General features: G+C 42.6%; 1 protein-coding gene and 21 non-coding genes across 25 annotated transcripts; 21 read left to right on the top strand and 1 right to left on the bottom strand.

Moving 5' to 3' along the window:
- Positions 1-10,651: 10,651 nt before the first annotated feature.
- LOC129860376 (potassium voltage-gated channel subfamily C member 1-like) lies at positions 10,652-47,394 on the bottom strand. 4 transcript variants are annotated; one of them, XM_055930732.1, is made up of 5 exons: positions 46,742-47,394; positions 25,244-26,219; positions 22,792-22,977; positions 20,655-20,727; positions 10,652-18,470 (listed from the first exon to the last, which is right to left on the bottom strand). In XM_055930732.1, exons 1-5 carry the CDS (start codon positions 47,360-47,362, stop codon positions 18,425-18,427), a joined length of 1,902 nt encoding a protein of 633 aa, XP_055786707.1. In that variant the 5' UTR covers positions 47,363-47,394; the 3' UTR covers positions 10,652-18,424. The 4 variants fall into 4 exon arrangements, with proteins under 4 accessions (XP_055786707.1, XP_055786708.1, XP_055786710.1 ...); XM_055930733.1 differs by lacking the exon at positions 20,655-20,727; XM_055930735.1 differs by lacking the exons at positions 10,652-18,470; positions 20,655-20,727 and adding an exon at positions 21,092-21,850.
- A 5,308-nt stretch (positions 47,395-52,702) lies between these two features.
- Positions 52,703-52,867, top strand: LOC129861539 (U1 spliceosomal RNA). The gene has a single exon (XR_008760617.1). It is a non-coding gene; the product is annotated as a U1 spliceosomal RNA (small nuclear RNA).
- A 667-nt stretch (positions 52,868-53,534) lies between these two features.
- On the top strand, positions 53,535-53,653 carry LOC129861575 (5S ribosomal RNA). The gene has a single exon (XR_008760646.1). It is a non-coding gene; the product is annotated as a 5S ribosomal RNA (ribosomal RNA).
- Positions 53,654-54,391: 738 nt separating this feature from the next.
- Positions 54,392-54,556, top strand: LOC129861526 (U1 spliceosomal RNA). Its single transcript, XR_008760605.1, has one exon. It is a non-coding gene; the product is annotated as a U1 spliceosomal RNA (small nuclear RNA).
- Positions 54,557-55,223: 667 nt separating this feature from the next.
- Positions 55,224-55,342, top strand: LOC129861567 (5S ribosomal RNA). The gene has a single exon (XR_008760639.1). It is a non-coding gene; the product is annotated as a 5S ribosomal RNA (ribosomal RNA).
- A 724-nt stretch (positions 55,343-56,066) lies between these two features.
- On the top strand, positions 56,067-56,231 carry LOC129861528 (U1 spliceosomal RNA). The gene has a single exon (XR_008760607.1). It is a non-coding gene; the product is annotated as a U1 spliceosomal RNA (small nuclear RNA).
- Positions 56,232-56,886: 655 nt separating this feature from the next.
- On the top strand, positions 56,887-57,005 carry LOC129861558 (5S ribosomal RNA). Its single transcript, XR_008760630.1, has one exon. It is a non-coding gene; the product is annotated as a 5S ribosomal RNA (ribosomal RNA).
- A 716-nt stretch (positions 57,006-57,721) lies between these two features.
- Positions 57,722-57,886, top strand: LOC129861592 (U1 spliceosomal RNA). Its single transcript, XR_008760659.1, has one exon. It is a non-coding gene; the product is annotated as a U1 spliceosomal RNA (small nuclear RNA).
- Positions 57,887-58,541: 655 nt separating this feature from the next.
- Positions 58,542-58,660, top strand: LOC129861569 (5S ribosomal RNA). Its single transcript, XR_008760641.1, has one exon. It is a non-coding gene; the product is annotated as a 5S ribosomal RNA (ribosomal RNA).
- Positions 58,661-59,376: 716 nt separating this feature from the next.
- On the top strand, positions 59,377-59,541 carry LOC129861594 (U1 spliceosomal RNA). The gene has a single exon (XR_008760661.1). It is a non-coding gene; the product is annotated as a U1 spliceosomal RNA (small nuclear RNA).
- A 655-nt stretch (positions 59,542-60,196) lies between these two features.
- LOC129861562 (5S ribosomal RNA) lies at positions 60,197-60,315 on the top strand. The gene has a single exon (XR_008760634.1). It is a non-coding gene; the product is annotated as a 5S ribosomal RNA (ribosomal RNA).
- A 726-nt stretch (positions 60,316-61,041) lies between these two features.
- On the top strand, positions 61,042-61,206 carry LOC129861584 (U1 spliceosomal RNA). The gene has a single exon (XR_008760652.1). It is a non-coding gene; the product is annotated as a U1 spliceosomal RNA (small nuclear RNA).
- A 655-nt stretch (positions 61,207-61,861) lies between these two features.
- On the top strand, positions 61,862-61,980 carry LOC129861557 (5S ribosomal RNA). Its single transcript, XR_008760629.1, has one exon. It is a non-coding gene; the product is annotated as a 5S ribosomal RNA (ribosomal RNA).
- A 740-nt stretch (positions 61,981-62,720) lies between these two features.
- Positions 62,721-62,885, top strand: LOC129861525 (U1 spliceosomal RNA). The gene has a single exon (XR_008760604.1). It is a non-coding gene; the product is annotated as a U1 spliceosomal RNA (small nuclear RNA).
- A 687-nt stretch (positions 62,886-63,572) lies between these two features.
- On the top strand, positions 63,573-63,691 carry LOC129861576 (5S ribosomal RNA). Its single transcript, XR_008760647.1, has one exon. It is a non-coding gene; the product is annotated as a 5S ribosomal RNA (ribosomal RNA).
- A 740-nt stretch (positions 63,692-64,431) lies between these two features.
- LOC129861524 (U1 spliceosomal RNA) lies at positions 64,432-64,596 on the top strand. The gene has a single exon (XR_008760603.1). It is a non-coding gene; the product is annotated as a U1 spliceosomal RNA (small nuclear RNA).
- Positions 64,597-65,263: 667 nt separating this feature from the next.
- Positions 65,264-65,382, top strand: LOC129861556 (5S ribosomal RNA). Its single transcript, XR_008760628.1, has one exon. It is a non-coding gene; the product is annotated as a 5S ribosomal RNA (ribosomal RNA).
- A 734-nt stretch (positions 65,383-66,116) lies between these two features.
- Positions 66,117-66,281, top strand: LOC129861522 (U1 spliceosomal RNA). Its single transcript, XR_008760601.1, has one exon. It is a non-coding gene; the product is annotated as a U1 spliceosomal RNA (small nuclear RNA).
- Positions 66,282-66,948: 667 nt separating this feature from the next.
- Positions 66,949-67,067, top strand: LOC129861547 (5S ribosomal RNA). Its single transcript, XR_008760619.1, has one exon. It is a non-coding gene; the product is annotated as a 5S ribosomal RNA (ribosomal RNA).
- Positions 67,068-67,807: 740 nt separating this feature from the next.
- LOC129861521 (U1 spliceosomal RNA) lies at positions 67,808-67,972 on the top strand. The gene has a single exon (XR_008760600.1). It is a non-coding gene; the product is annotated as a U1 spliceosomal RNA (small nuclear RNA).
- A 667-nt stretch (positions 67,973-68,639) lies between these two features.
- LOC129861560 (5S ribosomal RNA) lies at positions 68,640-68,758 on the top strand. The gene has a single exon (XR_008760632.1). It is a non-coding gene; the product is annotated as a 5S ribosomal RNA (ribosomal RNA).
- A 743-nt stretch (positions 68,759-69,501) lies between these two features.
- On the top strand, positions 69,502-69,666 carry LOC129861520 (U1 spliceosomal RNA). The gene has a single exon (XR_008760599.1). It is a non-coding gene; the product is annotated as a U1 spliceosomal RNA (small nuclear RNA).
- The last annotated feature ends 581 nt before the right edge of the window (positions 69,667-70,247 follow it).

Below are 70,247 nucleotides of genomic sequence, written 5' to 3'. Positions count from 1 at the left end.
ATTGAAGTCATTTTAAAGGGCAGGTTTAAAACGTATTAAGGCTAGGAGGCAGTATTTTGACATCCGGATGAAAAGCGTGCCCAAAGTAAACTGCCTGCTCAGGCCCAGAAGCTAGCATATGCATATTATTAGTGGATTTGGATAGAAAACACTCTGAAGTTTCTAAAACTGTTTGAATAATGTCTGTGAGTATAACAGAACTGATTTGGCAGGCGAAACCCCGAGCACAATCCATCCAGAGATTTTTTGTTGTTGTTGAGGTTAATCTGTTTTCCATTACGTTTCTATGGGAAGCCCTTTTTAATAGGAATATGGTTGCAGTTCCTATGGCTTCCACTAGATGTCAACAGCCTTTAGAAATTGGTTGATGTTTTTCTTTTGAGAAATGACGAAGTAGTCCTGTTCTTTCCATGTGTCACTCGGAGTGACTCAAGTCTTCTGGTGCGCACGACCTGGAACGCGTTTCACTTTGTTTTCGTCCTGTATTGAACACAGTATATCCCATCTTAAAATGTATCGATTATTTACGTTTTAGGGTACCTAAGTTTGAATTAGGAAAGTTGTTTGGACCAAGTTTACAGGTAACTTATTAGATACTTTGTAGGCATGTTGGGCGAGTTGAAACCGGTGTATTTCTGAATCAAACGTGCCAAATAAATTGACATTTTGTGGATATAAAGAAGAAATTTATTGAACAAAAGGACCATTTGTGATGTTCCTGGGACATTTTGGAGTGCCAACGGAAGAAGATCCTCTAAGGTATGAATTATATCGTTATTTCTGACTTTTGTGTCACACCTGGCTGGTTGACATATGACTTTCATGTGTTTGTATGCAGGGTGCTGTCCTCAGATAATCGCATGGTCTGCTTTTGCCGTAAAGCCTTTTTGAAATCTGACACTGCGGCTGGATTAACTTCTTATGGCTGGGGGGCTGTATTGAGTAGCTTGGATGAATAAGGTTTCCAGAGTAAACTGCCTCCTACTCAGGCCCAGAAGCTAAGATATGTATATTATTAGTAGATTTGGATAGAAATCTAAAACTGTTTGAATGATGTCTGTGAGCATAACAGAACTCATATGGCAGGCAAAAACCTGAGAAAAAAAATCCAACCAGGAAGTGGAAAATCTATGGTTTGTAGTTTTTCAACTCTTTGCCTATCCAAGATACAGTGGAAATTTGGTCCGATTGCAATTCCTAAGGCTTCCACTAGATGTCAACAGTCTTTAGAACCTTGTTTCAGGCTTTTACTGTAAAGGAGGAGAGAATAAGAGCTCATTGAGTAAGGGGTCTATCATGAAGGTAATGAGCTCATTCAGGCGCGCTCCCGTGAGAGGTAGCTGCGTTCCTTTTAATTTCTAAAGACAAAGGAATTCTCCGGTTGAAACATTATTGAAGATTTATGTTAATGGCCTTGGTCTTTCATCAAAAAGGGCTATCTTCTGTATACCACCCCTACCTTGTCACAACACAACTGATTGTCTCAAACTCATTAAGAAGGAAAGAAATTCCACAAATACACTTATAACAAGGCACACCCGTTAATTGAAATGCATTTCAGGTAACTACCTCATGAAGCTGGTTGAGAGAATGCCAGGAATGTGCAAAGCTGTCATCAAAGCTACTTTGAAGAATCTCAAATATTTTGATTTGTTAATAAAGACTTTTTTGGTTACTTCATAGTTTTGCCGTCTTCACTATTATTCTACAATGTAGAAAATAGTAAAAATAATTTAATTACAAATGAATTACTTAAAAATCATACAATGTGATTTTCTGGATGTTTGTTTTAGATTCCGTCTCTCACAGTTGAAGTGTACCTATGATAAAAATTACAAACCTCTATATATGCTTTGTAAGTAGGAAAACCTGCAAAATCGGCAGTGTATCAAATACTTGTTCTCCCCACTGTAGGTGTTAGGTGGTGCAGTTACCGAACCAGGCGGTGATACAGCCTGACAGTTTGCTCACAATGGTACATCTGTAAAAGTTTGTGAGGGTCTTAGGGGCCAAGCCAAACATTTTTCATCCCCCTGCGGTTGAGGAGGCGCTGTTTTGCTTTCTTCACCACACTGTCTTTATGGCTCGACCCTTTCAGATTGTCAGTGATGTGCACGCCAAGGAACTTGAAGCTTTCACCTTTTCCACTGTGGCCACGTCGATGTGAATGTGGGTGTGCTCCCTCTGCTTTCTCCTGAAGTCCATGATTAGATCCTTCGTTCTGTTGACGTTGAGGGAGAGGTTATTTTCCTGGCACCACTCTGCCAGGGCTCTCACCTTCTCCCTCATCATTGTTGGTAATCAGGCCTATTGTTGTGTCGTTTGCAAACTTGATGATTGAAATGCGTGGCCACGTAGTCATGGGTTAACAGGGAGTACAGGAGGGTGCTGAGCATGCACCCTTGTGGGGCACCTGTGTGTAGAATCAGTGTAGTGGAGGTATTGTTTCCTACCTGGGGGCAGCGCATCAGGAATTCCAGTGGCCAGTTGCACAGGGCTGGGTTCAGACCCAGGACCCCAGAGCTTAATGATGAGCTTGGAGGGTACTATGGTGTTGAAGACTGAGCTGTAGTCAATGAACAGCATTCTTAAATAGGTATTCCTCTTGGGATAGGGCAGTGTGCAATGTGATGGCGATTGCATCGTCTGTTGATCTATTGTGAAGGTATGCAAATTGAAGTGGGTCTAGGGTGTCAGGTAAGGTGGAGGTGATATGATCCTTAACTTCTACTTGGTCACCATCCCGGATCCGGGAACATCCTCATCAGTAAAAAAGCTGACTAGCATAGCCTAGCATAGCGCCACAAGTAAATACTAGCATATAAATATCATGAAATCACAAGTCAAAGACACCAAATGAAAGATACACATCTTGTGAATCCAGCCATCATTTCCGATTTTTAAAATGTCTTACAGCGAAAACACTATGTATTTCTATTAGCTAACCACAATAGCAAAAGACTCAACCGCATATTTTCACAATTTTTTTACCGCATAGGTAGCTATCACAAAACCGACCAAATAGAGATATAATTAGTCACTAACCAAAAAACAACTTCATCAGATGACAGTCTTATAACATGTTATACAATAAATCTATGTTTTGTTCGAAAATGTGCATATTTGAGGTATAAATCATAGTTTTACATTGCAGCTACCATAAAAAAATATCACCAAAGCAGCCGGAATAATTACAGAGAGCAACGTGAAATACCTAAATACTCATCATAAAACATTTATGAAAAATACATGGTGTACAGCAAATTAAAGATGAACATTTTGTGAATCCAGCCAATAAAGGGTTTTACAGCGAAAACACAATATAGCATTATATTAGCTTACCACAAAAGCCAACCACACAACCGCATTCATTCACCGCAAAGGTAGCGATCGCAAAAAAACAGCAAAAGATATTAAATGATTCACTAACCTTGACAAACTTCATCAGATGACAGTCCTATAACATCATGTTACACAATACATATGTTTTGTTCGAAAATGTGCATATTTAGCGGTACAAATCGTGGTTTTACAATGTGAATACGTAGTCAAAATGCACAAAATTGTCCGGAGATATCTTTGACAGTCACCTAATCTAATCAAATAACTCATCATAAACTTTACTAAAAAATACATGTTGTACAGCAAATGAAAGATACACTAGTTCTTAATGCAACCGCTGTTAGATTTTTAAAAATAACTTTAGTACGACATACAGCTTACGTTATAGCGAGACAGCGCCCAAAATAAGGGCGGAAAATATGACTAAACATTTTCCACAGAAATACGAAATTACATCATAAATGGTTCCTACTTTTGCTGAGCTTCCATCAGAATCTTGTACCAGGAGTCCTTTGTCCAGAATAATCGTTGTTTGGTTTTAGAATGTCCTCTTCTCCTGTCGAATTAGCAACCATAGCTAGCCATGTGGCGCAAACATGGCCAACTTCACATGACGCAAAGAAAATAAAATTCCAAAACTCGCAATAAACGTTCAATAAACTGATATAACTCGGTTTAAAAAAACTACTTTATGATGTTTTTAACACATATATCAAATAAAATCAGAGCCGGAGATATCTAACGTGTATACCGAAAGCTTTTCAAAAAGCAATCTGGGATTCCTTCTCGCGCCTTCCAAGACAATTACATTTCCAGACACGTCATTCCAAAAGCTCTTGTTCGGCCTCAGATCAAGCTAGACACCCCATTCTACCTCTCACTGCCTGTTGACATCTAGTGGAAGGCGTATGCAGTGCATTATATCCATAGATTTCAGGCAAATTAATAGGAAGGCCCTGGAACAGAGCCTCGATTTCAGATTTTTCACTTCCTGTCAGGAAGTTTACTGCAAAATGAGTTCTGTTTTACTCACAGATATAATTCAAACGGTTTTAGAAACTAGAGTGTATTCTATCCAATAGTAATAATAATATGCATATTGTACGAGCAAGAATAGAGTACGAGGCAGTTTAATTTGGGCACGATTTTTTACAAAGTGAAAACAGCGCCCCCCTATTGAGAAAAGGTTTTAACTGGCCTCTCAAAGCACTTCATGATGACAGAAGTGAGTGCTACGGGGCGATATTCATTTAGTTTAGTTACCTTTTCTGTATTGGGTACAGGAACAATAGTGGACGTCTTGAAGCAAGTGTGCATCAGACTGGGATAAGGAGAGATTGAATATGTCCGTAAACTCTCCAGCCAGCTGGTCTGCGCATGCTCTGAGGATGCGGCTAGGGATGTTGTCTGGCCCGGCAGACTTGCGAGGGTTAACACGCTTAAATGCCTTACTCACGTGGGCCACGGAGAATGAGAGCCCACTGTCCTCGGGAGAGGCCCGCGTCGGTGTCACTGTGCTATCCTCAAAGTGTGCGAAGAAGGTGTTTAGCTTGTCCTGGAGCAAAACGTCGGTGTCCGAGACGTGGCTGGTTTTCTCTTTGTAATCAGTAATTGTCTGGAGTCCCTGCCACGTTTGTCTCGTGTCTGAGCTGTTGAATTGTGACTCCACTTTGTCTCTGTACTGACGTTTTGCCTGTTTAATTGCCTTAGAGGGCATAACTGCACTGTTTGTTTTCAACCATATTCTGAGTCACCTTGCCATGGTTAAATGCAGTGGTTCACACTTTCAGTTTTGCAGGAATGCTGCCATCTATCCATGTCTTTTGGGTTTGGGTAAGTTTTAATAGTCATGGTGGGAGCAACATCCCCTATACACTTCCTGATGAACTCAGTCACCGTGTCAGTGTATACGTCAATGTTATTCTCAGAGGCAACCCGGAACATATCCCAGACAGAGTGTTTAAAACAATCTTGACGCATAGATTCCGATTGGTCAGACCAGCATTGAATGGACCTTAGCACAGGTACTTTCTGTTTGAGTTTCTGCCAATAGGAAGGGAGGAGCAGAATGAAGATGTGATCTGATTTTCCAAAGGGAGGGACTTGGAATGGAAGTGCGAGTAACAATTGATGAGAGTTTTTAAAGTGCAAGTACTACAGGCAAAGTGTTGAGAAAATGTTGGTAGCGTTTCTTACATTTGTATTGTTAAAACCTCTACAGAGTACCTAACCCGGATCCGGGAGCACCCCCCACCTCCCCCACACTGATTAGCATCGCTAGCATAGCGTCACAATTAAATAGTAGCATCTAAATATCATTAAATCACAAGTCCAAGACACCCAATGAAAGACACAGATCTTGTGAATAAAACCACCATTTCAGATTTTTTAAATGTTTTACAGGGAAGACACAATATGTAAATCTATTAGCTAAACACGTTAGCAAAAGACACCATTTTCTTACTCCAACAGTTTCTTACTCCATCAGGTGCTATCACCAATTCGGCTAAACTAAGATATTGATAGCCACTAACCAACAAACAAATTCATAAGATGACAGTCTGATAACATATTTATGGTATAGCATAGTTTTTTTTTTTTAAATGTGCATTTTTCAGGTATAAATCACAGTTCTACATTGCAGCTGCAATCTGATATAGTGCTGATGCAGCTAGAACAATTACAGAGACCAACGTTATATAACTAATTACTTGTCTTAAAACATTTCAGAAAAAATACACAGCGTACAGACATTGAAAGCCCAACATCTGGTGAATCCAAACAATATTTCAGATTTTTTAAATGTTTTATAGCGAAAACAAAATGTAGCGCTAAATTAGCATAACCAGGCCAGCCAGAACCAGCTGGACGCGCCCGACCAGTTCACATGCACGACAGATATATGAAATAACATCGTAAATTGGTTCTTACTATTGCTGATCTTTCATCAGAATGTTGATCAAGGTGTCCTTAGTCCTGATGAGTCGTTCAATCCATTCACAATGGCAACTTCCCCTCTTCATTTAGCCTGGGTACTGGTCGACTGGCACGGTCCCTGTCCAAAGTTAAAAAACTCAAAGAACGGAACACGGCAAAACTCCCGAAAAAATTCTAATAATCTGATTAAACTATATTGAAAAAACATACATTACGGTGATATGGTCACATGTATCAAACAAACTTCGAGACGGAGATAGTTTTCATCCGTAACGTCAGCATAACAAAAGACAATGGCAGCTCTAAGACGCGCGTCTGAGAAAACCGGAAGTTGTCGGTCACGCTAAAGAAATAGGTCTTATTTCACGTCAGTACAAGATAAACAAAAAATTTCTCCTCTGACGTTTTCCTGACACCCAGAGGAAGACGAATGAAGTGTGTTTCGGGTCATAGGTGGCATGACCATATATAGGCAGAGCGTTGAAGCGAGCATACACATCTTGCAATCTTCTTCTGGCTCAGGGAAAGTGCTGTGAAATGACCTGTGTTTCACTCAGAGACGAAATTGGAACGGTTTTAGAAACCATAGCTTGTTTTCTATCCAATGGTATATGGTTATATGCATATAGTAACAGCAATAATTGAATAAGAGGCAGTTTAATCTGTAGAGGCAATTATGCTAATGCAAAACAGCACCCCCTGTATTCTCAAGAAGTTAAAGTCTCCAGCTACAATGAATGTGGCCTCGGGATATGTGGTTTCTAGTTTGCACAAAGTCCAGTGTAGTTCCTTGAGGGCCGTCATGGTATTGGCTTGAGGGGGAATATACACGGCTGTGACTATAACCGAAGAGAATTCTCTTGGTAAGTAATACAGTCGCCATTTGATTGTGACATATTCTAGGTCGGGTGAACGAAAGGACTTGAGTTCCTGTACATTATCACAATCGCACCATGTGTAGTTAATCATGAAACATACGCCACCGCCTTTCTTCTTCCCGGAGAGTTCTTTATTCCTGTCTTCGCAATGTACTGAGAACCCAGCTGGCTGTATGGACGGGGACAGTATATCCAGAGAGAGCCATGATTCCATAAAACAGAGTATGCCACAGTCCCTGATGTATCTCTGGAAGGAGATCCTCAACCTGAGCTTGTCTACTTTTTTGTCCAGGGACTGAACATTAGCAAGTAATGTACTCAGAAGTGGTGGATGGTGTGCACACCTCCTGAGTTCGACTAGAAGTCCACTCCGAATACCTCTTCACCGCCAACGGCGTCTTGGGGCAGCATCTGGGGTCAGTTCAATTGCCTTGGGGGGTACGAACAAAGAATCCGATTTGGGAAAGTCATATTCCTGGTCGCAATGCTGGTGAGTTACCGCCGCTCTGATATCCAAAAGTTCTTTCCGGCTGTATGTAATAACACAGAAAACTTTCTGGGCTAATAATGTAAGAAATAACAAAAATGAATATATATACTGCAAAGATGTTTGGGAGCTAGAGGCAGAGCAATCATGTCTGTCGGTGCCATCTTACTACATTGCAGCAGGTGTTTTCAGTGTGAACATGACATTTTATGTTGGTAGTGAAATTCATCCTGCACTGTGGCAGTCTTTTTTGTTGAATAATGTGTGCTATATGGACAGCTGGGCTATAGAATTGCAGTAACTAGCATCGACCTAGCTAATAGTACTGCCGCTAGCTAGCTAATATAGGAAAGCAAAGCAAATCTAGCTCCGTCTGTTTGATAACCTGATTTGGATCGAATGTGAGCATAAAGACATCATGATTCAACATCACTTATTTAGGTATACTCTTTCTTACATCTAGCTACAGTTGGGCTGTGGACCTTACCTCTCTTTCCACTAGCTTGCTACCGCGTTTCACGCTCACTCCCCGTGTCGAACATAGTTGCTTGTTGCTGTGTTGACTGCCGGTCTGTGTTTCCAATACTGTACCCTGAGAAGTTGAATATGGAGGGTACTGCATCTGGCCTAGGGTTTCCCTAGGCCTCCACACACATTAGAGTTAACTGCACCTCAGATTGCAGCCCAAATAAATGCTTCACATAGTTCAAGTAACAGACACATCTCAACATCAACTATTCAGAAGAGACTGCATGAATCAGGCCTACATGGTCGAATTGCTGCAAAGAAACCACTACTAAAAGACACCAATAAGAAGAATATACTTGATTGGGCCAAGAAACACGAGCAATGAACATTAGACCGGTGGAAATCTGTCCTTTGGTCTGGTGAGTCCAAATTTGAGATTTTTGGTTCTAACCGCCATGTCTTTGTGAGACGCAGAGTAGGTGAACGGATGATCTCTGCATGTGGTTCCCACCATGAAGCATGGAGGAGGTGGTGTGATGGTGTGGGGGTGCTTTGCTGGTGATACTGTCTGCAATTTATTTAGAATTCAAGGCACACGTAACTAGCATGGCTACCACTGCAATCTGCAGTGACACGCCATCCCATCTGGTTTGCACTTAGTGGGAGTATCATTTCTTTTTTCAACAGGACAATAACCCAAAACACACCTCCAGGCTGTGTAAGGGCTATTTGACTAAGAAGAAGAGTTATGGAGTTCTGCATCAGATGACCTGGCCTCCACAATCACCTGACCTCAACCCAATTGAGATGGTTTGGGATGAGTTGGACAGCATAGTGAAGGAAAAGCAGCCAACAAGTGCTCAGCATATGTGGGAACTCCTTCAAGACTGTTGGAAAGGCATTCCAGGTGAAGCTGTCATCAAGTCAAAGGGTGGCTACTTTGAAGAATCTAAAATATATTTAGATTTGTTTAACACTTGTTTGGTTACATGATTCCATGTGTTATTTAATAGTTTTGATGTCTTCAACATACTACTGAGCGATTAACCGAAATGTCTATTATTTGGTTTTTAAACGAATTGACTGACATGTTTTTTTTTTTCTGGGTCACTGCCCAGTTTCTCTAGAAATTAATCAGATCAAGCCCTAATTGTGCGATGTAGTAGGGAGTTGTAGTTTCCAACAGGCCAATATTCCACATTGTTTAGTGCAGAAAACCTGGTAATTAACTAAAATGACCATAATCCATTGCGCGCCTACTTGTCCTGTCTGTTTGTTTCTTTTACGCATGCTACATTAGGTTAGTTTAGGGCAGACACGGAGAGGGAGAGAAGAGAATACGTGATCGAGATGGATAGGGAGCAGTTGCTTCGCGAGGTATCTCTACCTGAAAATACATGATCTAAGCGATTGATAGCTGGTATTCAGCAGTCATAAAATGATGCCTTATTTACTTTAAAGAACTACTAAAATAGTGATTGTCAGACAGCAAGGGCAGCAGCTCTATAGAGATGCGATGACTTGGAATGAAATAAAGCAATCAAATAAAACAAAATGTAATATACACAACTGAAATATTTTATTAAAGTAAAGTCATGTGAATAAATTGTTTAACTAAGCCATTATTAAGCACGAGATAACACGAAGTGCCTGGATACAGCCCTTAGCCGTTGTCACGACTTCCACCGAAGTCGTTTCCTCTCCTTGTTCGGGCTGTGTTCGGCGGTCGGCGTCACCGGTCTTCTAGCCATCGTCGATCCACTTTTCATTTTCCATTTGTTTTGTCTTGTTTTCTTACACACCTGGTTTCCATTTCCCTCATTAATTGTTGTGTATTTAACCCTCTGTTCCCCCCATGTCCTTGTGTGGAATTGTTTGTTTGTAAGTGCTTGTACTCTATGTTACTGGTGTGCGTCGGGTTTTGTACCCATGTAGGTACTTTTTGTATTGCCGTGGGTTTTGTAATTAAACTGCTCTAGCTATGACCTATTTCTGCACTCCTGCGTCTGACTTCACTGCCCCCAGTTCCGCAACCCTTACAGCCGTGGTATATTGGCCATATACAACGAACCCGAGGTGCCTTTTATTAAAATAAACTGGTTACCAACATGATTAGAGCATTAAAAAATTATGTTTTGTTATACCCGTGGTATACGGTCTGATATGCCATGGCTGTCAGCCAAATCAGCATCCAGTTTATAATTAGTGATATGCAGCAATGGGCAGTCACGACAATCATGGGACTTAAAAGTTTTATTCTGTGTTACAGAATTCAACCAACATAATTCAAAGTGCATTTGTTTTTGTTTTTTATGATCGAAACCGAAAAACATTGTTTTTCTTTAATAATTAACCCGAACCCGAATTGACCTCAAAAAAGCACTAATCACTCAGCACTACTTCAGCAACAACATGAAACGCCTTTGTTTTGAAACCTCTCCGTTTCTTCTGAAAAGGGAAACACAAGTTTAAATGAAACCGACACTGATCATAGTTATGATGCTCGATTCAATATTAAAATAATGCTGACACGAAACAATCAAGGTTTTGTACTTTATTGATTTGAAATATTTTTCATTTATTTGAAGTTCATTTCAAATGATTTCAAATGATTTACATTATTAAAGTCATGATTTCATGACTTTAATAATGTATTCTTTCAAGCAGTTTTCGAGATTTCTAATCACATTAGAGCGCATTGACATTCATACATTTTAAGTCTCAATAGTCAAAATTATGACACTTTTGATATGTTTATTTTTTTCTTCAAAATATACAAAGATGGATCACCATTCCATTGAAATAAATATACTTTATACAGTTTATTAAATAATTATTCTTTGAGTTTCCAACATTAAAAATTGTTGAGACTACCTCTTTGTCTCCTTTTGATTCTCCTACTATGGTAGCAAACAATAATTTTGTTTTACAAATTGTTGTGAAAAAGTGAGATGAGTATGTATATGCTGACGACTAGGTTTACATACACTACCGTTCAAAAGTGTGGGGTCATTTAGAAATGTCCTTGTTTTTGAAAGAAAAGCACATTTTTGTCCATTTAAATAACATCATATTGATCAGAAATACAGTGTAGACATTGTTAATGTTGTAAATTACTATTGTAGCTGGAAACGGCAGATTTTTTATGGAATATCTACATAGGTGTACAGAGGCCCATTATCAGCAACCATCACTCCTGTGTTCCAATGGCACGTTGTGTTAGCTAATCCAAGTTTATCATTTTTAAAAAGCTAACCTTTCTCCTTACCCATAGTATAGATCCCCACAGTGGAGGTCTAATAATACCCATAAAACCTAGAGCCCAAACAGGGAAATGGTTCCAATCGTTTTTCCACCATTCATTTTTCCCCATAGGGGGTTTTGGAAACACTTAAAATAAGGGCTGTGTTTCGTCTAGCCTAACCCTGGCGTGACGTTTTGATAACTATGTAAATCTCTCTTGGACAAAGTAACTTAATATATTCGACTCTATTTACTCTCAGATAAGGAAAATGCTAATTAGCATCAATGTAGCCCTCTTCCAAAACTACAAATTCCTGCACGTCATCTTTAGCTGACACCTTCGCTAACAGGTATTGTGACAATTTAAAACTTGCACAAGACAGTTCACAAAATGTTCAATTTAAAGAAAATGTTGCCAATTTATTCATTACATTTAACATTATAGTTAATCCAGAAATTCTTACCTTTGCCTCGATTCGGCAGTCTGGTCCAGATCATCATGGTATTTGTAGTTCATTATGATAGCCACATTAGCAGCTAATTAGCATTTCATTTTTGGGGGGAAAATAGAGGCGAATATATTGATCAAAGTCACGTTGTCCTAGAGAGATTTACATGTTTATCAAAATGTCCTACCAGGGTAAGCCTACAAGAAACAGCCCTTTTTAAAAGTGTTACTAAAATCTCCTACGGCAAAAAATGAATGGTGGAAAAACTATTGGAACCATTTCCTTGTTTGACCACTAGGTTTTATGGGTATTATGACTTATGCTATGGTACCCTATACCCATAAAGTAGTCAAACCACATAGTTGCCTCTGGTCTCTATCATTAAGCTATCCCAGTCACTTAACTCAATACAGGTGTGGGTGACACTATAGGTTATCTACAGTAGCTGTTGTTGAGCATTGGTTAAGAAGGTGTTATATAGTCCATATTTAGTGTATCCCTTGGTTATAAATGTATGTTGTAAATGGAACATAAAACAATAAGACTTACCACTCTTAACATTGTAACCCATTCCGTTCAACATGGCTATATCAAATGGCAGTAGTGTGCAATAAAAAAGGAAAGACATCTTGTTTTTAGCCTGACGTGGGCAGTCACATGTCAAAGACAACATATGATAATCCTAAAAAGGAATGGCAGACTCCTCAGTTAGTAACAGAGAAAATATTAACAATACCAGGCTATATTACAACATCAAATCTTGGGTGAATTCTTGGGTGAAGCACAGAGCTTTTGCAAGTGCGTTAATGAATCACGGTCGCTGGAAGTTAAATATTTCTGAGGTTATCAACATTTCACAACCCCCAAAGCATTAGTGGCTTAATGTCTTCTAAAAGAAATGACTGAAATCATAGTTAAGGAAAAAGTAAAAAATACAATAGACCCATTTTTGCGGAAAGTGGACAATGCTGTAAACCCTCTACAAACCAACATAGACCCAACTAAATAAGTGAGTAGCCTCTGTAGTTCATTCCATTGAGTCTAGTCTAGTGGTTATAGTCCAATTAGAATACATGACTAGGCCTGGCCAGAGATCATTTTTACAGCTGCCTGGGCTGATCCTGGACCTGCCAGGGCCTACACCCTCAGAGTAAGCCACTGCTATTAAAGATATTGTCTGGAAAACCAACATTCATCCAACCTGTTCAACAGCTGGGAACTGTGGGTGAAATACACATTTCTACATCTACCCAACCTGCACAGTAGTGGCAACTGGTTCTTTCACCCCTCCATTTGAAAGTAATTCAATGAGATCAATTTGGAAGCTCTGGGTCTTTTCATGAAGCGTGTTGTAACATGACGTGTGCTACCATGAGCTGTCGCCGCGACGACTATAAGCCGGGTGGTTCTCGATGGACGATGAACGAATGGATGACCTGACCACCTAACAACAAGGACAAGCTACCTCTCGATGCTGCCGCTCTACAACACGGCACAGTGTTCACAACAATCAGGACTGGTTTCACGACAAATAAAGGAGCTTAAGACATGTCGAGACCGCGTTCCCTCAGATCGGCAATCAAGGCATAACGCATGCATTTCCCGTCACTGTGAGGTATCACATTATTGTATCTATATACTAGAATTCATTATGTACAAAAAAGAGCAAAACCACCTACATCCACATCCCCCTTCACCCCAATACACCTCAGTCTCTTTTTTAACAGACACGATTTTGGAATGGCAGTTTGTTCCATGCAAACCTGAAAACTCTTGACTAACGACATCTCTTTTTGACCAACCTAACTCTCTTATGAAAATATATAGCACTTTACTGGTTAACTAGCCAAGGTCCTGGATTAAATCAACACAAATGAACGACCTGCACACAGCGATTTACTTTTAAAGGCATAGATCACGTTCACTGTAAATGCCGCAGATGTCGTCTCGAGCAGTTTAAATCACCTTTAAAAATGTAAATCCCAGTCCACAGGACATATATCTGTGTTCAATCCATTCGGATTCAATCCGATCACACTTTGTCAGCTATACACCTTTTATAGTCATTGTTCCCGCATTCACGGTAAACTCTGCATATGTCGGCTCAATCATAATTTACTTTTAAATCAAGCGGGCTATAACGTTGATCTACAGCTGATCGGATTGAATTCCGGCCTAACTCCTGTTTCACCTTCTCCCCCCTGAGTAATGGAAGAAGACTGCCTTCCTCAGAACATACCAACCCAGCCACTTCCAATAACAACCTGTTACAAACGTCTCCAAACAAATAGGCATAGAAGGTAGTATCAATTTGATGGAATCAATTTGCCCTGCTACAGTCATGACAAATTGTGTATTATTGTCAAACAAAACCAAAATCGTTGCATAGTTGCAATGTATACACCCTTCAAACATATAGTATGGAAAGCTATCATTTCAAAATTGCTGCTACAGTTGTGGTAAAAATGATTCAAGGCAGGGAAACGTGGTTTTTGAATCAATGAAGAGGGGTACGATCAGTTGACAAATATGACGATTCAAATGAACCCTGAAATGCTCCATTTCGATAGAATGATAAAAAATAAACAATAACCAACAAATGCTTAAGTACAGCTTAATTAAAGCAGACAGTAGTGCAGAGATCAATAAAGTGGAATGAAGGAGTGCGGAATGTGGGGCAGTAGTAGCAGAGATTTAAATCTAACAAAACAGTTCCGTGTGTATTTTGCAAACATACATGTTTTAATATTCACATTTTTTATTCTTTCAAAACAAAATAGAGCTCTTTCATTATATATATTTTTTTTATATGAATTGCATATCACATTTTTTTCGAATTTATTTTAAATATATTTTTTTTGTAACTCTAGCACCCTTGTCTTTGACTAAAGGCTTGCAGGAAAGAAAGTCATGCAGAGTAATCATGCTGGTAAACAAAGTTAAAAAAATGCATTTTCATTTTTTTCCCTTCATTTGTTTAAATCGCAGTGTCCACCCACTCTGGCCATCCCCACATCTTTTCTCACTCATGAGTCCCTCTTTCTTGTTGGAACACAGATGCTAATGTCCACCCACCACATCACCTTTCCAAAAAAGTACATTTCGTACATTATTCCTTTACTTTTCCCTCTTTACTTCTTGCAAAAACAGTTCCGATATTGATCTTTATAATATTAACATTTGCAACTGATTTTTCCAAATAGCATTTTTTTTGGGAAAAAAAAAGGATGTTCCTTCTCCATCTGAAGCCATGGATAGTTTATCAAAATATAGATTTGTTCTCTTTGTACGCATACCCACCTTTGTACTTTCCTTGGTCCATTTGTCCTCGGCTTTCCTTTATTAAATGGTCTCATTTGGAAGGCGTTCCCTATCTTGTTAGAAGCTTGACCCCTGATGCTGTCAGTGGTCATTGATTGGCAGCAAGGGAAACGAGAGAGATGGGGGCAGTATAAGCATTAGGGGTCATATTTTCCTCATTGGCAGTATATATGCATCTGGAATAATAGTAATAAGTGCATGTGTAACCGATGTGAAATGGCTAGCTAGTTAGCGGTGGTGCGCGCTAATAGCGTTTCAATCGGTGACGTCACTCGCTCTGAGACCTTGAAGTGGTTGTTCGCCTTCCTCTGCAAGGGCCGCGGCTTTTGTGGAGCGATGGGTAATGATGCTTCGAGGGTGACTGTTGGCGATGTGTGCAGAGGGTCCCTGGTTCGAGCCCAGGTAGGGGCGTGGAAAGGGACGGAAGCAAGACAGTTACACATGTTTGGTGTCTTGCAAAAACCACAGTAGATAACTTATTCCACCACCGGACACATTTTGATGGGACTTCAAAGTGTCCTTATTGTGGAGGCATCCTCTGTGCTGAAGTTGGAACCGTATTCCTGCTGTTGGCAGGTCTCTGCATTGGACTTGAACTCAGTCAGTCGGTGCTCTACTTGTGATTGACTTGAGCTGTAGTTAGTCCATTTCTAGTGACCAAGTAGCAGTGTCTGTCATACATGTATGTGCATTAAGGGTTTTTGTTCAAGAAGAATGTAATTGTAATAAATAAGTCAATTCAATCTGTTTTAAAAAATACTCAGCAATTACATCTGTTATATACATTAATGGCATTTCTTACTTGTACTTTTGTACGAAAGCAAGGCGATAGCCAAGGTACCAAAGGCAGTTCAAAGCTTTGCTCTAGATATATGGAATGTTCATCCCATAACAGTATGGGCTGCTGTTACTTTATAGGCTGGACATACAGCAAGTGAATGCAGAGGACCTCCAGTATAAGCCACATGGATTTTAAAGTAAGTACATGAGAGACAGTCTTGTTAATCCATTTTTTCTAGGGGGAAATACACTACATGACCAAAAGTATGTGGAACATCTCATTCCAAAATCATGGAGGTGCCCCCCCTCGTCGCTGCTTTATCAGCCTCAACTCTTCTGGGAAGGCTTTCCACTAGATGATGGAACATTGCTGTGAGGACTTGCTTCCGTTCAGCCACAAGAGCATTAGTGATGTCGGGCACTGATGTTGGGCGATTAGGCCTGGCTCACAGTCGGCTTTCCAATTCATCCCAAAAGGATGAAGGCCAGTCAAGTTCTTCCACAACGATCTCAACAAACACTTTCTGTATGGACCTTGCTTTGTGCACGGGGCCATTGTCTTGGTGAAACAGGAAATGACCTTCCCCAAACTGTTGCCACAAAGTTGGAAGCACAGAATTGTCTTGAATCTCATTGTATGCTGTAGCGTTAAGGTTTCCCCTTCACTGGAACTAAGAGGCCTAGCCCAAACCATGAAAAACAGCCCCAGACCATTATTCCTCCTTCACCAAACTTTACAGTTGGCACTATGCTTTGGGACAGGTAGAATTTCCTGGCATCTGCCAAACCCAGTCTGTCGGACTGCCAGAGGGTGAAGCATGATTCTTCACTCCAGAAAATGTGTTTCCACTGCTCCAGAGTCCAATGGCGGCAAGCTTTACACCACTCCAGCTGCGCATGGTGATCTTTGTCTTGTGTGCGGCCACTCGGCCAAGGAAACCCAATTCATGAAGCTCTCGATGAACAGTTCTTGTGCAGACATTGCTTCCAGATGGGCGGCAGGTAGCCTAGTGGTTAGAGCGTTGGGCCAGTAACCTGAAAGGTTGCTGGATTGAATCCCCGAGCTGACAAGATAAAAATCTGTTGTTCTACCCCTGAGCAAGGCAGTTAAACCACTATTCCCCGAGTGCTGAAGACGTGGATGTCGATTATGGCAGCCCCCCACATCTCTCTGATTCAGAGTGGTTGGGTTAAATGTGGAAGACATTTCAGTTGAATGCATTCAGTTGTACAACTGACTAGGTCTCCCCTTTCCCAGATGCACTTTGGAACTTGGTACTGAGTGTTTGCAGATGACTTTCACGTGCTATGAGCTTCAGCACTCGGCGGTCCCGTTCTGTGAGCTTGTGGGGCCTACCACCAAGCCGTTGTTGCTCCTAGACGTTTCCACTTTACAATAACAGCACTTACAGTGGACCGGTGCAGCTCTAGCAGGGCAGAAATTTGACAAACTGACTTGTTGGAAAGGTCACATCCTATTAGGTGCCACGTTGAAAGGCACAGTTTTTCAATAAGGCCATTCTACTGCCAAAGTATATGGAGATTGCATGGCTGTGTGCTTTATTTTATACACCTGTCAGCAACAGGTGTGGCTGAAATAGCCGAATCCACTAATTGGAAGGGGTGTCCACATACTTTTGTATATAAAGTGTATGTAGTACTAATAGGTTCTCGGTTGATGCTACATCCATTTGGTATGGTCATCGACATACAGTATGTACTGTATCATAGTGTAATAAGTACATATATTGGTGTCCTGGGATCATTGTTCCAAATTGAAAGGAAATTAATAGAATACGTAAAGGCTTGAATGATAACCAATCTCTAACTTCCACAAGTCATGAACTCATGAGGTGGGAGAACAGACATAACATGTCTAAATTCAGTTCTCTGTTAATTTAACCTTTAACTGGTTTAGTTGTTGTTACACGTTTCCCAAATAAACTTTTGAGGTGGAACCTGTCTTTGTCTCTCATGTACAATAGTTTCTTGTAAAGGTAAGTAACACAAGAGGAAAAAGGCATGTAAAGTTTTGATTCAGTGCGCATTTTCACATCACTCTGTTCAAACTGTTGATGGATAAGGTCATGACGATATTTTTCCCTGGCAACAAATGCTACAGTGTTAGCAGAGATGCTACATAGTCAGACCTGGTCCCTCGTGTATAGGTGAGTGATAATTCATGGATTCTCTAAGTTACTCAGTAGATCAGCACTGCAGTCGGTTATTTGTTACTGTATGAGATGGTTGAGCGTCACAATATAACGTCTCCTGGAATGTTGCAGTAGGAGCTCTTTTCTCTGCAAAGCTCATGTCAGTTATTGTGATCTGTCGGACAGTCTTCAAAAGGGTGGTGTGAGTTGCCAAGAGGCTGCTTTGGTAACAGCATAAAGATCCAACCTAATGTTCATCTTGACTACCCTCCGGTATTGCACGTCACACCAAAGATCCGCCTTTCAACTGTCCATCTGTGTCACACGTCTTGGTAAAGTGGCTCCCTCCGATCATTTCTGATTGACTCAGTATGTCTTCTTCAGAGAAAAGGCTAATGCTAGAAACTTAACACTGCAAAGACAAGAATAAACAGCTGTTAATGTTGTACACTAAGATAAAATAGGATTACAATTAAGAAAAGTAATGCATTTGGGCAGTGGTAGTATTAGAAATTAGCATGCTATCCATGCTACAGTTTGTATTTCTGAATATAAAAGGTTAAATAAGGCATTCAGCTGTTGCATCATCAACATAGTATTACAGTGCCTTGCAAAAGTATTCAGAGTCCTTAGATGTCTCCACAAATGGGATTAAAAATGGATTTAATAAAATTAACATTTTGTAGATTTACACAAAATACTGTAAAAAGTGGAAGAATAAAGCCATTTATTTTAAAGGAATATTTAAAACAATGTTCTGCTTCATATTAATATCCAGCACCATCCCAAGACCAACACGTGAAAATGGTGCGTTTCTGTATGTTGTAGTAAAAAAATATCTGCCTCTAAGTGTTTCCAATGACATCAACCAATTAGTAGGCAATGTCTACTCATAATTGGTTAAAATCACATGATGCACTCCTATGACATCACTGGAAACCCTCATCTTCCTCACTACAAAACATAGAAACGCTTCATTTTCACATATGTTGAGGTGGCGCTGGAGATGAATACGAAGTAGAAACATTTGGAAATTTCCCCTTTAAGATGAATAAAAAAAATGTGTAACTACAATATTTGTTGCAGAAGTATTCAGCCCCTTCAATTAGGCAAGTTTAACCCTTGTGGTGTTCGTGGAACACATTTTTTTTATTTACATTTTTTTATTTAACTGACTTGCCTAGTTAAGACCAAATCATTTTTTACAATGACGGCCTACCCTGGATGACGCTGGGCCAATTGTGCACTTTGTAGTCTGTAATAGTTTGCAAGCCCTGCCACATAAAATGAGCGTCGGAGCCGGTGTAGTATGATTCAATCTTAGCCCTGTATTGGCGCTTTGCCTGTTTGATGGTTCGTCACAGGGCATAGCAGGATTTCTTGTAAGCGTCCGGGTTAGAGTCCCGCACCTTGAAAGCGGCAGCTCTACCCTTTAGCTCAGTGCGAATGTTGCCTGTAATCCATGGCTTCTGGTTGGGGTATGTACGTACAGTCACTGTGGGGACGACGTCCTCGATGCACTTATTGATAAAGCCAGTGACCGATGTGGTGTATTCGTCAATGCCATCAGAAGAATCCTGGAACATGTTCCAGTCTGTGATAGCAAAACAGTCCTGTAGTTTAGCATCTGCTTCATCTGACCACTTTTTTATAGACCACACGACTTGCCTAGAGTTTTCAGTTATACTTTTCGTGGCTGTTTATTTACCACCACAGACAGATGCTGACACTAAGACCGCACTCAGTCAGCTGTGTAAGGAAATAAGCAAACAGGAAACCACTCACCCAGAGGCGGCGCTCCTAGTGGCCGGAGACTTTAATGCAGGGAAACTTAAATCAGTTCTACCAAATCTCTATCAACATGTTAAATGTGCAACCAGAGGGGAAAAAAATGCTAGATCACCTGTACTCCACACAGACTCGTACAAAGCTCTCCCTCCATTTGCTAAATCCGACCACAACTCTATCCTCCTGATTCCTGCTTACAAGCAAAAATTAAAGCAGGAAGCACCAGTGACTTGGTCTATAACAACATGGTCAGATGAAGCAGATGCTAAACTACATGACTGTTTTGCTCTCACAGACTGGAACATGCTCCGGGATTCTTCCGATGGCATTGAGGAGTACACCACATCAGTCACTGGCTGTGTAAAATAAAATAAACTGATGAAACATATTGTACATGGAAACACTATATTATGCCATGTCTTTTCAGACATAAGTTACAATATCTTTTAGCAAACCCCATTAAGCAGATATTTTTGAAAGACTTCAAAGGATCATTTGAAGTCTTTCAAAAAGATCTGCTTAATGGGGTTTGCTTAAAGATCATCTGAATCTAGAAATATATATATTAAATGATAACTAAACGTCCACTGTAGCTTTCTTTACACTGAATCTAAGATTTTGGTAACACTTGATAACACAAGAAACATATTTCCTTGTCAGTTTGACCCTAGTTAGAAGTTGGGTAAACTGACATGGAAAGACATATGTAATGTCAGGTGATGGTGATTTAAATGGACCCACACTCAGAAGAAAGGGTACGGTTAGGCTACAGTATTGTCGCTAGCGGTACTAAAATAACAATACCAACCAGCGGTCACCAACCAGTCGATCGCGGTCGATTTGTCGTAATCCATGCATTTCTAGTCGATCGCCAAACATTTCTGTAAAAAACAACGATAAAGTCTTGTGTTCCCATTTTTTTTATTTGTCTCAAGCTGTTGGTGGTAGGTGCAGCCAATGCAGCTGCCCTGCGCACTGGGTAGGCAAACTGTTGCCATTTCATGTATCGGAAGGTACAAACACGACCTTCCCGGTGGGACTGGAGCTTAAAATGGACTCCTTTTTGGTTTTAAATATAGGTTTTAAACACATTTAAAAAAAATACAACACCAAGGCAGTCAGGGGCTTCCAAGAGAGGAGTTCAACAACTCAAGGCTATCTTAACTTAGATCAGTGTATCCCAACCCTGGTCCTCCAGTACCCCCCAACAGTACACATTTGTATTGTAACCCTGGACAAGCACACCTGATTCAACTTGTCAACTAATCATCAAGCCCTCACTGAGCTCAATGAGACGTGTTTTTCCAGGGCTACAACAAAAAAATGTGTACTGTTGGGGGTACTGGAGGAACATGGTCGGGAAACACTGCCTTAGAGCTAGCAAGTTGTCAGTCAATCGGATTGTCATAGTCCCGAGTCGCACAGCAGTTTAATGCACTGCATCCAGCTGTGATTGGGACTCCCATAGGGCGGCGCACAATTGGCCCAGCGTCGTTCGTGTTTGGCCATGGTAGGCCATCATTGTAAATAAGAATTTGTTCTTATCTGACTTGCCTAGTTAAGTACAGGTTAAATAAATACAATAAATACAAATATTGTCTGTCTGCCAGTGTGATGTCAGAGTCAATCAGTGTTTCAGTCACTAGTTGCAGCGTACTGTATTGCTTTTGCACTAAACACAACACAGTGAACACAGTGGGTAATAATTGTGATTTGCAGTCATCTAGTGTATCTGTGAGTGTGTTCTGTGTCCAAGTGTGTCTGTGGGTGGTATGTTTGAGTGGCAACTGCCAACATTCAATGTCATGGAGCTGAGAGAACATTAAATGTTTGGCTGACGGATTAGAAAAAAAAACGGAGAATAAAACAGGGTTCCATTTTGGTTACCTGTGATTTTAAGGTGTTACCTCTTGGCCTATAGTTTTGGAGGGTTCTGCTGTAGCAGAGACCCTTCCAGCTTATACCATTCTTCAGCCAAAGGGGAGTCTGGGCTGGCTGACAGGGCTGTTGCCTGTAGTTTAGTGTCAACGGGGATGTGGAGAGTTTGGGAGGAGTGTAAAGTGTGTGTTTGATGCAGGTTTGGTGTTGGTGGTTGTAGGTGGTAAAAAAAAGTTTGTTGCAGCGATAAAGAAATGGAATGCGGTATTGGATTTCAGAATCAGCACAAGAGTATACATGGGGTAAACAGGGGTAAATAAGGTGTGTTTTGGAGAGGAAAGGAAAGGAAAGGAAGAGGGAAAATAATGGGGGCCAAAGAGAGAGGGTGGGGGAGGAGCATGAAGTGGGAGTCAAAGCCAAACAAGAAGGCGGAGGGGAGACGAGAGGGAGAGAATGAAACAGAAGTGGCGCGAGGTAAATGAATGCGCGGTCAACTGTCTGAGTCCAAGAGACAGAGAAAGAGAGAAACAATGAGAGTGAGAGATGGCGAGGAGACCAAAATAAATACAAGGGCAAAATGGAGGATGACAATTTGAGGCAGTGAAAGAGGGACAGAAAATACAGACAGGAAGAAAGAAGAGGCGGTACCAAGTGTGACGGATGAAAACAAGGACAGTATGGAGGTGAATAAGTGGAAACATAGAGCAGAGCAGAAGAGTAAATGTGTTGGTGTCGGTAGGCGTTGTTGTGTCCCGTCAGAACATAGAGTTTGTAACCTCCCTGTCACACAAACACAGTCATGTCTCTTCCCATGATGCTGTTGGCCGTTGCTTGTGTCTGCCTGTGTGTTCTCTCTAACTAACCACAAATCAGTTCCCACATATGCTGTATTTGATCATGTATACATAATTAGTGTGTATGTATTTGTGTCTTGCGCACCTTCTCTGTTGGCATCATCTATATAGGGCGTATCTGTACCAGTGCCTGTGCCTTATGGCATCTTATGTGTAGCTCTGTTGACTACGTGGTGGGTGTTTACAGTTCCGTCCGCTGCGGGACCGACATACCTTTCCGCACATTCCCATCTGTGGCGCGGAATTCCCTGGTGTTGAGCAGGAAGCAAGCACGGTCCTGCTGGTGGCGTTCCCGTGTTATTCGGGCGCCCTCTCGCTCCGGACTCAGCACCTGGTCAATGGTGGGGCGGTCCTCGTTCGCCAGGACCGCAGTGGCCGCGTCGCCGTTCTGCTTGGACTCTTTTGGAAAAGGAGGGGAGATGGGGAAAGAGGGACGGGAAGAGCAAGGGAGAAAGAGAGAGTAAAGGAGAAGGAAGGAATAGGAGAGTAGGAGAAGTGAGGTACCTGGATAGTAGAGGAAGAAGGTTGTGATGGGAGACTGAGGCCAAACTGGGCTGTGTTTCCATATCCACACTAGCATACCACTTAGGGTGCATACCCATTACATTGCTTCATTCTACGTAGTATGTTAGTATGGGTATTTTAACATAGCCCGAGGGGAGTAGTTGCTTACTTGATGATTCAATTGACCCAATCAGAGAGCTTGCTGTTGTGAGTTTAGGGGCTTTGATTGGCTGCTATATCTGAGGTTTTGGCATGGCACCTTGGCCCACCAATACAGAAATCATGAATCCAGTCTCCCATCACTGGAAAAAAGTGTGTAAGAAAATAGTCAAAGGAATAGGGAGGAGAGGTGTTACTACAAGCTACTGATCACAATTGAATACTGCAGATGAGATACATAATCAGAGATGGATTCAGTCAAATAGCCTCCAACTGGGCCAAATCTAATCCCAAACTATGGTGTCCTACTAAAAAAAACACAATGCAATAGACTACTTTATTAGGACTTAAACATAAATGATCTTTCTCACTGTGTGTGATAAAGTAAATGGCGTTAGTGAAGAGCAGTCGTTTCAAATGTAAGCTAAATGCACATGAGGCTGCTGAGGGGAGGACGGCTCATAATAATGGCTGGAACGGAGCAAATGGAATGACATCAAACGTGGAAACCGTGTTTTTTGATGTGTTTGATACCATTCCACCTATTCCGCTCCAGCCATTACCACGAGCCCGTCCTCCACAATTAAGGTGCCGCCAACCTCCTGTGGCTCTATGTAGTCTAGAGCTCAGGGCCGAGTACCATCTTAAGCTACTGTGTTTTCTAAAACACCCACATATACATTCTACTATGATTATGTAATTGATAATTGCCAATGTGTCAAAGTTCATGTCTATCCTGGCTTAGCAAGACAGCGTGGTAACCTAAACACTGGACGTAGTGATAGAAGGGGTGGTTCGGGGTGCGAGTTGCCGCTACATGGTGGCTGGTGCTTATACGCTCAGACACAGCTGTCAAATCTTATCTCACATGAGTTCCTGCTCATAAACTTACTGACAACCCGCAACAAAACTCTTATAAAAGAGAGCGTGAAAGATAGCGAGAAAGTGGTGGGGTACTATAGGTGCTGATGCAATAAAATACTAAAATTGCAGACTCACTGATGATTTCTCAAGGGCTACAAAATACACAACATGTGCCATATTGTCGTGTGTGGACATTGGGTTCATAGGTCATACACAATCATGCCAAATGAAATAGGAAGTACTGCACATATTACTTACTAAATATTGCAATTCAGTTTTTCAAAAAAAAATTGTCTAACATTTAAACCAAACCATTGAACCAAATGTATGTCTATTAGGCTGTTGTGAAGAGATCCAAATTATAATTTAAAGTACTGTGTTTGTTTTATGCAGACAGATGGAGGCCTGTCGGCAAATGTGGACTCACCAGTTGATCATAAATTAACTATGAGTTCTGATGGATTAGCTATCTCTCAAGGGCAGATTCAGAATCAGCCCCCCTCTCTCAAGGGCAGATTCAGAATCAGCCCCCCTCTCTCAAGGGCAGATTCAGAATCAGCCACCCCTCTCTCAAGGGCAGATTCAGAATCAGCCACCCCTCTCTCAAGGGCAGATTCAGAATCAGCCACCCTCTCTCAAGGGCAGATTCAGAATCAGCCCCCCTCTCTCAAGGGCAGATTCAGAATCAGCCCCCCTCTCTCAAGGGCATCCCTATCAGGGACAGAGGCACTCTAAATCCACACCCCACAACCCAAGGATCTGCAGGACTGTACTATTACTGAGATCACTGAGTGCCTGTAACTGGCTGTCAGATAACATTCTGATTCCTAAGTCTTATACAGCCCAGAGTCACTCACATGCTGTGAAAATCCCTACGTTTGATTGAATGGATATCTGTTGACACTAAACTGTACAATTTGACAACATCTTTGCCAAAAACTATAATATTTTGCCGGGGTAATTTGAGTTCTACGCCCTTGTTGGAGGCCAGTGGTGGTGTGCCCAGATGCTCAGCGAAGCTCCATGTTGTGTTTAAAAACTCATACCAATCTTACGAGGCAAGGTCGAAGCAAGTTTCTTAACTTGCAGTCTGTGTCTTAAAATAGGGGTCTGAGGATTAGAAATAGAAATGTCTCACCTCGGTTGATTGCTATGATCTCCTCTTGAGCGAGGGGGCAGTCGAGGCCTCCGGACCAGATCACCTCGCCGAGTACATTACCCAGGATCCTATGGGGTGAGGCAGTGGCCAGGGCGAGGGCGTCGGGCTTGCAGTAGTTGGGCGAGCCCGGCATGGTTGGCCGGGGGATGTGCTTGCCCTTTTTCTTGGGCAGCTTCTGCTTAGCCATGGCCAGTGAGTAGTACATGCCGAAGTTGTTGACGATGACGGGCACAGGCATGGCGATGGTCAACACCCCCGACAGGGCGCAGAGCGCGCCCACCAGCATCCCTGACCACGTCTCGGGGTACATGTCCCCGTAGCCCAGAGTGGTCATGGTGACCACGGCCCACCAGAAGCCAATGGGGATGTTCTTGAAGTTTGTGTGTTTGGCAGCCGTAGGGTCGTCAGGGTCTGCACCGATGCGCTCGGCATAGTAGATCATGGTGGCGAAGATGAGCACTCCGAGAGCAAGGAAGATGATGAGCAGGAGGAACTCGTTGGTGCTAGCGCGGAGCGTGTGGCCCAGGACGCGAAGCCCCACGAAGTGGCGGGTCAGCTTGAAGATACGCAGGATGCGGACGAAGCGGACCACACGCAGGAAGCCCAACACGTCCTTGGCGGCTTTGGAGGACAGGCCGCTCAGCCCCACCTCCAGGTAGAAGGGCATGATGGCAATGAAGTCGATGATGTTGAGGGTGCTCCTGAAGAACTCGACCTTGTCCGGGCAGAAGACCACGCGTGCCATCACCTCAATGGTGAACCAGACGACGCACATGCCCTCCACGTAGGTAAGCCAGCTGTCGGTCACCACCTCGTAGACGATCACCTCGCGCGTCACGTTTCCCTCCGTCACGTTCTCCGTCCTGTTGTAGATGGTGTTGAAGGCCTCATGCGTCTCCATGCAGAATGTAGAGATGGAGATGAGGATGAACAAAAGGGAGAGGAATGCGCAGTACTGGAGGAGAGGAACAGAAGAAACAGAGAGTGGAGGGACAGAGAGAGCAGGGGAAAGGCAAAAAGACAGAAGGCAAAGAGAAAGTTGAAGATAGAGGGACAGTAAAGGAGAAAAGAAAGAGGAAGGAGAGAAGGTTTACAGTCATATACAAAACCAACAGCGCTAGAAAAACAGATGGTGTATTGTTCAACAGTTTGTCAGCCCCTACAGGACACTGCAGGGCATTAATCGATCAGATGAGATGAGGCCAGATTATTAAACCGGACTAGACTCCTAAGTGGGATAATGTTGACCTTGAGGGTGACTGCAGGGTCAAACTGGACCGAGCACTGAGGGATGCTCAATCTGACAATCATAAAAAATGCTACAACGGTCATCGGCATGACAGCCCAAGGACGAGCGATGGAAAAAAATAGAAAACCCGGGAGCCACACATAATAAACCTGCAGAACGGAGGAAGGCGGGAGGAGACCTGGTTGGAATGAGAATACAGACTACTACTGTTTCGTTGGCGCAGCATGGACACAGAGAAAAGGGGAGTAAAAGAAAGATGGAGAGGAAACAAAAGAAAGTGACGGGGAAACAGAAAATATAGTCGTAAAAGGATTAAACTGATGGATTATAAACATCCATGTGTCTCAGAGTGCACTGGGTGGGTTTCAAAATCAGGATGGGGCACGTGTTCACCCCTTCATACTGAATGTTCAACATAAAGGGCCCGAAACATGTGTCATTGAGTCTGTTTGTGGCCCAACATGATTAATTGTGGTCCCAATTATTTGAAAATATGTCATGTTGAAATAACAATTCACACATAAAGTATTATAAACAAAGTAAAAGGACTGACAGCCCTATTGTACATTATGTATTGACCATCATTTGGACCCTTACAACTACTATATTAATCATACAGTGGAAATCCCTAAAACCCAAAGTGCTTGAGATAGCATTCTATTTTAACACTTCATTTCAAGGTAACAGTACTGGGGAACCAATAATCCCCATTCAGTCATGTAATTAACCCACTACTTTTAAAGAGTTCTGCGAATGCAAAAATGTCTAAAACACCCTCCAATCACCCTCCAATTAGCCAGTTAGGTACTCCTTATACTACCACTACCACTATTATGGTGCTACTGTATAAAGCATTGTATGATTGGTAACTGAGTAAATATCAAAACTTCCCGTGAGATCCTCTTCACAATACCTTATAAGTACATTTATTGTACTTTTTGAGCAATGCATAATGCATTACAATGCACGGCATGGGTGCTAAAAACTGGTACTTATTTATTAACCATTGATAAAATCAGACGGTACAACATGAGTACAATCAGTCAGAGACATCCAACAAGACCTCAACCTGAACGAACCCTCTCGAAGGGTTCATTTGAGATAACCAAACAGGCAGACTTCATTTCAAACTGTATTATAGGTTGCCCTATATGTACTAAAACTAAACAACAACATCCAGTCTATAACAATAGTAATTTAACCATATTTGGTGACAGTGGTCCTGTGTGGCTCAGTTGGTAAGACTGTGTTGTTAGCAATGCCAGGGTCATTTGTTCAATTCCCACAGGGATCACAGACACCAACTAAAAATAGCCTCCAACACTCTACTCAGCAAATTGGATGCAGTCTATCACAGTGCCATCCGTTTTGTCACCAAAGCCCCGTATACTACCCACCACTACGACCTGTACGCTCTCGTTGGTTGGCCCTTGCTACATATTCGTCGCCAAACCCACTGGCTGCAGGTCATCTATAAGTCTTTGCTAGGTAAAGCCACGCCTTATCTCAGCTCACTGGTCACCATAGCAGCACCCACCCGTAGCATGCGCTCCAGCAGGTACATCTCACTGGTCACCCCCAAAGCCTATTCCTCCTTTGGCTGCCTTTCCTTCCAGTTCTCTGCTGCCAATGACTGGAACGAATTGCAAAAATCACTGAAGCTGGAGACTCATATCTCCCTCACTAACTTTAAGCATCAGATGTCAGAGCAGCTCACAGATCATTGCACCTGTACATAGCCCATCTGTAAATAGCCCATCCAACTACCTCATCCCCATATTGTTATTTTAATTTTTTTCCCTTTTCACCAAGTATCTTTAACTTGCACATTCATCTTCTGCACATCTATCACTCCAGTGTTTAATTGCTAAATTGTAACTATTTTGCCACTACAGCCTAATTATTGCCTTACCTCCCTAATCTTACCTCATTTGCACACACTGTATATAGATCTTTTCTATTGTGTTATTGACTGTACGTTTGTTTATTCCATGTGTAACTCTGTGTTGTTGTTTGTGTCGCACTGATTTGCTTTATCTTGGCCAGGTTGCAGTTGTTAATGAGATCTTGTTCTCAACTGGCCTACCTGGTTAAATAAAGGGGAAATACATTTTTAAAAAGAAAGTGTGTGATGCAATTCATCAACTAAAACACACAGTATCTGAGTTGATGTGGTGTGCAGATACTGTCTTTCAACTTGGGGATGGAAGTTAAACATTAGCCGACCGCCTAAATAAGCTACAATCTCTGGACCATTTTGAGGAAATGACATCCTACACCACCAAGAAAGCAATGGGATGAACTAAAACACAGTGAGTGTCATTGGTACTCTTCAGTTGCTGTTTGGACACTGCTTCCCTTTCTCTCTGCCTCTGTAGAATAGCACCATCTACAAACAGCATCATATCAATATACTACAATGTCTTGCATCTCTGAGCCTAGCTAAATCCTTTCCAAAACTCTCTCTCGCCGGGCGAATTTCATGGACAGAGAGCAAAAAAACAAGCAAAGTTATAACAGCATTCCGGCGCTGAGATATGCAACCTGCCCAGACTGTTTCTCGTAAAGAGATGGTGACTCAGTTCAGAAAAAGGGAGTTGTTTTATTTCCGCTTTGATGTTCACCCTTCGCAGCGCTCCCTTTTTCCTCACTCACTCATCGAGGCGATTTGTTTTGCTGGCATTTGCTGTCTTTGCAGTCTGTAAATTACCTGACTGTCTGTCTGACTGTACTGTGTGCAGTGGAGCTCATTACACTGGACCATTGAAATGTTCCTGAGTCAATTACACTGGAGTGATAATAATTGTGCATGGCTACTAGGCTCATCTTTCCCCATGCCATTCTTACAGTTACCCGACCTGCATAGATACTGTATAGATACTTTGTGCATTATCATATAAATAATAAAACACAGATATGACCGGGAATATATTTTTTGGGGATAAATTCATACTTGAGTAAACACCATATACTGTATGTCAAATGCCTGAGTGCCATCACTGTGTTATGCATCTCCTATGTGTACATTCTCTGTTGTTCACATACACTCCTAAAAATAAAGTTGGAAACAAGTAAGTTTCTTAAGATCTATGCCATAGGGCAGCTATTGACCCAGGGGTACGCGCAATTCCGTCATGGGTACGCCAAATAAAAATGTGATTCACATTTAAAAATATATATATACACATATATACACTGCTCAAAAAAATAAAGGGAACACTTAAACAACACAATGTAACTCCAAGTCAATCACACTTCTGTGAAATCAAACTGTCCACTTAGGAAGCAACACTGATTGACAATACATTTCACATGCTGTTGTGCAAATGGAATAGACAAAAGGTGGAAATTATAGGCAATTAGCAAGACACCCCCCAAAACAGGAGTGATTCTGCAGGTGGTGACCACAGACCACTTCTCAGTTCCTATGCTTCCTGGCTGATGTTTTGGTCACTTTTGAATGCTGGCGGTGCTCTCACTCTAGTGGTAGCATGAGACGGAGTCTACAACCCACACAAGTGACTCAGGTAGTGCAGTTCATCCAGGATGGCACATCAATGCGAACTGTGGCAAAAAGGTTTGCTGTGTCTGTCAGCGTAGTATCCAGAGCATGCAGGCGCTACCAGGAGACAGGCCAGTACATCAGGAGACGTGGAGGAGGCCGTAGGAAGGCAACAACCCAGCAGCAGGACCGCTACCTCCGCCTTTGTGCAAGGAGGTGCACTGCCAGCGCCCTGCAAAATGACCTCCAGCAGGCCACAAATGTGCATGTGTCTGCTCAAACGGTCAGAAACAGACTCCATGAGGGTGGTATGAGGGCCCGACGTCCACAGGTGGGGGTTGTGCTTACAGCCCAACACCGTGCAGGACGTTTGGCATTTGCCAGAGAACACCAAGATTGGCAAATTCGCCACTGGTGCCCTGTGCTCTTCACAGATGAAAGCAGGTTCACACTGAGCACATGAGCACATGTGACAGACGTGACAGAGTCTGGAGACGCCGTGGAGAACGTTCTGCTGCCTGCAACATCCTCCAGCATGACCGGTTTGGCGATGGGTCAGTCATGGTGTGTGGTGGCATTTCTTTGTGGGGCCGCACAGCCCTCCATGTGCTCGCCAGAGGTAGCCTGACTGCCATTAGGTACCGAGATGAGATCCTCAGACCCCTTGTGAGACCATATGCTGACACATGCACATTTGTGGCCTGCTGGAGGTCATTTTGCAGGGCTCTGGCAATGCACCTCCTTGCACTAAGGCGGAGGTAGCGGTCCTGCTGCTGGGTTGTTGCCCTCCTACGGCCTCCTCCACGTCTCCTGATGTACTGGCCTGTCTCCTGGTAGCGCCTGCATGCTCTGGATACTACGCTGACAGACACAGCAAACCTTTTTGCCACAGTTCGCATTGATGTGCCATCCTGGATGAACTGCACTACCTGAGCCACTTGTGTGGGTTGTAGACTCCGTCTCATGCTACCACTAGAGTGAGAGCACCGCCCGCATTCAAAAGTGACCAAAACATCAGCCAGGAAGCATAGGAATTGAGAAGTGGTCTGTGGTCACCACCTGCAGAATCACTCCTGTTTTGGGGGGTGTCTTGCTAATTGCCTATAATTTCCACCTTTTGTCTATTCCATTTGCACAACAGCATGTGAAATGTATTGTCAATCAGTGTTGCTTCCTAATTGGACAGTTTGATTTCACAGAAGTGTGATTGACTTGGAGTTACATTGTGTTCTTTAAGTGTTCCCTTTATTTTTTTGAGCAGTGTATATATATATATATTTTTTTATTCAAATTTTCAAACAGTCCATTTATATTTTACAACGGGGCTATGCAGTTTTTTTCTTGCCTGAGTAGCCTCGTTTCACTGCCGAAACTAAAATGAAACCACCTAGTGTTCAGCGAAATAACAACATAATGTCAAATACAGGAAGCCTAGTCAAATAATTAACATCCAATCACATTAACCGTTACTCTCTCGTGGGAATTCCACTAACGGTTCGTATGGAGCCAAACGTAGCTGCTGCTCATGTTGGTATCTATACTGATGGTGCAAAAGCCATGACAGGGAGACAAAGTGGAGTGGTAAAGCGTGCAAGCAGTTGCTCCCGATGCCACTTGGGTACACTGCAGCATCCCCCGAGAGGCTCTTGCTGCCACGGGAATGCCTGACAGCTTGAAAGACGTTTTGAACACTACAGTGAAAATAGTTAACTTTGTTAAAGCAAGGCCCCTGAACTCTTGTGTATTTTCTGCACTATGCAATGATATACTGGCAGCGACCATGTAAAACTTTTACAACTTACAGAAGTGCCCTGGTTATCAAGGGGCAAAGTATTGACAAGTTATTTTTTTAAATTGAGAGACAAGCTTAAACGTTTCTTTACAGACCATCATTTTCACTTGTCTGACCGCTTCCATGATGATGAGCTGCTCACACGACTGGCCTATCTGGGTGATGATCTGAATCTAGGATTACAGGGACTCTCCGCAACTATTTCAATGTGCGGGACAAAATTAAGGCTATGATTAAGAAGTTGGAGCTCTTCTCTGTCTGCATTAACAAGGACAACACACAGGTCTTAACATCCTTGTATGATTTTTGTGTGCAAATTAACTCAAGCTTACGGGCAATGTCAAACGTGATATAGTGAAGTACCTGAGTGAGTTGGGTGCGCAAATACGCAGGTACTTTCCCGAAACGGATGACACAAACAACTGGATTCGTTATCCCTTACATACCTTGCCTCCAGTCCACTTAACAATATCAGAACAAGAGGGCCTCATCGAAATTGCAACAAGCAGTTCTTTGAACATTGAATTTAATCAGAAGCCACTGCCAGATTTCTGGATTGGGCTGCGTTCAGAGTAACATGCCTTGGAAAATCGCGCTGTTATGACACTGATGCCCTTTGCAACCACGTACCTATGTGAGACTGGATTCTCAGCCCTCACTAGCATGAAAACTAAATACAGGCACAGACTGTGTGTGGGAAATGATTTAAGACTGAGACTCTTTCCAATACAACCCAACATTGCAGAGTTATGTGCATCCTTTCAAGGACACCTTTCTCATGAACCTGTGGTGAGTTATTCACAATTTACGATGAACAAATAAGCTTTTATATGTAAGATGGTTAAATAAAGAGCAAAATTATTGATTATTATTTTTTATTATTTGTGCCTTGGTCCTATAAGAGCTCTTTGTCACTTCCAATGAGCAGCGTTGTGACAAAAACTCAAACTCTTTCTTATGTTTAATAAATGCATCATATACAGTGGGGGGGAAAAGTATTTAGTCAGCCACCAATTGTGCAAGTTCTCCCACTTAAAAAGATGAGGCCTGTAATTTTCATCATAGGTACACTTCAACTATGACAGACAAAATGAGAAAAAAAATCCAGAAAATCACATTGTAGGATTTTTAATGAATTTATTTGCAAATTATGTTGGAAAATAAGTCAGGCTTACCGTGGAGAGCGGGAGTACGGGCAGGCGCCGTGTTACGCAGTAGAGCGCACGGTGTCTCCTGTACGAGTGCATAGCCCAGTGCGGGTTATTCCACCTCCCCGCACTGGTAGGGCTAGATTGGGTATTGAGCCAGGTGTCATGAGGCCGGCTCAACGCGTCTGGTCTCCAGTGCGTCTCCTCGGGCCGGCATACATGGCACCTGCCTTACGCATGGTTTCCCCGGTTCGCCTACATAGCCCGGTGCGGGTTATTCCACCTCCCCGCACTGGTCGGGCAACCGGGAGTATTCAACCAGGTAAGGTTGGGCAGGCTCAATGCTCAAGAGTGCCAGTACGCCTCCACGGTCCGGTATTTCCGGCGCCACCTCCCCGCCCCAGCCTAGTACCTACAGTGTCTACACTACGCACTAGGCTACCAGTGCGTATCCTGAGCCCTGTTCCTCCTCCACGCACTCTCCCTGTAGTGCGTGTATCTAGCCCGGTGCCTCCAGTTCCGGCACCACGCACTAAGCCACCTGTGCGTCTCCAGAGCCCTGAACACACTGTATCTTCTCCCCCTACTAATCCTGATGTGCTTGTCCTCAGCCCGGTGTCACCAGTGCCGGTACCTCGCATCAGGTATAGAGTGGGCTTTGAGAATGCAGTGTGCCCTGTCCCTGCTCCCCGCACTAGTAGGAAGGTGCTTATCCTTAGCCCGGTGCCTCCAGTTCCGGCACCACGCACCAGGTCTACAGTGCGCCGTATCCGGCCAGAGCCATCCGTCTCCCCAGCGCCATCTGAGCCATCCGTCTCCCCAGCGCCATCTGAGCCATCCGTCTCCCCAGCGCCATCTGAGCCATCCGTCTCCCCAGCGCCGTCTGAGCCATCCGTCTGCCAGGAGCCTGCAAAGCCGCCCGTCTGCCATGAGCCTGCAAAGCCGCCCGTCTGCCATGAGCCTACAGAGCCATCCGCCAGACAGGAGCCGCTAGAGCCGTCAGCCAGACAGGAGCCGCTAGAGCCGTCAGCCAGACAGGATCCGCCAGAGCCGCCAACCAGACAGGATCTGCCAGAGCCGCCAACCAGACAGGATCTGCCAGAGCCGCCAACCAGACAGGATCTGCCAGAGCCGCCAGCGAGCCATGAGCAGCCAGAGCCGTCAGAGAGCCATGAGCAGCCAGAGCCGTCAGAGAGCCATGAGCAGCCAGAGCCGTCAGAGAGCCATGAGCAGCCAGAGCCGTCAGAGAGCCATGAGCAGCCAGAGCCGTCAGAGAGCCATGAGCAGCCAGAGCCGTCAGAGAGCCATGAGCAGCCAGAGCCGTCAGAGAGCCATGAGCGTCGAGAGCCGTCAGCTTGCCATGAGCGTCGAGAGCCGTCAGCCTGCCATGAGCGTCGAGAGCCGTCAGCCTGCCATGAGCGTCGAGAGCCGTCAGCCTGCATAGACCTGCCAGAGTCCCTCAGCCAGGATCTGCCAGAGTATATCAGCCGGGACCTGCCCCTTGTCCCGGTGTTGCCCCTTGTCCCGGTGCTGCCCCTTGTCCCGGTGCTGCCCCTTGTCCCGGTGCTGCCCCTTGTCCCGGTGCTGCCCCTTGTCCCGGTGCTGCCCCTTCTCCTGGTGCTGGCCGTTTATTTAGGGGATGTGAGTTTTAGGGTGGTCATTGGGAGGGGAAGACAGAAGCAGGGAGTGACTATGGTGGTGTGGGGACAGCGTCCTGAGCCGGAGCCACCACCGTGGTCAACTGCCCACCCAGACCCTCCCCTGGACTTTGTGCTGGTGCGCCCGGCGTTCGCACCTTGAGGGGGGGGTTCTGTAACGGTCCTGACCTGTTTTATGTTGTTTTTTATGTGTTTATGGTCAGGGCATGTGTTTTGGGTGGGCAGTCTATGTTATCTGTTTCTATGTTGGTTTTGGGTTGCCTGGTATGGCTCTTGATTAGAGGCAGGTGGTTTGCGTTTTCCTCTAATTAAGAGTCATATTTAGGTAGGGCGTTCTCACTGTTTGTTTGTGGGTGATTGTCTTCCGTGTCTGTATGTTATTTCGTACCACACGGGACTGTTTCGGTTTATGTAGTCTGTTTCCTATTCGTGCGTTCTTCGTGTCTATGTAAGTTCTCATGTTTAGGTCAGTCTACGTCTTTTGTTATTTTGTATCATTTCAAGTGTAGTTCGTGTTCGTTTTTCGTCTTGTTTAATAAATATGGTTTCAAACTTCGCTGCGCCTTGGTTCCCTCAATACTCCTCCTTTTCCGAAGATGGAGAGGAGGAGGATCGCCGTTACAGAATCACCCACAAACAAACAGTGAGAACGCCCTACCTAAATATGACTCTTAATTAGAGGAAAACGCAAACCACCTGCCTCTAATCAAGAGCCATACCAGGCAACCCAAAACCAACATAGAAACAGATAACATAGACTGCCCACCCAAAACACATGCCCTGACCATAAACACATAAAAAACAACATAAAACAGGTCAGGACCGTTACAGATGTCCTTCACCAAGTGAGATCCTAAGTGAATATTTTGCCATTAAAATGTCATTCTTTAAGGTGAAAGTCCTTTTTTTGAGGGTCTAGTTTTACACTGAAAACTCCATATTACACCTGCAAGTCACATTATGCTGGCTTGCAAATTGATGTGCAATTCCTATTGGAATCCTGCCAGAGTGGGGATATCCAACATTGGGCATTTTTATTCACCCGCAAGTTGCATTCAGAATGACTGCCAGCGTTGGGAAGACAAAGATATGAGACTACCTTAAACATCTAAACTGGAACAAACAGTTCAGTAACGAGTCCAATAAGTTCAAGTAACAAATTAGAATAGTTTAGAAAGATGTTAGTAGCATAAGGTTAATGAATCAATCAATGTGCATGTCAAAACATAGATGTTGAAGCAAACAATTCTAAAAATCAACTGCAATAAAGCATGCTGGGAAATATGATAAAGCTGGTGTTTTTTTGTTTCAACTCTGGATGGTAATTTAGCTCTTTACAGTGTTAATTTAAACTCTTGAATTGTCACTAGAAATGTTACACTGACAAATCAACACTAGTTAACACTGGCCAATTTGCTACATGCTATGAAAGGGCCACATCACCACTTTATTTTAAGAAGGTGAAATTGCAGAAAAATAGTAGAGAGAATGATTTATTTCAGCTTTTATTTCTTTCATCACATTCCCAGTGGGTCAAAAGTTTGCATACCAAATATTAATTCAGTGTAGCATTGCCTTTAAATTGTTTAACTTGTGTCAAACGTTTCGTGTAGCCTTCCACAACCTTCCCACAATCATTTTGGCCCATTCCTCCTGACAGAGCTTGTGTAACTGAGTCAGGTTTGTAGGCCTCCTTGCTCGCACACGATTTTTCAGTTCTGCCCACACATTTTCTATAGGTTTGAGGTTAGGGCTTTGTGATGGCCACTCCAATACCTTGACTTTGTTGTCCTTAAGCCATTTTGCCACAACTTTGGAAGTATGCTTATGGTCATTGTTCATTTGGAAGACCCATTTGCGACCAATCTTTAACTTCCTGACTGATGTTTTGAGATGTTGCTTCAATATATCCACATAATTTTCCTACCTCATGATGCCATCTATTTTGTGAAGTGCACCAGTCCTTCCTGCAGCAAAGCACCCCCACAACATGATGGTGCCACCACCGTGCTACACGGTTGAGATGGTGTTCTTCGGCTTGCAAGCCTCCCCCTTTTTCCTCCAAACATAACGATGGTCATTATGGCCAAACAGTTCTATTTTTGTTTCATCAGACCAGAGGACATTTCTCCAAAAAGTACGATCTTTGTCCCCGTGTGCAGTTGCAAACCGCTTCTTCCTTGCTGAGCGGCCTTTCAGGTTATGTCGATATAGGACTCGTTTACTGTGGATATAGATACTTTTGTACCTGTTTCCTCCAGCATCTTCACAAGGTCCTTTGCTGTTGTCCTGGGATTGATTTGCACTTTTTGCACCAAAGTATGTTCATCTCTAGGAGACAGAATGCATCTCCTTCCTGAGTGGTATGATGGCTGCTTGGTCCCATGGTGTTTATACTTGCATACTATTGTTTGTACAGATGAACATGGTACCTTCAGGCGTTTGGAAATTGCTCCCAAGGATGAACCAGACTTGTGGAGGTCTACAATTTATTTTCTGAGATTTTGGCTGGTTTCTTTTGATTTTCCCATGATGTCAAGCAAAGAGGCACTGAGTTTGAAGGTAGGCCTTGAAATACCTCCACAGGTACACCTTCAACTGACTCAAATGATGTCAATTAGCCTATCAGAAGCTTCTAAAGCCATGACATCATTTTCTGGAATTTTCCAAGCTGTTTAAAGGCACAGTCAACTTAGTGTATGTAAACTTCTGACCCACTGCAATTGTGATTCAGTGAATTATAAGTGAAATAATCTATCTGTAAACAACTGTTGGAAAAATAACTTGTGTCATGCACAAAGTAGATGTCCTAACCTACTTGCCAAAACTATAGTTTGTTAACAAGACATTTGTGGAGTGGTTGAAGAACGAGTTTTAATGACTCCAACCTAAGTGTATGTAAACTCAAACTTCAACTGTATATTTTGAACAACATACAGAATATAGATAGCAGTTCATGAAACATGCCAAAATGGAGGGGATGGGCCATGTGTTTTCTTTATCGTTGGGTACATTTTTCATTATCACTCTACCCAACGCCTATTAAGACAGCCCTCTCTCCTCCTCTTTCTGTTTTAGAAGAGAATTTGATTGATGTACTGTATAGTCAGGATTTGCTGAAAGGCAGTAGTCTGTCACAGTACCGACATGTGACATAAAACATAAAGTGACAGTGACATAAAACATAAAGACATAAATACTCTTAAAGGATATGCCTGTATCGAGACTTTTGATTGGCCCAGCTGGTCCACCATATAGGCAGACCATATGGATGGATAGACAATAGCATATTGTTTCTATGTCCAAATGGGGATCTGAAATGCAGGCCTCCTGGTGTTCTTGAACCTCACAAAACCTGTGTAAGAGCAGTCTGGTATAAGTAACACTGAACACACCAATTAAATCAGGACACGACACAAGAACAATTGTGTTTTTGCTCTTTTTCCTATCAAATCTCTCTCTCTCTCTCCCTGTCCTGGCCTCTATACCTTCTGTTCTCCCCCTTTCTTCTCATCCCCCATTTATCTCCATGGTCTTATCTTCCTTTTCTCTCCCTCTTTTCTCCTCTGCCATGTTTCTCTCCACTCTGTGTCTGACCTACTTTTTCAGATTGCTGCAGTGCTCTCCCCCTCTATAACGTGCATGAACACACACACACACACACACACACACACACACACACACACACACACACACACACACACAGAGAGAGCTTTTGTTCTCAATCATCTCCACCTGCCGTCCCCCATCCCATGGAACTAGGAGGTACCAGTGCGGGACCTGCACACAGCGTTCCTGCATTGGCTAAGGACCATACACACAGCACAGCAGAGAGTTTCAGCTGTGGTTGTTAATTTGATGGTGTTGGTGGTAGTGAGTATGGTGGAGGAAAGATTTTCTTCTCGTAGGAAAAGACATGTTTTTCTAAATCGTAGATGATGATGGTGGTGGTAGTGATGGTGATGATAGTTAGTAATACTACTCAAAGTACTGCTAGTCATAGCACTTTAGTGTTATGGAGTGTTAGGGAGGTGTTATGGAGTGGGGGGACCAGTTGATGTAACAACCACATGCAGGGAATGACAGGAGAACATGAGAGGGGGGTTAGGAGGATATACATGGAATAGAGGAAAACAAAGGACAAAAACATGACCAAAAGATAAATGGATGTGTTACCAGAGGACAGGACCGGACAATCTGAACATCCTCTCGTGCCTGTATTACTTAAGTCGGGCAGGACGTGTTAGCTGAAGGCTTGGCTAGGCATTTGTCCAGAGCTAGCATAGGTTGGGCTAGGCATTTGTCCAGAGCTAGCATAGGTTGGGCTAGGCATTTGTCCAGAGCTAGCATAGGTTGGGCTAGGCATTTGTCCAGGGCTAGGTTAGGCTAGTTATTAGGCTAGTGGTAAAAAACTAAAACATGCAACACCAGGGAAGACAGGAAAAGATGGAGGTAGATTAAAAAATACCTATCTTTAACCAAAAACGGCTGACCAAATTCCTAAAATTGTTTGAAAGGTAATGGGGTCTATTACAATACGTAAATCCTATAGTAGTAACGTATGCCTTTAACATATTTTGAATCATAAAAAAAAGGTCAAACAATGGTTAGCATACAATGAAACCACCTGCATATGTTTATAGTAATACCCTACTGTACTGCATATGTTTATAGTAATACCCTACTGTACTGCATATGTTTATAGTAATACCCTACTGTACTGCATATGTTTATAGTAATACCCTACTGTACTGCATATGTTTATAGTAATACCCTACTGTACTGCATATGTTTATAGTAATACCCTACTGTACTGCATATGTCATATACACTAAGGTGAGATTTAAACATTCTAAAAGCTATGCTTTTATCAGTCGAGTTTAGAAAAGTGGTGTAAAACTTACCCTGCCATAATAGTAGCTGTATAAACTATAACACATACATGTGTAATAGTATGCGTTATTTCCTCAATGATAAAATGTAGATCTGTACACCAGATCAAAAGATAAAAGCATCACACCAGTCCGGATGTGATTACATGCACATCCGGACTGAAGTCGGAAGATTACATACATACACCTTAGCCAAATACATTTAAACTCAGTTTTTCACAATTTCTGGCATTTAATCCTAGTAAATATTCCTTGTCTAAGGTCAATTAGGATCACCACTTTATTTTAAGAATGTGAAATGTCAGAATAATAGTAGAGAGAATGATTTATTTCAGCTTTTATTTATTTCATCACATTCCTAGTGGTTTAGAAGGTTACATGCACTCAATTAGTATTTGGTAGCATTGCCTTTAAATTGCTTAACTTGTGTCAAACGTTTCGGGTAGCCTTCAACAAGCTTCCCACAATAAGTTGGGTGAATTTTGGCCCATTCCTCCTGACAGAGCTGGTGTAACTGAGTCAAGTTTGTAGGCCTCCTTGCTCGAACACACTTTTTCAGTTCTGCCCACAGATTTTCTACAGGATTGAGGTCAGAGCTTTGTGCCTTTGTGCCACTCCAATACCTTGACTTTGGTGTCCTTAAGCCATTTTGCCACAACTTTGGAAGTATGAGTTTGAGTATGAGTTTGAAGGTAGGCCTTGAATTGAAATACATCCACATGTACACCTCCAATTGACTCAAATGATGTCAATTAGCCTATCAGGAGCTTCTAAAGCCAAGCTTTTTATTAAAGGCACAGTCAACTTAGTGTATGTAAACTTCTGACCCACTGGAATTGTGATACAGTGAATTAGAAGTGAAATAATCTGTCTGTAAACAATTGTTGGAAATATGACTTGTGTCATGCACAAAGTAGATGTCCTAACCGACTTGACAAAACTATAGTCTGTTAACAAGAAATGTGTGGAGTGGTTGAAAAACGAGTTTTAATGACTCCAACCTAAGTGTATGTAAACTTCCGACTTCAACTGTAACCTGCCTAGTGGTGTGCTGTTTAGTTTTGGCCGCATAAGGGAAAACAATTGACTATTCAGCTTCAGATAAGAAACGACTGAGGATGTGTTTTGGTGTGACATACAGTATTATAGACCTACTATTCTGCAGTATACGCTATTATCTTCGATTTTGTTTTCTCAAATATGAATGAATCATTGTGATCTTGTGAGACATTGATTCCGCTTCGATGTATCTTTACTAAACAAGTACCATTGTGTCACGATCGTCTTTAGGAGAGAGGGAGGACCAAGGCGCAGCGCGTGGAAAGTACATCTTCTTTTTATTATAAGAAGGAAAAAAACAAAACAAACCAACAAAACAGAGGACCGTGAAGCTAGACAAACATAAGTGCTGACACAAAACACTTCTACATAGACAATTCCCCACAAACAGCTAAAGCCTATGGTTGCCTTAAATATGGCTCCCAATCAGAGACAACAATAACCAGCTGTCTCTAATTGAGACCCAATTCAGGCAACCATAGACTTTCCTAGAACCTACACTCAACCATAGACACAGCTAGACACATTCACTCAACACAAACCCATACACTACACCCAACACCCCCTTTACCATATAACCACCCAAAACACAAACATCATCCATGTCACACCCTGACCTAACTAAAATAATAAAGAAAACAAAGAATACTAAGGCCAGGGCGTGACACATTGTGAGAAGTAATAATCTTCTATTTGTGATAATAATAATAATAAACGATGAATAGGACAGAACTTGATGAGGATTATTTTAAGAGGTTTGAGCACCCTTTGAATCGTGGTCCTGAAAGGACAACACCGTAACCAAGTGGTCACGTATCGTTCGCGGGTTACACTGCGCAAGAGGGGAGCCGTGGAGTTTCATCAACATCGTGGCAGACGTGGTGAATTTGGATCCTAGATCTCGTTGGTGTGATGAGAAGGTTAATGCGGTGGATCAGTTTGTCTGCATTTGCAATACAGATGGTACGTTTCTGTAAACTAAGCAGTAGAGCGAGTTCAAGTGCATCGTACATGAGCCCCGAGTCCATAACAAACTGTTTTGAGGACAGCCGTTTTAGCAACTCTTTGGTAGATCATTTTGTCTGTGGTTGTTCTTGTAACATCGGATTTGAACCGCTCAAAATGGTCACACCTCCAAACGACGGGCCTCTGTACACACGCCTACAGTTATCCATCATTTGCACCCCGCCAGAGAGAGAGAGAAGACATGGAAGAAACCACAATTTACATACCTATAGGCTGCTATAGCCGACGTATTGATTTACTTTGTCATTCTATCATTTTCATGGAATTTTAGTAGCAATTCAATCATTTATTTTGAATTTAGCAGAATACATTTTCCAGAAATATATTTTTTCAGCTCTGTATATTCTGCACCGCTCCCCCGCGCTACGGCATCACTATATCCTAGCTGAAACTATCTCACGGGATAAAGCATCTGAGTGAGCTGTCTTAATATACTGCACGTATCCCATGTATCTGATGCTGTCTGGACAAATAGAGTATGCCGTACTCATTTTGTCCAGACAGCACCAGTTACACGGGACACACATACTGACACAACGGGGGCTATTTCGCTCACTCGGATGCTCAATCTGAGATTGATGGATCTTTCTGTCGGCGCGCATCTTGGTCTAATATACGATCAATATTTCAATATTTTATTTTGACTGGCAAGGAGGTATGGTAGGGCGGGCCAGGCCCCCTAAGGCCCGCCATAACGCCGGCCTGGGTGGGGCTGTGTTCACGCCCACCAATAGATCTTGGCTGGTAGGATGAATACAGTCAACAAGCTACCCTCTGATTTATAGAACACAGACTAACATGCGCCAACACACAGACCCACCATCGGTAAAATATCGACAACCACGGAGATGGAGATGGGTGTAATGATGAGATGCAGGCAGGTTAGGTTGCACACATGCACATATGAAACAAAGCTGTATGGTGCTGTACAGAATCGTTTACCATACAATGTATATGTTTTAGTCACTGAAATAGCTATTACAGTGTAATAACTGGATATCAAATCAAATCAAAGTTTATTTGTCACCTGCGCCGAATACAACAGGTGTAGACCTTACAGTGAAATGCTTACTTACAGGCTCTAACCAATAGTGCAAAAAAAGGTGTTAGGTGAACAATAGGTAAGTAAAGAAATAAAACAACAGTAAAAAGTAGCGAGGCTACATACAGACACCGGTTAGTCAGGCTGATTGAGGTAGTATGTACATGTGAGGCACATAGATATAGTAGAGATATAATAACAGTCAACTGCAGACATCTGCAGAGAAGGTATATCCATTTGTCAGAAATGCTAGGTGCATCGGTGTAGCTCTGTCCACATATCCACTACCTTCTGAGTCTACCAGTGCATGGTCAACAAACACACACACTCTCACGCGCATACACACACAATGAGACATATGTAGATCCATAATTTCAAGCATGTCACCCATATGTCCCGGTTCAAGAAACCCTGGACTTAGGGGTGACGGTCGGGAATCGATCCCATTCGTGTAGTCTCCGCCATCAGCGAGAGCACCCAATAGAGGCACTTCCTGTTACACTACATTAAAGCCAATGCGGGCACAGGAAAAGATCAGGTGACCCAATCCAGACTATGTATCTATCTAACCCCGACACGATACAGGCACGATACAGGCGCGAGAGGATGTTCAGATTGTCCGGGTCTCGTCCTCTGGTAACACATCCATTTATCTTTTGGTCATGTTTTTGTCCTTTGTTGTCCTCTATTGGACAGCTACAAAGTTTCTACAGCCAGGTTAGACTGTACTAGAAAGAGAGATGCAGTGTGTGTAGGATGGGGTGTGTGTGGTGTGTGTGTGCAGGGGTGGATGTGTGTGTGTGCGTATGTGCTACTTGGTTCTGTATGTTGGCATGTTTTGTTGAGCATGCATGTAATGATGTGTATTTGTATACTTACAGTATCAGTCAAAAGTTTGGACACACCTACTCATTCCAGGGTTTTTCTATATTTTTACTATTTTCTACATTGTCGAACAATAGTGAAGACAGCAAAACTATGAAATAACACATAAGGAATCATGTAGTAACCAAAAAAGTTTTAAACAAATAAAAATATATTTTATATTTGAGATTCTTCAAAATAGCCACCCTTTGCCTTGGTGACAGCTTTGCACACTCTTTGGCATTCTCTCAACCAGCTTCATGAGGTAATCACCTGGAATGCATTTTAATTAACAGGTGTGCCTTGTTAAAAGTTAATTTGTGGAATCTCTTTCCTTCTTAATGCGTTTGAGCTATTCAGCTGTGTTGTGACAAGGTAGGGGTCATATACAGAAGATAGCCTTATTTGGTAAAAGACCAAGTCCATGTTGAAGCAAGAACAGTTCAAATAAGCAAAGATAAATGACAGTCCATCATTACTTTAAGATATGAAGGTCAGTCAATCCGGAACATTTCAAGAAGTTTCTTCAAGTGCAGTAGCAAGTGCAGTAGCATCAAACGCTATGATGAAACTGGCTCTCATGACGACCGCCACAGGACAGGAAGACCCAGAGTTACCTCTGCTGCAGAGGATAAGCTCATTAGAGTTACCAGCCTCAGAAATCGACAATTAACTGCAACTCAGAATGCAGCCCAAATAAATGACACATCTCAACATCGGTACAACGGTTCAGAGGAGACTGAGTGAATCACGCCTTCATGGCCAAATTTCTGCAAAGAAACAACTACTAAAGGACACTTACAACAAGAAGAGACTTGCTTGGGCCAAGGCAATGGTGGAAATCTGTCCTTTGGTCTGATAAGTCCAAATTTGAGATGTTTGTTTCAACCGCCGTGTCTTTGTGATACGCAGAGTAGGTGAACGGATGATCTCCTCATGTTTGGTTCCCACCGTGAAGCATGGAGGAGGAGGTGTGATGATGTGGGGGTGCTTTGCTGGTGACACTGTCAGTGATTTATTTAGAATTCAAGGCACACTTAACCAGCATGGCTACCACAGCATTCTGCAGTGATACGCCATCCCATCTGGTTTGCGCTTAGTAGGACTATCATTTGTTTTTCAACAGGACAATAACCCAACATTTCTCCAGGCTGTGTAAGGGCTATTTGACCAAGAAGGAGAGTGATGGAGTGCTGCATCAGATGGCCTGGCCTCCACAATCACCCAACCTCACCCTAATGTCACGCCCTGATCTGTTTCACCTGTCCTTATGCTTGTCTCCACCCCCTCCAGGTGTCGCCCATCTTCCGCACTTATCCCCTGTGTATTTATACCTGTGTTTTCTGTCTGTCTGTGCGAGTTCGTCTTGTTTGTTCAAGCCCACCAGCGTTTTGTGTCTCTTCTCCTGCTTTTTCCAGTCTCTCTTTTCTCACCCTCCTGGTTTTGACCCCTGCCTGTCCTGACTCCGAGCCAGCCTGCCTGACCACTCTGCCTGCCACTGACCCTGAGCCTTTCTGCTGTCCTGTACCTTGGCCCCACTACTCTGGATTGTCGACCCCAGCCTACCATGACCTGTCGTTTGCCTGCCCCTGTTGTTACAATAAACATTGTTACTTCTACACAGTCTGCACCTGGGTCTTACCTGAAACCCAATTGAGATGGTTTGGGATGAGTTGGACCGCAGAGTGAAGGAAAAGCATGCAACAAGTGCTCAGCATATGTGGGAACTTTTTCAAGACTGTTGGAAAAGCATTCCAGGTGAAGCTGGTTGAGAGAATGCCAAGAGTGTGCAAAGCTGTCATCAAGGCAAAGATTTGCTACTTTGAAGAATCTCAAATATAAAACATATTTTGATTTGTTTAACACTTTTAAACAAATCAATGTTATTTTATAGTTTTGATGTCTTCACTATTAAACCCTTGAATGAGTAGGTGTGTCCAAACTTTTGACAGATACTGTATGTTTGCATGTGCAGTACAGATACTTGGATCTCTAATGTTTTTGCTGCAGGTGTCTTTGTGTCTGTTGTGTGCCTGTGTTTGTGTGAGCTACCTGGTTACATGCATTCATACAGAGTGTGTATGTGCCTAAAGTGTAGTCTTTTGCATTGTCATAAAGCCGGAAACGTACTGTACTCAAAATAAATAGGAGTGTATGTTACCATATGCATGAATGTAACTTCTCTATACACAAAGCAAACCATACGGCCAGCTAATTAGGCATTGCGTGCATGTTAATTCCTAAGGGCATGTGTGGATAAAGAACCATAGCCTATTCGATTCAATTATTCAATCCATAATCTTTATCAAAACCCTGTATCCTGGGGAAAATAGGAAATCATTCATCGTGTTACCCTTACAGTATATTATACTATATGTGACTTCTGCACTTTCAAGGATAATCATTCAACAAACAGTGAAAGCCTGTGAAAAATTCCACTCATCGGCTCTCATTACTATTAACTTGAAATCCAACTTATTCGAATCGAAGGCAGCTTCTAGGAAATGGGTCTGAAAAGAGTGCATGAAGGAGATTTATCATCGCCTAAGCTAACTACAAATGAGAATCCCCAAGGACAAATGGAGAAAAACGAAAAGGGGACTTGTTTTATGTTCAAGCCTCGATGTATAAAGGCTAGGATTAAATGAGCGCTCAATAAATAACATGAAATACAGCGTACCTAGGCGCATTACCAAAACAGGCGAATGAAGAATGTCGGGTAGGTTAGGTAGGCTACGGGAGTGAAACGGAGAAAACATTTCGCTTGGGTGCAGGTATTGAACCTCTTGTAGCAGGCTAAATGATGTAGCTAATAGTAATGTGAAATCATGAATTTAAAAAAATATGTGATTAATATCGATGGCAAATATTTGATTTGGCAGCACCCTCATGGCGAAATAATATCAACAAGTAGGCTAGCCGATAGTCTGCAATCTGAAATTAAAATAGCAGCCATATCATTTTTCCTATGCTATCACAATGAATTATTCCGTATCCGTGAGTCTATATCTTGCGACTTAACACAAGCAAACTGTCAAGGAAGTCATAGCCTACCTGCTCGATTATGATTGCTTGAATGAAAATCTAGCATTCATTGTTCATAACAACTAGGCATATTGGTTGTTCATGGAAAGCTAATGTTAGAAACTTTCAACAACCTATTGTAACTCAGATGTTAGTTGTCACAGTTGAAATGACAAATATGACATTTAAAGCAATCAAGTAAGAAAAAAAGAGTCACTCACCCGGGCATATTTTGAGGAATAAGGGTCTTCAAAAAGGGCCCACATTCTGGGCCGCCAGATTTCCCACCAAGTCTTTTTCCTTCCGTCCTCATGCAAGCACATTCTTTTCATGTCCCCTTCATGTCCTGGCAGCGCTGGGTCGTCCTCTGCCAACTCCGGTTCGGGATTCTCAAAGCTGTCCAACGCCTCCTCTGCGTCCCTGTGCTGGCGATAATTCATCCAGCAACACGCCTCCACGTCCGTCTCATCGATGCCCCAGAATGCCAGCTCCTCTTCGAACAGCGGACCGCACACATCGTTCGGACAGTGCAACTTCCCTGTGCGGTAATAGTTGAGGATGAATGAAAAGACGGATGGGTGGCGATCGAAGAAGAACTCGTCGTTTCTGTGGTCGTAATCGAAGTTGCTAAAGGCGTCTGGCTCGGTAAGCCAAGATAAGCGGGTACCGGGCAACGTTTTTAGTGTGCTTCGATAGGTTTCATGTCGCACCCCCCCGCAGTTTATCACGATTTTCTCGCTTTCCGACGGACAAGTCATGTCTGCAGTGTAACATGCTTTGTTGGACGATTTCTTCCCACTCTTGCACCCTTTGAAAGAGGAGACACAGACCGAACTGAGCATAGAGGAACGGAGGGAGCGAGAGGAGGAGAGAACGGGGGAGCAGAAGGGAGGAGGAGTCTGCGGGGAGAGAAAGGAATGTCATTTTATCTATGGATAAAATATGAACATTCAAATTCCAATGAAGTTAGAGTAATAGTCTACACTACAGTTATGCTATGATTCCTAATGTAAGGTGCATAGAGTGTAGTAAATGACATTGCAGCAGTTGCATAAACTACACGATTTCAATAGATAAAACAGGTTGGCTGTAAAGTTGGTTTAACAAGGCGGTTCAGACAAGCAATATTCACCAGAAGACTGTGGAGGTGTAGGCCTAGTTCATATTCATTGACTAACATACAGTAATACATTTGTGAAATGTGGGGAATGTCACGTTTGATTTAACAAGGATGATAATGGTTTAGTTATTAAAAATACATGTTGTGTTATGAATGTGCTATAAGCAAAATATCTTCCATGTAATATTTCAGCACCCTGGCGTCATTCGCATTTGACTAGCTACATGTTGTGCCTCCTGCTGCTGTTACTGTAAGATGACGTGTACATGATACCAAAATGATTCAAATTTCTCCCAATTCATTGAAATAGTACCTCTAATTAGGCCACTATCAGACATCAACAGAGCCAACCCCCGCCCCCTCCGCTGCTATCTGCTTGCCTCGGTACCCAATAGGAGAGAGAGAGAGAGAGAGCGGGGGAGTGTGTGTGTCACTGGGGAGAGGGACAGCATCTGAGGAATGAGAATGAGCGAAAGGGTGAAAGCAAGAGAGAAAGGGAAAGAGGAATAGCATAACAAATTGGGGATACAACTCGCTCCTTCACATCTCCTTTCGCTCGTTCCTAATGCTTCTCTGACGTAAGGTGGCGGAGCATTCGATGTGTGTGTATTCGTGTGTCTGCATGTGTGTGTGTTTATTGCTTTCCAGGAGTGCAGTGCCCGTACTAATGTTAGATCACCTCAATCAGTCTGCTACATTCACCATGCTTCCCTCTATCCCTGTATCCCTCTACTCCAGTTACATTCAACCAAAGCACGGTTATGTCATGCTGTTCCATAGCTTCTTCTGTATTGTATGTGTGCATGTGTGTGTGTGTGTGTGTGTGTGTGGGGTGGGTGGGTGTGTATGTGTGTAAGAGAGAGAGAGAGAGAGAGAGAGAGAGAGAGAGAGAGAGAGAGAGAGAGAGAGAGAAAGAGAGAGAGGAGGGGGGAGTAAGAGAGATCATCAATCAGCTTGTTGGTAATCAGAAAGGACAGAAATAATCTAGATCGGGGAAAACAAGTGATGCTCAACAAAGACCTGGGGACAGGACAGATAGAGTGAAAGGAAAAGACAGAGAGAGACGGTGAGAGAGCGAAGACAGAATCCTTCTCTGTGAGGAGGGGAGGAGAGAGTGAATCCAGCATGTTTACGACCTCACCACTATAGACATTCCACTGAACGATAGCAACACAGGCTGTGCACCGACAATGGAGGGGGTGGGGGGAAGAGAGAGAATGAGATGCAGGGAGAGACAGAGAGAGGATGAGAGGCGAGAGAATGATGACAATGAGAGGTAGGGAGAGAGGGAGAGAGGATGAAACCAGGCAGAGGGAGAGAGAGTGTGCTATAAAAGTTAATGAATTCCACTGCAGTAGAAAGCTGAAGTTATGTGCTTTCTCTCCTTCTCCTCGCCAGATCAGCACATCTCCAATGCTTCTGAAAATGACGCGTTCTTCGTTGCAAAGCCTCTACATGCTGTATACTAGTCTCCTTTTCTTGCTCTCTCTCTCCCCACCTCGCTCACTCAATCTCATATCCCGCATAAGGGATTCACATTTAATTCAAGGGGAATCTGGACTTCGGTTTCCTCCTCCTCTCACACTCTCTTTCTTTTCTCAGTGTCGCTCTCTCCTCCCATCTCTGCACTCCTCTTATCTTTTCCTCCTTTTCTACTGCATTTTACTTGTGTGTTCTCTTTTTTCCTCACTCTTATTTTCATATTCTTTTTCCCATTTTTACTAATTTCCCCTCAGTTTTTATTTATTTTGCAAAGTAAGCTTCTCTCACTTTGCTCTTTACTTTTTTTATCCCCTTTTAATTTTTGGGACTTTTTCTCGTCCATTTACATTTAGCTTAATGCATTTTTTTTCTCTTCAACAACATTGTCAATTTTTTGACTTTACCTTTGTTTACTTTCTCAAATTCACACACAGGCTTTTCAGTCACACAGATCTGAGAACATTACTTAGAAGGATTAGAGACCGACCGCTATTTACAATGACGGCCTAGCCCGGCTAACGCTGGGCCAATTGTGCGCAGAGAAAAAAATTGAGACTCCCAATCCCGGCCAGTTGTGTAACAGCCTGGAATTGAACCAAGGTCTATTGTGAGACGTTTAGCACTGAGAAGCAGTGCCTTAGACCGCTGCGCCACTCAGGAGCCCCTCATAAGGAAAAGTAATAGTCGTACAGTAATAGATTAATAGAGTAAGTAAGACAGGATTCCGGTTCCTTAGTCTTGACCGTCAAAGTAAAACTTGGCAATAGTCTTCACTGCAGTACTTCTTTTGCTTGCTCACCAAAAAAATGCCAGGAGCTCTTTGAATTTAGGAACAGCGCAATATCATATCAAAGTGTTTTTTTGTGTTTACTGCGTTTCTTGCAGTTGGAAATTAACTATTTCAAATGACGATGTAAATATATAGGACATTTGAAAGAGAAAATAAGATCTAATCAAAGGTCAGCTTAGAAATGAGGGAGATTCCAGCAGAGTAGCACTTGTACAATTTCTATAAGTAAACCAAGATGGAAATGACAAGTTGTGGTCTAATTGAGCCAGTGGGCAGAACAGGCAAGGAGGTGGGCAGAGCCAAGTACGCGTTAGCGATATCCTGTTGGCGCATTCTACTATACACCTGCATATTTCTGTTAGGGAATACCTACTCTGTTAGATGCACACGTGCAATAACTCAAGTCGCCTTTGCACTCCTAAACAGCTCAATTAAAAAAAAACTTTTGCAAAGGGTGAAGTCTACCAAACTTAGTCCGTTCTGTTCGGAACAGAAAACTGTATTGAGATTAAATGTTTAATTGATGAGAAGATTTGCAGAATGTCGGCCAAAATCCATCTCGTTCCATCTTCTCCCACTGCCCGCCAGTGGACTTCCTCTCACTACCATATTTGGTAGTGAGTGGAAACACCAAGCGGATGCTTCACATTTATACATCCAGTGACACATCTGGCTCATTGTTCTATCTGTGCTTGTACTGTTGAGCGATCAGATTTCAACACCATCGACAGCAGCACTGCTTATGCATGGGATGGGATAGTGTCTCTACTGCACCCAAACTCCTAGGGTGCAAAATAGAGAATCTTAAACTATCCGCATGGAATAGATAGATCAATGAATGTATTGTTGAGGGATCACATTTCAGAACCATGGACAGCAGCCACTGCTGTTTTTTTTGTTGCAATACATGGGACAGGATAGAGGTTTTAGTCGAGTCTAGTGCACCCAAACTTCAAAATGGGAAACAAAGAATCTTGAACTACAGAGTATGTGAGTAGTCCAATGTATTGTTAAGGGATCACATTTCAGCACCATGGAAAGCAGATACTGCTGTTTTCCTATGCATGGGACGGGATCGGGGCTCTAGTCAACTCTCGTGCACTCAAAGTCAAAGGGGGAAACTTTAAACTATCTGCATAGATTGACCAATGACTTGTTGAGGGATAGGATTTCAGTACCATGGACAGTAGCGCTGCTGACATTTGCATGGGACGGGATAGAGGCTCTACTGCACCCAAATCCCAAAGGGGAGTATGAATCTTGAACTATATGCGCAGATCAATGTACAGTATTGTTGAGGGATCATATTTCAGCACCATGGACAGCGGCACTGTTTATGCATAGGACGAGATAGGGGTTCTAGTTCTTGCACCCAAAGAATCTTGAACTATTTTCATAGACCAATGTTTACTTTCGATCCCTATTTCTCAAAATGAGGAACTTTTATTAGTTAGCTTACTTTACTCGACTACTTTATGTAGAGTTTTGGTTTATCTGGTCACTATTTGGTCATAATTAATAGCCTACATGAACAGTAACAAATCTTCAACATTAAGACTGCAGATAAATTCTAAACACTATCTAGCCATGATGTTTCTCCGCAATACAACCACATGGTGAGAACATTTAGATTTTATCATTGCAATTAAAGACATTTTACCATTATAGAGAATTAATGACAGAATAGTGTCAAATGTCTAGGTGATGCAGGTAAGGCGGAGTCAGGCGCAGGACACAGAGATGAGTAATAACCGTAACTTTACTCAAAAACAATATTCCACGAAGGAGAAAAATAATCCAGTTCACATAAACGAGACATTTTGACATGAACAAACACGTACAAAACCAAAGGGGAAACCAGAGGGTTAAATAGGGAACAATAATTATGGAATGGAAACCAGGTGTGTACAATGAAGACAAAAAAATTTGAAAATGAAATGTAGATCGGTGGCGTCTAGAAAACCGGTGACGTCGAACACCGCCCGAACAAGGAGAGGGACCAACTTCGGCGGAAGTCGTGACAAATAGAAAGCAGAGAAAACCTATAGACCTTTACAATCAAATCCATATACCTTTCCAATGGAAGTGATGAACTACTTTTAAACATTATAAGTTAATTGCTACTTGAGAAAGCTTCAAGCTCATTTTCAAAGGAAAATGTACAGTGCCGTCAGAAAGTATTGACTTAGTATTGACTTATTCCACATTTTGTTGTGTTACAGCATTTAACACGGATTAAATGGATTACCCATCTACACACGTATCTACCCACAGTACCCCATAATGACAAAGTGAAAAGGTTTTGATCAAATGAATTGAAAATGAAATACACAAATAGCTAATTTACATAAGTATTCACACCCCTGAGTCAATACATGTTAGAATCCCCTTGGCAGTGATTACAGCTGTGAGTCTTTCTAGATCTCTAGGAGCGTTGCACACTGGGATTGTACAATAATTGCACATTATTATACAAAAAATATTCAATGGTTGTTGATCATTGCTAGACAGACATTTTCAAGTCTTGCCATATATTTTCAAGCAGATTTATGATATTAAAATGTCATTGGTGATTTTTCTACAGTGTTGCATGATGGGAATCTAGTGGTTCACTGATATAATCTTGTAAACAAAATGAACTACTTTTTCACCACTCTGTCTGCAAGTGCATTCCTAAACGGCATTTAACGCAGGTCGATGTGATGTGATATTATCGGAACACAAAGTGGTTACCATTAGCCGAAAATGTTGGCACTGGAGACACTAGCCCTCCACCGATGACTATAACTCATACTTACCTGGCAAGGGAGATACCATGATCAAGAAAGGCGGTTCACCCAGGGTGAGGCTTAGCCATTGCATGCCAGCTATGCTGACCCCTGTGAATTTCCCAAATGTGGAAATCTCGATTGCATTATTTATGCTAGTGGGGGATTGCGTCCGCGCTCTCCCCTGATGTCTTGTTTAATGACAGACCGATGCTTGGCGGCAAGCTTGAGGATGACTTGAGCCAATTGCCCGTGCTTATGGAGATCTTTGAAGTCAGTTGTGAAAGACACTTTGTTGACCAATTGAAAGGTAGAAACATTTGTTTGTAGCCAAACATTGTTGACATTTTGTGGAAACATCATGTTGCGAAATGCAGCATGGTATTTATGCCACGCTGGTACTTCAATCAAGAGATAGTTGAGAAGCCGCTCTAACCCCCATGGTCATGATGTGTCATACGCCCATGCGCTTACAATATGAAATTGTCCATACATGCGCTCCTCCTTGACACAGAACAATGCAATAGGTTTTCAACATTCAGAGATTTTGTGTATTTATTCTGGCTAGTAGGATAGCTGCATGGGAAACTGTTGCTAATGATGTATTTGTCAGAAGTCATTGTATTTGTCCGTTTTTTCCCACAAGGCTGAAATATGTGCCCTCGCTTTGAAATGTTAGCAAGGTTGGTTTGTATTTCATCCAACTATCTGTGCTAAAAAGTGATGGCTACAGTATATGTAATTTCTTCCACTTACTGAGTGACCCAAAGTTCAGGCTGCTTATCTAATTGGTGAAAATGTCTGTTTATCAGACTCACTTTGACTTTATATGGTGTACCAAGAGTTAGTCATTTGCTTACGGCCATACCAACCTGGATACGCCCGATCTCGTCTGATCTCGGAAGCTAAGCAGGGTTGGGCCTGGTTAGTACTTGGATGGGAGACTGCCTGGGAATACCAGGTGCTGTAAGCATTTTTTCCACTAGGGTGTGCTCTGGCATTATTTCATCAGCAACACTGCCTTGTAGTAAGCATTTGAAGCTGAATTGACTAAATGCCACTTCTATGGGCTAGTCTCCCCTGCCCTTTTAATACAATCAAAGTTCCTTGTGTTGTCAGGGAGCAACTGCCTTTTATGCATAAGACAAATAAGAATATTGTTACTGAATGCAGCTTGTGTGTGCTTTGTGCTCCCTCGCCCTGTTCAAATGATCAAAGGAAATAATGCTGGTGAGGAGTGGAACTGGACTGGTGTCTGATGGCCCTGTGTTTTCCATGGTGGAATTACAACCCTTCTTTTACGGCGTAAATCAAAAGTACAAGAGAATGTGAGATGTTATCGATAATAAATCAATTGCTTTCATGCATTTGTCTGTGTGTGTGTGTGTGTGTGTGTGTGTGTGTGTGTGTCTGAATGTGATTTTATTTCGTCATATCGCATACATTTGTGATATCAGACAGGTTAAGATATTAAAAAGTCATTGGTGATTTTTCTACAGTGTTGCATGATGGGAATCTAGTGGTTCACTGATATAATCTAGTAAACAAAATGAACTACTTTTTCACCACTCTGTCTGCAAGTGCATTCCTAAACGGCATTTAACGCAGGTCGATGTGATGTGATATTATCGGAACACAAAGTGGTTACCAGTAGCCGAAAATGTTGGCACTGGAGACACTTGCCCTCCACCGATGGCTATAACTCAAACTCATACTTACCTGGCAAGGGAGATACCGTGATCAAGAAAAGCGGTTCACCCAGGGCGAGGCTTAGCCATTGCACGCCAGCTATGCTGACCCCTGTGAATTTCCCAAATGTGGAAATCTCGATTGCATCATTTATGGTAGTGGGGGACTGCGTCCGCGCTCTCCCCTGATGTCTTGTTTAATGACAAACCTTTGCTTGGCGGCGAGCTTGAGGATGACTTGAGCCGATTGCCCGTGCTTATGGAGATCTTTGAAGTCAGTTGTGAAAGACACTTTGTGGACCAATTGAAAGGTAGAAACATTTGTTTGTAGCCAAACATTGTTGACATTTTGTGGAAACATCATGTTGCGAAATGCAGCATGGTATTTATGCCACGCTGGTACTTCAATCAAGAGATAGTTGAGAAGCCGCTCTAACCCCCATGGTCATGATGTGTCATACGCCCATGCGCTTACAATATGAAATTGTCCATACATGCGCTCCTCCTTGACACAGAACAATGCAATAGGTTTTCAACATTCAGAGATTTTGTGTATTTATTCTGGCTAGTAGGATAGCTGCATGGGAAACTGTTGCTAATGATGTATTTGTCAGAAGTCATTGTATTTGTCCGTTTTTTCCCACAAGGCTGAAATATGTGCCCTCGCTTTGAAATGTTAGCAAGGTTGGTTTGTATTTCATCCAACTATCTGTGCTAAAAAGTGATGGCTACAGTATATGTAATTTCTTCCACTTACTGAGTGACCCAAAGTTCAGGCTGCTTATCTAATTGGTGAAAATGTCTGTTTATCAGACTCACTTTGACTTTATATGGTGTACCAAGAGTTAGTCATTTGCTTACGGCCATACCAGCCTGGATACGCCCGATCTCGTCTGATCTCGGAAGCTAAGCAGGGTTGGGCCTGGTTAGTACTTGGATGGGAGACTGCCTAGGAATACCAGGTGCTGTAAGCATTTTGTCCACTAGGGTGTGCTCTGGCATTATTTCATCAGCAACACTGCCTTGTAGTAAGCATTTGATGCTGAATTGACTAAATGCCGCTTCTATGGGCTAGTCTCCCCTGCCCTTTTAATACAATCAAAGTTCCTTGTGTTGTCAGGGAGCAACTGCCTTTTATGCATAAGACAAATAAGAATATTGTTACTGAATGCAGCTTGTGTGTGCTTTGTGCTCCCTCGCCCTGTTCAAATGATCAAAGGAAATAATGCTGGTGAGGAGTGGAACTGGACTGGTGTCTGATGGCCCTGTGTTTTCCATGGTGGAATTACAACCCTTCTTTTACGGCGTAAATCAAAAGTACAAGAGAATGTGAGATGTTATCGATAATAAATCAATTGCTTTCATGCATTTGTCTGTGTGTGTGTGTGTGTGTGTGTGTGTGTCTGAATGTGATTTTATTTCGTCATATCGCATACATTTGTGATATCAGACAGGTTAAGATATTAAAAAGTCATTGGTGATTTTTCTACAGTGTTGCATGATGGGAATCTAGTGGTTCACTGATATAATCTAGTAAACAAAATGAACTACTTTTTCACCACTCTGTCTGCAAGTGCATTCCTAAACGGCATTTAACGCAGGTCGATGTGATGTGATATTATCGGAACACAAAGTGGTTACCAGTAGCCGAAAATGTTGGCACTGGAGACACTTGCCCTCCACCGATGACTATAACTCATACTTACCTGGCAAGGGAGATACCGTGATCTAGAAAGGCGGTTCACCCAGGGCGAGGCTTAGCCATTGCACGCCAGCTATGCTGACCCCTGTGAATTTCCCAAATGTGGAAATCTCGATTGCATAATTTATGGTAGTGGGGGACTGCGTCCGCGTGCTCCCCTGATGTCTTGTTTAATGACAAACTGTTGCTTGAGGATGACTTGAGCCAATTGCCCGTGCTTATGGAGATCTTTGAAGTCAGTTGTGAAAGACACTTTGTGGACCAATTGAAAGGTAGAAACATTTGTTTGTAGCCAAACATTGTTGACATTTTGTGGAAACATCATGTTGCGAAATGCAGCATGGTATTTATGCCACGCTGGTACTTCAATCAAGAGATAGTTGAGAAGCCGCTCTAACCCCCATGGTCATGATGTGTCATACGCCCATGCGCTTACAATATGAAATTGTCCATACATGCGCTCCTCCTTGACACAGAACAATGCAATAGGTTTTCAACATTCAGAGATTTTGTGTATTTATTCTGGCTAGTAGGATAGCTGCATGGGAAACTGTTGCTAATGATGTATTTGTCAGAAGTCATTGTATTTGTCCGTTTTTTCCCACAAGGCTGAAATATGTGCCCTCGCTTTGAAATGTTAGCAAGGTTGGTTTGTATTTCATCCAACTATCTGTGCTAAAAAGTGATGGCTACAGTATATGTAATTTCTTCCACTTACTGAGTGACCCAAAGTTCAGGGTGCTTATCTAATTGGTGAAAATGTCTGTTTATCAGACTCACTTTGACTTTATATGGTGTACCAAGAGTTAGTCATTTGCTTACGGCCATACCAGCCTGGATACGCCCGATCTCGTCTGATCTCGGAAGCTAAGCAGGGTTGGGCCTGGTTAGTACTTGGATGGGAGACTGCCTGGGAATACCAGGTGCTGTAAGCATTTTGTCCACTAGGGTGTGCTCTGGCATTATTTCATCAGCAACACTGCCTTGTAGTAAGCATTTGATGCTGAATTGACTAAATGCCGCTTCTATGGGCTAGTCTCCCTTGCCCTTTTAATACAATCAAAGTTCCTTGAGTTGTCAGGGAGCAACTGCCTTTTATGCATAAGACAAATAAGAATATTGTTACTGAATGCAGCTTGTGTGTGCATTGTGCTCCCTCGCCCTGTTCAAATGATCAAAGGAAATAATGCTGGTGAGGAGTGGAACTGGACTGGTGTCTGATGGCCCTGTGTTTTCCATGGTGGAATTACAACCCTTCTTTTACGGCGTAAATCAAAAGTACAAGAGAATGTGAGATGTTATCGATAATAAATCAATTGCTTTCATGCATTTGTCTGTGTGTGTGTGTGTGTGTGTCTGAATGTGATTTTATTTCGTCATATCGCATACATTTGTGATATCAGACAGGTTAAGATATTAAAAAGTCATTGGTGATTTTTCTACAGTGTTGCATGATGGGAATCTAGTGGTTCACTGATATAATCTAGTAAACAAAATGAACTACTTTTTCACCACTCTGTCTGCAAGTGCATTCCTAAACGGCATTTAACGCAGGTCGATGTGATGTGATATTATCGGAACACAAAGTGGTTACCAGTAGCCGAAAATGTTGGCACTGGAGACACTTGCCCTCCACCGATGACTATAACTCATACTTACCTGGCAAGGGAGATACCGTGATCAAGAAAGGCGGTTCACCCAGGGCGAGGCTTAGCCATTGCACGCCAGCTATGCTGACCCCTGTGAATTTCCCAAATGTGGAAATCTCGATTGCATAATTTATGGTAGTGGGGGACTGCGTCCGCGTGCTCCCCTGATGTCTTGTTTAATGACAAACTGTTGCTTGAGGATGACTTGAGCCAATTGCCCGTGCTTATGGAGATCTTTGAAGTCAGTTGTGAAAGACACTTTGTGGACCAATTGAAAGGTAGAAACATTTGTTTGTAGCCAAACATTGTTGACATTTTGTGGAAACATCATGTTGCGAAATGCAGCATGGTATTTATGCCACGCTGGTACTTCAATCAAGAGATAGTTGAGAAGCCGCTCTAACCCCCATGGTCATGATGTGTCATACGCCCATGCGCTTACAATATGAAATTGTCCATACATGCGCTCCTCCTTGACACAGAACAATGCAATAGGTTTTCAACATTCAGAGATTTTGTGTATTTATTCTGGCTAGTAGGATAGCTGCATGGGAAACTGTTGCTAATGATGTATTTGTCAGAAGTCATTGTATTTGTCCGTTTTTTCCCACAAGGCTGAAATATGTGCCCTCGCTTTGAAATGTTAGCAAGGTTGGTTTGTATTTCATCCAACTATCTGTGCTAAAAAGTGATGGCTACAGTATATGTAATTTCTTCCACTTACTGAGTGACCCAAAGTTCAGGCTGCTTATCTAATTGGTGAAAATGTCTGTTTATCAGACTCACTTTGACTTTATATGGTGTACCAAGAGTTAGTCATTTGCTTACGGCCATACCAGCCTGGATACGCCCGATCTCGTCTGATCTCGGAAGCTAAGCAGGGTTGGGCCTGGTTAGTACTTGGATGGGACACTGCCTGGGAATACCAGGTGCTGTAAGCATTTTGTCCACTAGGGTGTGCTCTGGCATTATTTCATCAGCAACACTGCCTTGTAGTAAGCATTTGATGCTGAATTGACTAAATGCCGCTTCTATGGGCTAGTCTCCCCTGCCCTTTTAATACAATCAAAGTTCCTTGAGTTGTCAGGGAGCAACTGCCTTTTATGCATAAGACAAATAAGAATATTGTTACTGAATGCAGCTTGTGTGTGCATTGTGCTCCCTCGCCCTGTTCAAATGATCAAAGGAAATAATGCTGGTGAGGAGTGGAACTGGACTGGTGTCTGATGGCCCTGTGTTTTCCATGGTGGAATTACAACCCTTCTTTTACGGCGTAAATCAAAAGTACAAGAGAATGTGAGATGTTATCGATAATAAATCAATTGCTTTCATGCATTTGTCTGTGTGTGTGTGTGTGTGTGTCTGAATGTGATTTTATTTCGTCATATCGCATACATTTGTGATATCAGACAGGTTAAGATATTAAAAAGTCATTGGTGATTTTTCTACAGTGTTGCATGATGGGAATCTAGTGGTTCACTGATATAATCTAGTAAACAAAATGAACTACTTTTTCACCACTCTGTCTGCAAGTGCATTCCTAAACGGCATTTAACGCAGGTCGATGTGATGTGATATTATCGGAACACAAAGTGGTTACCAGTAGCCGAAAATGTTGGCACTGGAGACACTTGCCCTCCACCGATGACTATAACTCATACTTACCTGGCAAGGGAGATACCGTGATCAAGAAAGGCGGTTCACCCAGGGCGAGGCTTAGCCATTGCACGCCAGCTATGCTGACCCCTGTGAATTTCCCAAATGTGGAAATCTCGATTGCATAATTTATGGTAGTGGGGGACTGCGTCTGCGTGCTCCCCTGATGTCTTGTTTAATGACAAACTGTTGCTTGAGGATGACTTGAGCCAATTGCCCGTGCTTATGGAGATCTTTGAAGTCAGTTGTGAAAGACACTTTGTGGACCAATTGAAAGGTAGAAACATTTGTTTGTAGCCAAACATTGTTGACATTTTGTGGAAACATCATGTTGCGAAATGCAGCATGGTATTTATGCCACGCTGGTACTTCAATCAAGAGATAGTTGAGAAGCCGCTCTAACCCCCATGGTCATGATGTGTCATACGCCCATGCGCTTACAATATGAAATTGTCCATACATGCGCTCCTCCTTGACACAGAACAATGCAATAGGTTTTCAACATTCAGAGATTTTGTGTATTTATTCTGGCTAGTAGGATAGCTGCATGGGAAACTGTTGCTAATGATGTATTTGTCAGAAGTCATTGTATTTGTCCGTTTTTTCCCACAAGGCTGAAATATGTGCCCTCGCTTTGAAATGTTAGCAAGGTTGGTTTGTATTTCATCCAACTATCTGTGCTAAAAAGTGATGGCTACAGTATATGTAATTTCTTCCACTTACTGAGTGACCCAAAGTTCAGGCTGCTTATCTAATTGGTGAAAATGTCTGTTTATCAGACTCACTTTGACTTTATATGGTGTACCAAGAGTTAGTCATTTGCTTACGGCCATACCAGCCTGGATACGCCCGATCTCGTCTGATCTCGGAAGCGAAGCAGGGTTGGGCCTGGTTAGTACTTGGATGGGAGACTACCTGGGAATACCAGGTGCTGTAAGCATTTTGTCCACTAGGGTGTGCTCTGGCATTATTTCATCAGCAACACTGCCTTGTAGTAAGCATTTGATGCTGAATTGACTAAATGCCGCTTCTATGGGCTAGTCTCCCCTGCCCTTTTAATACAATCAAAGTTCCTTGTGTTGTCAGGGAGCAACTGCCTTTTATGCATAAGACAAATAAGAATATTGTTACTGAATGCAGCTTGTGTGTGCTTTGTGCTCCCTCGCCCTGTTCAAATGATCAAAGGAAATAATGCTGGTGAGGAGTGGAACTGGACTGGTGTCTGATGGCCCTGTGTTTTCCATGGTGGAATTACAACCCTTCTTTTACGGCGTAAATCAAAAGTACAAGAGAATGTGAGATGTTATCGATAATAAATCAATTGATTTCATGCATTTGTCTGTGTGTGTGTGTGTGTGTGTGTGTGTGTGTCTGAATGTGATTTTATTTCGTCATATCGCATACATTTGTGATATCAGACAGGTTAAGATATTAAAAAGTCATTGGTGATTTTTCTACAGTGTTGCATGATGGGAATCTAGTGGTTCACTGATATAATCTAGTAAACAAAATGAACTACTTTTTCACCACTCTGTCTGCAAGTGCATTCCTAAACGGCATTTAACGCAGGTCGATGTGATGTGATATTATCGGAACACAAAGTGGTTACCATTAGCCGAAAATGTTGGCACTGGAGACACTTGCCCTCCACCGATGACTATAACTCATACTTACCTGGCAAGGGAGATACCGTGATCAAGAAAGGCGGTTCACCCAGGGCGAGGCTTAGCCATTGCACGCCAGCTATGCTGACCCCTGTGAATTTCCCAAATGTGGAAATCTCGATTGCATAATTTATGGTAGTGGGGGACTGCGTCTGCGCGCTCCCCTGATGTCTTGTTTAATGACAAACTGTTGCTTGAGGATGACTTGAGCCAATTGCCCGTGCTTATGGAGATCTTTGAAGTCAGTTGTGAAAGACACTTTGTGGACCAATTGAAAGGTAGAAACATTTGTTTGTAGCCAAACATTGTTGACATTTTGTGGAAACATCATGTTGCGAAATGCAGCATGGTATTTATGCCACGCTGGTACTTCAATCAAGAGATAGTTGAGAAGCCGCTCTAACCCCCATGGTCATGATGTGTCATACGCCCTTGCGCTTACAATATGAAATTGTCCATACATGCGCTCCTCCTTGACACAGAACAATGCAATAGGTTTTCAACATTCAGAGATTTTGTGTATTTATTCTGGCTAGTAGGATAGCTGCATGGGAAACTGTTGCTAATGATGTATTTGTCAGAAGTCATTGTATTTGTCCGTTTTTTCCCACAAGGCTGAAATATGTGCCCTCGCTTTGAAATGTTAGCAAGGTTGGTTTGTATTTCATCCAACTATCTGTGCTAAAAAGTGATGGCTACAGTATATGTAATTTCTTCCACTTACTGAGTGACCCAAAGTTCAGGCTGCTTATCTAATTGGTGAAAATGTCTGTTTATCAGACTCACTTTGACTTTATATGGTGTACCAAGAGTTAGTCATTTGCTTACGGCCATACCAGCCTGGATACGCCCGATCTCGTCTGATCTCGGAAGCTAAGCAGGGTTGGGCCTGGTTAGTACTTGGATGGGAGACTGCCTGGGAATACCAGGTGCTGTAAGCATTTTGTCCACTAGGGTGTGCTCTGGCATTATTTCATCAGCAACACTGCCTTGTAGTAAGCATTTGATGCTGAATTGACTAAATGCCGCTTCTATGGGCTAGTCTCCCCTGCCCTTTTAATACAATCAAAGTTCCTTGTGTTGTCAGGGAGCAACTGCCTTTTATGCATAAGACAAATAAGAATATTGTTACTGAATGCAGCTTGTGTGTGCTTTGTGCTCCCTCGCCCTGTTCAAATGATCAAAGGAAATAATGCTGGTGAGGAGTGGAACTGGACTGGTGTCTGATGGCCCTGTGTTTTCCATGGTGGAATTACAACCCTTCTTTTACGGCGTAAATCAAAAGTACAAGAGAATGTGAGATGTTATCGATAATAAATCAATTGCTTTCATGCATTTGTCTGTGTGTGTGTGTGTGTGTGTGTGTGTGTGTGTGTGTGTGTGTGTCTGAATGTGATTTTATTTCGTCATATCGCATACATTTGTGATATCAGACAGGTTAAGATATTAAAAAGTCATTGGTGATTTTTCTACAGTGTTGCATGATGGGAATCTAGTGGTTCACTGATATAATCTAGTAAACAAAATGAACTACTTTTTCACCACTCTGTCTGCAAGTGCATTCCTAAACGGCATTTAACGCAGGTCGATGTGATGTGATATTATCGGAACACAAAGTGGTTACCAGTAGCCGAAAATGTTGGCACTGGAGACACTTGCCCTCCACCGATGACTATAACTCATACTTACCTGGCAAGGGAGATACCGTGATCAAGAAAAGCGGTTCACCCAGGGCGAGGCTTAGCCATTGCACGCCAGCTATGCTGACCCCTGTGAATTTCCCAAATGTGGAAATCTCGATTGCATCATTTATGGTAGTGGGGGACTGCGTCCGCGCTCTCCCCTGATGTCTTGTTTAATGACAAACCGTTGCTTGGCGGCAAGCTTGAGGATGACTTGAGCCGATTGCCCGTGCTTATGGAGATCTTTGAAGTCAGTTGTGAAAGACACTTTGTGGACCAATTGAAAGGTAGAAACATTTGTTTGTAGCCAAACATTGTTGACATTTTGTGGAAACATCATGTTGCGAAATGCAGCATGGTATTTATGCCACGCTGGTACTTCAATCAAGAGATAGTTGAGAAGCCGCTCTAACCCCCATGGTCATGATGTGTCATACGCCCTTGCGCTTACAATATGAAATTGTCCATACATGCGCTCCTCCTTGACACAGAACAATGCAATAGGTTTTCAACATTCAGAGATTTTGTGTATTTATTCTGGCTAGTAGGATAGCTGCATGGGAAACTGTTGCTAATGATGTATTTGTCAGAAGTCATTGTATTTGTCCGTTTTTTCCCACAAGGCTGAAATATGTGCCCTCGCTTTGAAATGTTAGCAAGGTTGGTTTGTATTTCATCCAACTATCTGTGCTAAAAAGTGATGGCTACAGTATATGTAATTTCTTCCACTTACTGAGTGACCCAAAGTTCAGGCTGCTTATCTAATTGGTGAAAATGTCTGTTTATCAGACTCACTTTGACTTTATATGGTGTACCAAGAGTTAGTCATTTGCTTACGGCCATACCAGCCTGGATACGGCCATACCAGCCTGGATACGCCCGATCTCGTCTGATCTCGGAAGCTAAGCAGGGTTGGGCCTGGTTAGTACTTGGATGGGAGACTGCCTGGGAATACCAGGTGCTGTAAGCATTTTGTCCACTAGGGTGTGCTCTGGCATTATTTCATCAGCAACACTGCCTTGTAGTAAGCATTTGATGCTGAATTGACTAAATGCCGCTTCTATGGGCTAGTCTCCCCTGCCCTTTTAATACAATCAAAGTTCCTTGTGTTGTCAGGGAGCAACTGCCTTTTATGCATAAGACAAATAAGAATATTGTTACTGAATGCAGCTTGTGTGTGCTTTGTGCTCCCTCGCCCTGTTCAAATGATCAAAGGAAATAATGCTGGTGAGGAGTGGAACTGGACTGGTGTCTGATGGCCCTGTGTTTTCCATGGTGGAATTACAACCCTTCTTTTACGGCGTAAATCAAAAGTACAAGAGAATGTGAGATGTTATCGATAATAAATCAATTGCTTTCATGCATTTGTCTGTGTGTGTGTGTGTGTGTGTGTGTGTGTGTGTGTGTGTGTGTGTCTGAATGTGATTTTATTTCGTCATATCGCATACATTTGTGATATCAGACAGGTTAAGATATTAAAAAGTCATTGGTGATTTTTCTACAGTGTTGCATGATGGGAATCTAGTGGTTCACTGATATAATCTAGCAAACAAAATGAACTACTTTTTCACCACTCTGTCTGCAAGTGCATTCCTAAACGGCATTTAACGCAGGTCGATGTGATGTGATATTATCGGAACACAAAGTGGTTACCAGTAGCCGAAAATGTTGGCACTGGAGACACTTGCCCTCCACCGATGACTATAACTCATACTTACCTGGCAAGGGAGATACCGTGATCAAGAAAAGCGGTTCACCCAGGGCGAGGCTTAGCCATTGCACGCCAGCTATGCTGACCCCTGTGAATTTCCCAAATGTGGAAATCTCGATTGCATCATTTATGGTAGTGGGGGACTGCGTCCGCGCTCTCCCCTGATGTCTTGTTTAATGACAAACCGTTGCTTGGCGGCAAGCTTGAGGATGACTTGAGCCGATTGCCCGTGCTTATGGAGATCTTTGAAGTCAGTTGTGAAAGACACTTTGTGGACCAATTGAAAGGTAGAAACATTTGTTTGTAGCCAAACATTGTTGACATTTTGTGGAAACATCATGTTGCGAAATGCAGCATGGTATTTATGCCACGCTGGTACTTCAATCAAGAGATAGTTGAGAAGCCGCTCTAACCCCCATGGTCATGATGTGTCATACGCCCTTGCGCTTACAATATGAAATTGTCCATACATGCGCTCCTCCTTGACACAGAACAATGCAATAGGTTTTCAACATTCAGAGATTTTGTGTATTTATTCTGGCTAGTAGGATAGCTGCATGGGAAACTGTTGCTAATGATGTATTTGTCAGAAGTCATTGTATTTGTCCGTTTTTTCCCACAAGGCTGAAATATGTGCCCTCGCTTTGAAATGTTAGCAAGGTTGGTTTGTATTTCATCCAACTATCTGTGCTAAAAAGTGATGGCTACAGTATATGTAATTTCTTCCACTTACTGAGTGACCCAAAGTTCAGGCTGCTTATCTAATTGGTGAAAATGTCTGTTTATCAGACTCACTTTGACTTTATATGGTGTACCAAGAGTTAGTCATTTGCTTACGGCCATACCAGCCTGGATACGCCCGATCTCGTCTGATCTCGGAAGCTAAGCAGGGTTGGGCCTGGTTAGTACTTGGATGGGAGACTGCCTGGGAATACCAGGTGCTGTAAGCATTTTGTCCACTAGGGTGTGCTCTGGCATTATTTCATCAGCAACACTGCCTTGTAGTAAGCATTTGATGCTGAATTGACTAAATGCCGCTTCTATGGGCTAGTCTCCCCTGCCCTTTTAATACAATCAAAGTTCCTTGTGTTGTCAGGGAGCAACTGCCTTTTATGCATAAGACAAATAAGAATATTGTTACTGAATGCAGCTTGTGTGTGCTTTGTGCTCCCTCGCCCTGTTCAAATGATCAAAGGAAATAATGCTGGTGAGGAGTGGAACTGGACTGGTGTCTGATGGCCCTGTGTTTTCCATGGTGGAATTACAACCCTTCTTTTACGGCGTAAATCAAAAGTACAAGAGAATGTGAGATGTTATCGATAATAAATCAATTGCTTTCATGCATTTGTCTGTGTGTGTGTGTGTGTGTGTGTGTGTGTGTGTGTGTGTCTGAATGTGATTTTATTTCGTCATATCGCATACATTTGTGATATCAGACAGGTTAAGATATTAAAAAGTCATTGGTGATTTTTCTACAGTGTTGCATGATGGGAATCTAGTGGTTCACTGATATAATCTAGTAAACAAAATGAACTACTTTTTCACCACTCTGTCTGCAAGTGCATTCCTAAACGGCATTTAACGCAGGTCGATGTGATGTGATATTATCGGAACACAAAGTGGTTACCAGTAGCCGAAAATGTTGGCACTGGAGACACTTGCCCTCCACCGATGACTATAACTCATACTTACCTGGCAAGGGAGATACCGTGATCAAGAAAAGCGGTTCACCCAGGGCGAGGCTTAGCCATTGCACGCCAGCTATGCTGACCCCTGTGAATTTCCCAAATGTGGAAATCTCGATTGCATCATTTATGGTAGTGGGGGACTGCGTCCGCGCTCTCCCCTGATGTCTTGTTTAATGACAAACCGTTGCTTGGCGGCAAGCTTGAGGATGACTTGAGCCGATTGCCCGTGCTTATGGAGATCTTTGAAGTCAGTTGTGAAAGACACTTTGTGGACCAATTGAAAGGTAGAAACATTTGTTTGTAGCCAAACATTGTTGACATTTTGTGGAAACATCATGTTGCGAAATGCAGCATGGTATTTATGCCACGCTGGTACTTCAATCAAGAGATAGTTGAGAAGCCGCTCTAACCCCCATGGTCATGATGTGTCATACGCCCTTGCGCTTACAATATGAAATTGTCCATACATGCGCTCCTCCTTGACACAGAACAATGCAATAGGTTTTCAACATTCAGAGATTTTGTGTATTTATTCTGGCTAGTAGGATAGCTGCATGGGAAACTGTTGCTAATGATGTATTTGTCAGAAGTCATTGTATTTGTCCGTTTTTTCCCACAAGGCTGAAATATGTGCCCTCGCTTTGAAATGTTAGCAAGGTTGGTTTGTATTTCATCCAACTATCTGTGCTAAAAAGTGATGGCTACAGTATATGTAATTTCTTCCACTTACTGAGTGACCCAAAGTTCAGGCTGCTTATCTAATTGGTGAAAATGTCTGTTTATCAGACTCACTTTGACTTTATATGGTGTACCAAGAGTTAGTCATTTGCTTACGGCCATACCAGCCTGGATACGCCCGATCTCGTCTGATCTCGGAAGCTAAGCAGGGTTGGGCCTGGTTAGTACTTGGATGGGAGACTGCCTGGGAATACCAGGTGCTGTAAGCATTTTGTCCACTAGGGTGTGCTCTGGCATTATTTCATCAGCAACACTGCCTTGTAGTAAGCATTTGATGCTGAATTGACTAAATGCCGCTTCTATGGGCTAGTCTCCCCTGCCCTTTTAATACAATCAAAGTTCCTTGTGTTGTCAGGGAGCAACTGCCTTTTATGCATAAGACAAATAAGAATATTGTTACTGAATGCAGCTTGTGTGTGCTTTGTGCTCCCTCGCCCTGTTCAAATGATCAAAGGAAATAATGCTGGTGAGGAGTGGAACTGGACTGGTGTCTGATGGCCCTGTGTTTTCCATGGTGGAATTACAACCCTTCTTTTACGGCGTAAATCAAAAGTACAAGAGAATGTGAGATGTTATCGATAATAAATCAATTGCTTTCATGCATTTGTCTGTGTGTGTGTGTGTGTGTGTGTGTGTGTGTGTGTGTGTGTGTGTCTGAATGTGATTTTATTTCGTCATATCGCATACATTTGTGATATCAGACAGGTTAAGATATTAAAAAGTCATTGGTGATTTTTCTACAGTGTTGCATGATGGGAATCTAGTGGTTCACTGATATAATCTAGTAAACAAAATGAACTACTTTTTCACCACTCTGTCTGCAAGTGCATTCCTAAACGGCATTTAACGCAGGTCGATGTGATGTGATATTATCGGAACACAAAGTGGTTACCAGTAGCCGAAAATGTTGGCACTGGAGACACTTGCCCTCCACCGATGACTATAACTCATACTTACCTGGCAAGGGAGATACCGTGATCAAGAAAAGCGGTTCACCCAGGGCGAGGCTTAGCCATTGCACGCCAGCTATGCTGACCCCTGTGAATTTCCCAAATGTGGAAATCTCGATTGCATCATTTATGGTAGTGGGGGACTGCGTCCGCGCTCTCCCCTGATGTCTTGTTTAATGACAAACCGTTGCTTGGCGGCAAGCTTGAGGATGACTTGAGCCGATTGCCCGTGCTTATGGAGATCTTTGAAGTCAGTTGTGAAAGACACTTTGTGGACCAATTGAAAGGTAGAAACATTTGTTTGTAGCCAAACATTGTTGACATTTTGTGGAAACATCATGTTGCGAAATGCAGCATGGTATTTATGCCACGCTGGTACTTCAATCAAGAGATAGTTGAGAAGCCGCTCTAACCCCCATGGTCATGATGTGTCATACGCCCTTGCGCTTACAATATGAAATTGTCCATACATGCGCTCCTCCTTGACACAGAACAATGCAATAGGTTTTCAACATTCAGAGATTTTGTGTATTTATTCTGGCTAGTAGGATAGCTGCATGGGAAACTGTTGCTAATGATGTATTTGTCAGAAGTCATTGTATTTGTCCGTTTTTTCCCACAAGGCTGAAATATGTGCCCTCGCTTTGAAATGTTAGCAAGGTTGGTTTGTATTTCATCCAACTATCTGTGCTAAAAAGTGATGGCTACAGTATATGTAATTTCTTCCACTTACTGAGTGACCCAAAGTTCAGGCTGCTTATCTAATTGGTGAAAATGTCTGTTTATCAGACTCACTTTGACTTTATATGGTGTACCAAGAGTTAGTCATTTGCTTATGGCCATACCAGCCTGGATACGCCCGATCTCGTCTGATCTCGGAAGCTAAGCAGGGTTGGGCCTGGTTAGTACTTGGATGGGAGACTGCCTGGGAATACCAGGTGCTGTAAGCATTTTGTCCACTAGGGTGTGCTCTGGCATTATTTCATCAGCAACACTGCCTTGTAGTAAGCATTTGATGCTGAATTGACTAAATGCCGCTTCTATGGGCTAGTCTCCCCTGCCCTTTTAATACAATCAAAGTTCCTTGTGTTGTCAGGGAGCAACTGCCTTTTATGCATAAGACAAATAAGAATATTGTTACTGAATGCAGCTTGTGTGTGCTTTGTGCTCCCTCGCCCTGTTCAAATGATCAAAGGAAATAATGCTGGTGAGGAGTGGAACTGGACTGGTGTCTGATGGCCCTGTGTTTTCCATGGTGGAATTACAACCCTTCTTTTACGGCGTAAATCAAAAGTACAAGAGAATGTGAGATGTTATCGATAATAAATCAATTGCTTTCATGCATTTGTCTGTGTGTGTGTGTGTGTGTGTGTGTGTGTGTGTGTGTGTGTGTGTGTGCTGAATGTGATTTTATTTCGTCATATCGCATACATTTGTGATATCAGACAGGTTAAGATATTAAAAAGTCATTGGTGATTTTTCTACAGTGTTGCATGATGGGAATCTAGTGGTTCACTGATATAATCTAGTAAACAAAATGAACTACTTTTTCACCACTCTGTCTGCAAGTGCATTCCTAAACGGCATTTAACGCAGGTCGATGTGATGTGATATTATCGGAACACAAAGTGGTTACCAGTAGCCGAAAATGTTGGCACTGGAGACACTTGCCCTCCACCGATGACTATAACTCATACTTACCTGGCAAGGGAGATACCGTGATCAAGAAAAGCGGTTCACCCAGGGCGAGGCTTAGCCATTGCACGCCAGCTATGCTGACCCCTGTGAATTTCCCAAATGTGGAAATCTCGATTGCATCATTTATGGTAGTGGGGGACTGCGTCCGCGCTCTCCCCTGATGTCTTGTTTAATGACAAACCGTTGCTTGGCGGCAAGCTTGAGGATGACTTGAGCCGATTGCCCGTGCTTATGGAGATCTTTGAAGTCAGTTGTGAAAGACACTTTGTGGACCAATTGAAAGGTAGAAACATTTGTTTGTAGCCAAACATTGTTGACATTTTGTGGAAACATCATGTTGCGAAATGCAGCATGGTATTTATGCCACGCTGGTACTTCAATCAAGAGATAGTTGAGAAGCCGCTCTAACCCCCATGGTCATGATGTGTCATACGCCCTTGCGCTTACAATATGAAATTGTCCATACATGCGCTCCTCCTTGACACAGAACAATGCAATAGGTTTTCAACATTCAGAGATTTTGTGTATTTATTCTGGCTAGTAGGATAGCTGCATGGGAAACTGTTGCTAATGATGTATTTGTCAGAAGTCATTGTATTTGTCCGTTTTTTCCCACAAGGCTGAAATATGTGCCCTCGCTTTGAAATGTTAGCAAGGTTGGTTTGTATTTCATCCAACTATCTGTGCTAAAAAGTGATGGCTACAGTATATGTAATTTCTTCCACTTACTGAGTGACCCAA

The sequence above is a fragment of the Salvelinus fontinalis genome, chromosome 8 (genome assembly GCF_029448725.1).
Source record: "Salvelinus fontinalis isolate EN_2023a chromosome 8, ASM2944872v1, whole genome shotgun sequence".
Classification (NCBI taxonomy): domain Eukaryota; kingdom Metazoa; phylum Chordata; class Actinopteri; order Salmoniformes; family Salmonidae; genus Salvelinus; species Salvelinus fontinalis.
The sequence above is the reverse complement of the archived record's forward strand: the minus strand, read 5'-3'. Positions and strand labels throughout refer to the sequence as shown.

Bases quoted from the DNA above. Each gene is read 5' to 3' on its own strand.
- LOC129860376 (XM_055930732.1), bottom strand. From the start codon at position 47,362: ATGCTCAGTTCGGTCTGTGTCTCCTCTTTCAAAGGGTGCAAGAGTGGG. The intron at 26,220-46,741 runs GTGAGTGACTCT...CCTCTCCTCCAG, and splicing joins ATTCCTCAAAATATGCCCGG to TACTGCGCATTCCTCTCCCT. The intron at 22,978-25,243 runs GTGAGACATTTC...CTTTTCCAAAAG, and splicing joins GATCATAGCAATCAACCGAG to AGTCCAAGCAGAACGGCGAC.